We start from the raw sequence: 70,414 nt of genomic DNA, 5'->3' as shown, positions 1-70,414 counted from the left end.
CTTTGTGTCTTCCTCAATTTCTTTCATAAGTATTCTGTAGTTTCTAGATTTAGATACTTTACCTCTTTGGTAGGGTTATTCCAAAGAATCTTATGGGGTTTTTTGTGCTATGATAAATGGGACTGATTCCTTAATTTCTCTTTCTTCAGTCCATTGTTAGTGTATAGAAATGCAACTGATTTCTGTGCATTGATTTTGTATCCTGCCACATTGGTGAAATGCTACTTGAGGTCTAGCAATTTGGGGATAGAGACATAAACTATTATGTCATCTGAGAAGAGAGAGAGTTGACTTCTTTTCCAATGTGAATACCTTCTATTATTTTTTGTTGTGTAATTGCTGAGGCTAGGACATCTAGTACTATGTTGAATCACAATGGTAAGAGTGAGCATACATGTCATGTTCCTGACATCAAGGGAAAAGCTCTCAGTTTTTCCGTGAGAATTATATTCACTGTTAGCTTTTCATAGATGGCTTTCATGTTATTGAGGTATATTCCCTCTATCCCTACACAGTGGAGAGTTTTAATCAAGAAGGCATGCTATATTTTGTCAAACACCTTTTCTGCATCAATTGAGGGGATCATATGGTTTTTGTCCTTTCTTTTACTAATGTGATCTATCATATTGATTGATTTGCAAATGTTGAACCATCTTTGCAGCCCAGGAATAAGTCGACTTGGTTGCGATGAATAATCACTTTAATTAATTTAATTAATAATCATTTTGTTGGATCTTATTGGCTAGTATCTTGAGTATTTTGGCATCCATATTAATCAGGGATATTGATATGTAATTCTCCTTTTTGGTGGGGTGTTCTTTGTCTGGATTTGGGATCAAAATAATGCTGGCCTCATAGAACAAGTTTGGAAATTTTTTTTCCATTTCTATTTTTTGAAATAGCTTCAGAATAATAGGCATAGTTCTTTAAATTTTTGGATGTGGTGTATAAACAATGAATCTTGGAACATTGAAAAAATAAAATTAAATTTAAAAAAAGGAATTAAAAAAATGTTTGGTAGAATTCCTCTGGGAAGCCATCTGGCCCTGGACTCTTGTTTGTTAGAAGATTTTTGATTACTGTTTCAATTTCCTTGCTGGCTATAGATCTGTTCACATTTTCTATTTCTTCCCTTTTTTGTGTTGGTCATTTATAAGTGTCTGGGAGTGCATCCATTTCTTCCAGATTGCCTAATTTGTTGGCATATAGTTGCTCATGATATATTCTTAAAATTGTTCATATTTCCTTGGTTTTGGTCATGTTTCATTCATGATTTTATTAATTTGGGTTTTTTTTTCTTTTATTTTTGATATGTCTGGCTAGAGGTTTATCTATCTTATTAATTCTTTCAAAGAACCTGCTTCTAGTTTTGTTGATCTGTTCTACTGTTCTGGTTTCTATTTCATTGATGTCTGCTCTAATCTTTATTATTTCTCTTCTCCTCCTTGGTTTAGGCTTTATTTGCTGTTCTTTCCCAGGTCCTTTAGGTGTAAGGTTAGCTTGTGTATTTGAGATTTTTCTAATTGTTTTGAAAGAGGCCTGTATAGCAACCTACTTTCCTCTTAGGACTGCCTTAACTGTATCCCAAAGGTTTTGAACAGCTATGTTTTCATTTTCATTAGTTTCCATGAATTTTCAAAATTCTTCTTTAGTTTCCTGGTTGACCCATTCATTCTTTCGCAGGATACTCTTTTACCTCCAAGTTTTTTAGTTCCTTCTAAATTTCCTATCACGTATGAGTTCCAGTTTCAAAGCATGGTGGTCTGAAAATATGCAGGGAAAAATCCCAATCTTTTGGTACTTTTTAAGACCTGATTTGTGATCTGTTCTGGAGCTTGTCATCTGTGCACTCAAGAAAAATATATATTCTGTTGTTTTAATGTGGAATGTTCTGTGCATATCTGTAAAGTCCATCTGGTCTAGTCTGTCATTTAAAAAGTCTTTGTTTTCTTGTTGATCTTCTGCTTAGATAATCTGTCCCTTGCTCTGAGTGGGGTGTTGAAGTCTCCTACTTTTATCGTATTATCATCATTGTATTATCATCATTGTGTTTCTTTAATTTGGTTATTAATTGGTTTATATATTTGGCTTCTCCCAGGTGAGGAGCATAAATATTTGTAATTCTTAGACCTTCTTGTTGGATAGACGTTTTAAGTATGATATAGGGTTCCCCTTCATCCCTTACTACCATCTTTTTTTAAATTAATTTATTTATTTTCAGAAAAACAATATTCATTATTTTTTCACCACACCCAGAACTCCATGCAATCCGTGCCCTCTATAATACCCACCACCTGGTACCGTACCCCATCTTTGCCTTAAATCTAATTTGTCTGATATGAGAATTACCACCCCGGCATTCTTTTGATGTCCTTTAGCATGATAAATGGTTCTCCACCCCTCACTTTCAATCCAGAGGTGTCTTTATGTCTAAAATGAGAGTGTATTAGACAATATGGATAGGTCTTGCTTTGCTATCCAATCTGATACCCTGTGTCTTTTGACTGGAGCATTTAGCCCATTTACATTCAGAGTGCTTTAGTGCCATTGCAGTAAATTGCACTAAAACTAACTGTTCTGTAAATTGTCTGTTTCTTTCTGGTCTGTGTTACTTTTTAGCTCTCTCTGAGCTTAAAAGATCCCCTTTAACATGTCTTATAAGGCTGGTTTAGGGGTCAAAAATTCATTCAGTTTTTGCCTGTCTTGGAATTTCTTTATCTTTCCTTCCATTATGAATGACAGTCTTGCTGGATAATGTCTTCTTGGCTGCATGTTTTTCTCTTTTCATACCTGAATATATCATGCCAGCCTTTTATGGCCTGCCTAGTCTCTTGGGTAGGTCTGATGCCAGCCTTATGTTTTTAACTGTGTATGTTAAGACCCACTTGTCTCAAGCTACTTTCAGGATTTTTCTGATATTTACAAGCTTCACTATTATAGGTCAGGGGGTTGATCTATTTCTATTGATTCTGAGAGGTGTCTTCTCTGCTGCTTTGACTTGAATGCCTATTGCCTTCCCCATATTAGGGAAATTCTCAGCTATTATTTGCTCAAAAATACCTTCTGTCCCCCCCCTTCTTCCTCAGGGACCCCAATAATTATAATATTATTTCCTTTTATGGTATCATTGATTTCTCAAAATCCCTCCTCATGATCCATTAGTTGTTTTTCTCTCTTTTCTTTATCTTCCTTCATTTCTATTAACTTGTTTTTTATGTCACCTATTCTCTTTGCCTCATTACCCTTGCTGTTAGAGCATCCAATTTAGACTGCATCTCAGTTAAAGCATTTTTAATTTGATCCTGATTAGATTTTATTTCTGCACTAAGAAATTCTGTAGTGTCTTATTCTTTTTTCAAGCCCAGCTAGTAACTTTATAATCACTATCCTGAATTCCAGCTCTGACATTTTACTTATATCCATATTGATTATATCTGTGGCAGAGAGTATTACCTCTGTTTTTTTCTTTTGTTGTGAATTCCTCCCCCTAGGCATTTCGCCCAAAGAAGAATGGAGGAATGAGAGAACAATATCAAAAATATCAACCATGACCCTAGCGAAATACACACTAGACAAATCTGAAGAGATCAGAAACCAAAAAAGAATAAATAAAAGGAAATAATAAGGAAATATAATCTAACAAGTGGACCAAAAAGTGTAATACACTCAGCCCTAGGTGTATTTTTTTCTGTTTGTTAGATGACACCAGATCCTAAAATTGTAAAGAAAAACTTATACATATACAAAAATAAAATTGGCTACAGTGAAAGGAAGCCAAAAGTGAAGAATATATCTATGAAATGTAAATGTAAAGATGAAAAATTTTTTAAAAGACTTGAAGACTTGATAAAATAATATACTAGTTGAAAAGGAAGAAAAGTAAACAGAAATTTTCAAACTGAAAGACTAAAAGTTCATGAGAAAGTTTTTAATTCTGTATACTATTTTCCCCTAGCACTGACATTTTTCATTTCTGTGTGATCCATAAACTTGGTATTAGCCTGATGTTCCTGCTGGTCTTCTTGGGAAGGGGCCTGTTGCACTGATTCTCAGGTGGCTTTGCCTGTGTGAAATTGCACCACCACTTTCCTGGGAGCCAGGCTCAGTGTAAGCTGCTTTGGGTTGCTCTATATGGCTTTTGTTCACAGAAGGTTCTCCCCACCTCTTCGGAAGATAAAACTGAAAATAGCTCTCCTGGATCTTCAGCCCCAGAGCTGAAAGATTGTGGCCCCTTCTTTTCAACCCTCAAGAATAAGCGGTCTTTACTTTTGAGTGTGCCAAATTCTGCAGACTCCTGTAATGGGCATCCATACCAATCCTTCTGGAGTAAGGTAAAGGGCTTGCCCTCTTTCTGCCCTTTGCAGGATTCCCCAATTGTGCTGCGTTCTCAGTTTATGGTGAGTTGAGCTGAGCGCCTCCTCCTGGGCTTACAACTCTGTCAACTCAGGCACCCCTGTTCTTTCTGTGAACCCACTCTCTGAGACCACACTCTCCCACCTACAATTCTGCTCCACTTCACACCTGAGCACCTTTCAGGAAGGGATATCTCTAACTGGAGCAGATTTCTAAAGGTTCTGATTTTATATTCTGGGGTTATATCACTTTCCAATAGGCAGCTCACTGGGGCTCCCTCCCCCCAGAGTTTATCTTCAGATATATCCCCTCAAATTCACTTCTCCATACCTCCTACCTTGCAAAAAGTGGTAACTTTTCTATTTGTTTTATTACAGCTATTCTTTTCTTACATCTCAGATTGAATAGGTTTTCAGAATGATTTGATAGTTATGTAGTTTAATTCAAGAAATCAGATGAATCAAGGTCCCCTACTCTTCCACCATCTTGCCCAGAAAAAAAAAAAAAAACTCATAATTTTTGTTTTAAAAGCAAAGTGCTAAAAATGAATTCAACTGAAATCATACATCATCTATTTAATGGCTTGATTTTTAATCCATTTCCCTGGTAGCAAATGGAGGTTTGACTGAAAATCTAATTTAGTACATGTCTTGGTGCCACAGAGCAAGAAGATTAGTAAAGTTGCTTTATACATATTGAGAATTCTGGAAAGTGGAGTAAATGTGCTAATTTCCAAACTGATGGAATATAGTGCTGGATTTGAATTTTCAGATTCCAATTTTCCTTTTTAGGCAAGATGTTAGTTTTGTTACAAGAAAAGTTTGCCCAGAGTTGCAGTAGCTCTGTTTAAGGTTTCAACCTCCTGACTGGGCAAGATGGTTTTTTGACTCTTGATACTGCTGCACATGCTGGTGCCAAGGGTTTCTGAAGATGGGAATGAGAAAAAGATAAAGGAATAAATGAAAATGGGCCAGGTGATTTAGTGCAGCTTCTTAACATTATCTGGCATTAGCTATCTATTGAGTGATGTTTCACTTCATCTTTCTGTTCCCTGTTCCTGCTTCCAAGTTTCCTTAGGCTTATTTGAAGAGTCTGGAGATAAGATAGTTCCGTAATTGGTTAATTCATCAGATCCAGCATACCCCCCTGGATGCAGGTCTTCCCAGCCCTCCTCTAGAGTATCTACCTTCTCTAGAGCATGTCCTTTATAGCCACAGACTGCTGCTCACTCCCAATGCTTCTTCCAGTGATGACAACATCCAGAGAAAGATGTGGGTCTGTTGTCCCAAGGCCTACTTCTTAAGACCAAGGACTTCCTCAAGAAGCCCCTTGCAGACTGCCATTCACATCCCATTGATCAGAACTGGACAACCTGCTCCCTATTGACTGGAAATAATTAGATTCCATCCCTGACCTGGAAATTGGATTTCTCCATGAAGAGAGTTATCTCCTTGAACAAATAGGGATTCTCATGGCATGTAAGTTTGTGGGCAATCAAGAGTGACTGCTACAGGGTGGAGCTACTTGTGAAGTGACACTACTTATAAAGGTGAGAGCTGACAGAACTTGTTTGATCCAAAGATTTCACTGATTTGTCCTTTTCTGTTGGGTGTTGCAAAGACTTCTTAAAAAAATATCCCTGACTAGACCCTATTCCCCAGTGATTCTAATGTATCCCCAGTATATCTAGGCTATGCCTAGAACATTACTATTTTTTAACAACGTTCCAGTCAGACAGTGTGGTAACATTGAGAATCACTGTTGTAAGCTCAAGATCCACTGGTATAGAACAAGAGGTGGAACAAATGAAGTTTGCTTTAGTCCAATCACTAGAGTTCTCTGAACTGAGGTTTTACTCATGAGGTTGGTTAGTAATAGGGTGATACTAAATTTTCCCATTTTCCAATGCCCTTATAGCCCTATATCTCTTCTGGAAACTGTCTCAGGCAAGGACAGCACCACAATGGATTGGGCATTTCTTGGTCTTTTATTTATTTAATTTTCTTCTAGTCTTCTACTTAAATACTATATCACCTCATTCTCACTCCACCCCACATTTTCTACCTTGCATTTAATATCATCTTGCTAACTCATTCCCTCTGAACATGCCCTCATGTGACCTACAGTTTTTTATACTTTCCATATTTTGTTATCTACTTGACCCCTCCTGATTTCTCATGCTTCACTTTCCAAAATGAAACTGTTAACTTTAAAATAAAGCTGTTAGTTATTCTATCAACAAAATAGATTTGTTCAGAAATAATAGAGAATTGCAACTTGAGCCAAGGACGTTATGGCAAACCATAGGCAAGTCCAGAAAACAAAGGAAAGGAATTTTCTTTTCTAAAGGGAAGGGGGTGTTGGGAGGGCTGCCAAACAGAAAGTCTACTGGGATTTCAAAGTATAGTGGCTTTTCATTGGCTGAATTCTGAATCTCTCACTGGCTAGGCTATTGCCAGGCAAGGAGAAAATCCATTTTTCCTCCTACAGGGGGAGTAAAATGTAGGCTTGGCAAGGAACATCTCTTCCTACGGGTTCTGCAAAGAGCTCCAAAGAGTAGTATAGTGTGAGGGCTCCCCCTTCTGGGCTCCCAGTGCTTTTTTTTTTTTTTTTAAGATTTTATTTATTTATTTGACAGATGGAGATCACAAGTTGGCAGAGAGGCAGGCAGAGGGAGAGGAAGGTAGGCAGGCTCTCTGCTGAGTAGAGAGCCCAATGCAGGGCTCCATCCCAGGATCCTGAGATCATGACCTGAACCAAAGGCAGAGGCTTTAACCCACTGAACCACCCAGGTGTCCCCCCAGCGCATTTTTAAACAAAGTTTCCTTTATTCAGTTTCACAAAACTCATGAGAGAGAGATATGTGAGGGAAAATTAACTTTATTGTCTCTTATCACTCCTTTGTTGTGGGGTTTTTTTGTATTTTCTCCCTTGTGTCAGAATGACAATTCAGCTACTGTTCCCCCATTCAGTCTTAACCTTCACATTTGATCCTGTTCTCAAAGGTAAAACTGTCAGAAGTTTGGATTGCACCTACTTCTTTCTATGAATTATTCTTATATATGTATATCCACAAGTATACATAATTGGGGTAATTTTTTTCTTAAAATTCACATGTTTTGTTCACATGTTGTGTTCTTATGTTCTTTTACTTTCACTTATGAAGAATGAGTTTATTTTCTCATTTCCAAGTTTAAGTCTTCCAAATGTCTGTACCCCTTCTCTCCCTAACCCCTGCATTGCCTATAGCAATGCACCTCTCCCTGGTTGGTTGTACTTTGAATCACCTATGAACACTAGAAAACATACATTTCTGGTCTCTGCCAGGTTACATATGATTTAGAATGATTTAGAATTTACATATGATTTAGAATCAAATTACATAAGTTCGGAAACACTGCATTGTCTCCCTGAGCTTTGTCTTCAGATAGTGCCCTGGGTAAATAGAATTTTCAGTATGATCTCTGAGTCTTTTTTTTTTCCTTTACAAATAACATTTTTTTAATTTTTAAAATAGCTTCATTGAAATATAATTCAAATACCACATAATTTACCTATTTAAAGTGCACAGCTCAATGATTCTTAGTGTATTCACAGAGTTGTGGAACTATCACCATAATCAACTTCACCAGAAAAAGAAACCTCATACCCTTTAGCCTCACACCCCAGCTACCCTTATCCTATCCTAATCCTATCCACAGCCTTAGGCAATCACTAATTTTCTTTCTGTCTCTATAGATCTGCCTATTTTGAACATTTACTGTAAATGGAATCTTTGGAATGTGATTTTTTTGTGACTGACTTCTTTCATTTGGCATAACTTTTCTCAGTATAGAGTTATGATATGTGTGAAGTTATGTTTACAAGGGACTCTAGTTACTACTTGGTGCCAAGGATTTTTGCTGGAGGCTGGTCCTCAAGGCACCCTCTGCCCAAAGTTTCGGGATGAAATCTCATGTTAACCATAAGCCATATTGTTTGCACAGTTAAGGTATAGTGAGCTACCTTTATGGGTTAGGTTGGTGGGAACCCTCCCCAAATCCAAGTTCTTAGATCCTAGCTAAGGGTCAAACTTGCCTGCAGGATTTTCAGATGATAACATTCTCAGGTCTGCTATACTAACTTTTCTCTTCACAGATTTTGATAGGGATTTCGTTGATTCTGTAGATCAATTTGGATTGATACAATTTGAGGGGGATGTTATCTTAACAATATTAAGTATTTCAGTCGATAAACATAGGATGTCTTTACCTTTATTTAGGTCTCATTTTCCTAATGATTTTTTTTTAGATAAGAGGTGTATTTAATAATTCAAGCACATCATTACTAAATGATATGCTCTTAGTTGTTTTATACCCTAATTATGAAAATATCTCTCAAAATGAGTGCCTTTGAAGAGTGGACCCCATTCATTACTCTAAATCATGTTATCTGATGAAAAAGAGCAATTCAGATATACATTAGAGATGTGATACCATGAACTCCTCTAATATTACTAAGAGTTCATGATAATATATCTAAAATGTACTTTAAAGGAGCATGATAAAGTAACTGATAATATCTTGCCTCAGGTACAATAAGGATGACCCATTTTGTTAGGACTGAAACATAGAGGTTTATCTTAGAATAAAAATCATGTGAATGTTTTAATGGAAATTATATCAGCTTTCTGGAAGTCTAAAATATAGAAGAAAAAATATATCCTTAGCATCAAAATTACATCTTTAGAAACAGGCCATCAAAGTGGGATTTAGTACAGCTTCAGAGTAGTATAGTGACCTAAAAGTTTTGACATTTATATGTAAGAAGTATCTTTAATAGGGCAATGGTTTTAGGAAAGTTTTACTTTTATTATTGTTGTATTATTATTATTACTTATTATGTTATGTTAGCCACCATACAGTAATTATTAGTTTTTGATGTAGTGTTCCATGATTCATTGTTTGCATATAACACTCAGTGCTCCATACAATCCGTGCCCTCCTTAATACCCATCACCAGGCTAACCCATCACCCCTCACCTCCCCCTAAAACCCTCAGTCTGTTTCCCAGAGTCCATAGTCTCTCATAGTTTGTCTCCCCAATCCCCCAGATTTCCCCCTCTTCATTTTCCCCTTCCTTCTGCTAATGTCCTCCATGCTATTCCTTATGTTCCACAAATAAGTGAAGCCATATGATAATTTACTTTCTCTGATTGACTTATTTTACTCAGGATAATCTCCTCCAGTCCCATACATATCAATGCAAAAGCTGGGTATTCATCCTTTCAGATGGCTGGGTAATATTCCATTGTATATATGGACCACATCTTTATCCATTCATCTTTTGAAGGGCATCTTGGCTCTTTCCACAGTTTGGCTATTGTGGACATTGCTGCTATGAACATTGGGGTGCATATTGCCTTTCTTTTCACTATATCTGTATCTTTGGGATAAATACCCGGTAGTGTAATTGCTGGGTCATAGGGTAGTTCTATTTTTAATTTTTTGAGGAACCTCAACACTGTTTTCCAAAGAAGATGTACCAACTTGCATTCCCACCAACAATGTAGGAAGGTTCCTTTTTCTCCATAACCTCTCCAACATTTGTTGTTTCTTGCTTTGTCCATTTTTGCCATTCTAACTGGAGTAAGGTGATTATCTCAATGTGGTTTTGATTTGAATTTTCATAATGGATATTGCCACCCTTTTAGGCAGAAAGGAGAGGTAGCAGAGATTTAAGGGGTTGTCTTTTTCCCAAGGTCACCCAGTGAGTGAGGTTTTGCATTGGAACTTGAACCCAGACCTCCTTCTCCAGACCCCACAGTCTTTCCATTCAACTAAGTGAAATGTAAAGTCACTGTGACCACAAGGGAGGATGGAGGGGAGCAGGAAACAAAACCTTATAGTGTTCTTTTCTTGGAAAAAAAAATACAATTTCACAGAGCTTAATAGCCTCACAGCACCCCAGAAAAAAAAAAAAAGAAAAAAAGAGGTCCTTAGGTGGACCTCACATTACCTTGGGGAAAATCTCATGACATCTCAGTCCAAATCTTGTGATATATACTCTAGATCTCATGACATTTCAGTCCAAATCTCATGATATCTCATCAAAATTTCATGAGATGGCTTCCAAATATCTTGAGATCTCAGTCCAAATCTCATGAGAGCTCATCCAAATCTTGGGGGATCCCATTCCCAGTCAGTGAGATCTAGCTCCAAAACCTGTTGGAACAGTGGCTAAATTCCATGGACATTTGGTGGATCAGGCATTCCCTAACAGAGACTGCTGTGTGCTCATTACGTCAGTAAGGAATGCACATGCAACCATTGGGCACAACTTCCAACATTTCCAATTTCATAATTTGTTGCATTCATGACATGCAGCAGACACAAGGTGTCTCACACCTAAATCCCTGATGTTTCAACAACCTGAATGAAGAGAAGGAAAGTAGGGAGCAGTGAATTCAGGATGAATGGGCCCTGCAGAAGCTTATTCACACTCAACCAGAGGTAATAGAAACAGGAGAACAGGAGAAGAAGAGAGAAGAAATAGCCCCATAGCAAGACTGGTGAGCCACAGGGAAGCTCTCTGGGGCCTATCCCAGGCTTTCAATGAGTTAAGGTTGCTTCTATTAGCCCCACAACACCCCAGGAAAAGAAGAAAGGCCACCTCCTTCCTTTGGTGGATATCACATTATCTTTGGAGAATCTCATGAGATCTTGGTAAAAATCTTGTGAGATCCCATCCAAACTCACAAGATTTCCATCCAAATCTCATGAGATCTCAGCCCATATCTCAAAAGATCTCATCCAATATTGTAAGATCCAATTCCCAGCCAATAATATCTAAGGCCAAAAGCTGCTGGAATAGTGGCCAATCTCCTGGACCCTTGGGAAGACCGGGTAGTCCCTAGCAGAGCCTGTTTTACACTCCTTATCTCAGTAAGGAATGCACCTGCCACAATTAGGCAGAACTTCCAACATTTCCAATTTCATAAATTTTCCCAGTTTTATTCCCTGTAACTCTGGGAAGTAATGTCCTTTAACAAAGAGAACAAAATACACCCAAGAAGAACTGAAACACCCTACCTTGCCCCCACTGAGAAATTTTAGATCCACTCCACTCACCCCTCTTTTCTAATTTTAAATTTTTAATTTTATAAATTTTAGTCTTGGGTTTTATCTTAGCTTTGTTTTTTCCATGGTGGCTTCCAATCACTCTGGATTTCCCTAGGGTGAATCTTGTCTGGGTCGTGCTTGATATTTTGGACTGTGTACATTCCCTCAACCACCCTTCAAACAGATTGAAGGCAGAGGACCTCCCAACAAAGAAAAGAACCAGAGACAATGATCTCTCCCACAGACCTAATGGATATGGCTATAAGCAAGATGTCAGAGGTAGACTTCAGTGTAGCAATTCAGAGTAGCAATTATGAGGTCAATAACTAGACTTGAGAAAACCATTAGTGGCAATATAGAATCTAAGGGCAGAAATGAGAGCTAATCAGGCTGAAATTAAAAATGCTCTGGATGAGATTCAGTATAAACTGGATACTCTAACTGGATAAAGCTAGAATAAATGAAGCAGAAGAATGAATTAGTGATTTACAAGTTATGCTAATAGAAAGGAAAGAAATTGAGGAGGCCTGGGACAAACAACTAAAAACCCAAGAGAATAGGCCCAGATTGATTAAATGTCATGAAACATCCCAAGGATATTGGGATCCTTGAGGGGATGGAGAGAGAAAGAGGACTAGAAGGTATGTTGAGCAAATCATAGCTGAGAACTTCCCTAATCTGGGGAAGGAAACAAGCATTCAAGTCCAAAAGGCAGGGAGGACCCGTCCCAAGATTAATGAAAACAGACCAGTGCCCTAGCATATAATAGTAGGACTTATAAATCTTACCAAGGAAGCCCTTCTAAGAACAGTTAGGGGGAATAGATTCCTTATATACAGAGAGAGGAACATTAGAATAACATCAGACCTGTCCACAGAAACATGGAAAGCCAGAAAAGGCTAGCAAGACATATTCAGGGTACTAAATGAGAATAACATGCAGCCAATAATACTATATCCAACAAGACTGTCATTCGGAATGGATGGACAGACAAGGAGCTTCCAGGACCAGCAGAAACTGAAAGAATATGTGACCATGAGAAGAGTCAAGATGTGGAGAAGTAGCAGGCTGAGACGACATCAGGTAGCAGGAGATCAGCTAGATAGCTTATCAAACCATTCCAAACACATACAAATCCAACAGGAGATCAAAGAGAAGAAGAGCAACAATTCTAGAAACAGAAAACTGACCACTTTCTGAAAGGTGGGACCGGTGGAAAAGTGAATCCAAAGTAACAGGAAGATAGACTGCGGGGGGAGGGGCCAGATCCCGATGAGCAGCGGAGCAACAGAGCACAAAATCAGAATTTTAAAAGTCTGCTTCACTGAGGGACCTTGCTCCAGAGGCTAAGCCAAGGTAAAGTCCACTCAGGGAAAGCATGGTCTCAGGTCCCGTGGGGTCATAGAATGATCGGGGGAATCTGAGTGTCATAGAGCTCACAGAGCGGGGAAGCCAGCTACAAAGACAGAGCCAAGGAGTGAGCTCTCAACTCAGGGTTACTTTGAACCAGGATCCATGGCACAGGCCACTGCTCTGTGAGCGGGGACCCCACAAGATCCGGGGAGACCCCCCCTGAAGAGCTCAGGGATCTGTGGAGTTTAGAGACTCCAGGCGAAGTTGTGTGCCAGAAACAGAGATGCTTGGTCACAGGCTGGGTGAACTCACGCAGCCAGAGGCCAGGGAGATGGGGGTAATTGAGCACTTTTCTCCGAGGACACACTGAGGAGTGGGGACCCGAGCTCTTGGCTCCTCTGGGCCAGAGTTTGGGAAGCTGCCATTTTTCACTCCCATCCTCCAGAACTCTATGGAAAGCATTCAGAGAACAAAAGCTCTCGAAAGTGAATGCAGCAAGAAGATTACTTAGCCTGGCCCCTGGTAAGGGCAGTGCAATTCTGCCTTGTGCAAAGACACTCAAGAATCACTACAACAGGCCCCTCCCCCAGAAGATCAACAAGAAATCAAGCCAAGACCAAGTTCACTTACCAAGGATAAACAGCGGAATTCCAGAGGAGGAGAAAGTAAAGCATGGAATTCATGGCTTTCTCCCCATGATTCCTTAGTCTTGCAAACTTAATTAATTTTTTTTATCTTTTTTTTTCTTCTGCTAATTTTTTTAACTTTTACCCTTTCCTCTTTTAACATTTCTTAACTAGTTTATCTTAACAATAACTTTCATTAAAAACAAAAAATCTTTTTTGAAACTTCATTATTATACTCATATTTTATCCTTCATTGTATCTAACTTTATTTTTTTGTATACACATAGGGTTTTTTCTTCCAAAAAAAAATTGGAGATACAACTTCTTCTAATAGATCAAAATATACCCTAAATCTAGCACAGGGCTTTTATTTACCCTGAGCATTCTCTCCACTTTCTTTTTCTTTATTCTCCCAACCAACTTATAAACTCCTTTTTTAGAAATTTTTTTAAAGATTTTTTCATCTTTATAGTCATATTCCATCCCTTCATTGTGTTTACCCTTATATATGTTTTTCATTCTTAAGACCAAAATACTCCCAAAATTAAGTGGGTGACCCTGTTCTTTCTAATCTAGTCTAATATATATATTTTTTCTTTTTTATATATTTTCTTCACTTGTTTTCTTTTTTCAGTTTTTTTTTTTTCTGAACTTCTCTTTAACCCTCTTTCTCCCCACCATGATTTGGGGTCTCTTCTGATTTGGTTAAAGCATATTTTCCTGGGGTCTTTGCCACCCTTTTAGCATTTTATTCGCTCCTTCATGTATTCTTATCTGGATAAAATGACAAGGCAGAAAAACTCACCACAAAAAAAAAAAAAAAAAGAACAAGAGGCAGTACTGAAGGATAGGGACCTAATCAATACAGACATTGGTAATATGTTACTTCTAGAGTACAGAATGACGATTCTTAAGGTTCTAGCTGGGCTTAAAAAAGGCATGGAAGATATTAGAGAAACAATGTATAGAGAAATAAAAGCCCTGTCTGGAGAAATAAAAGAACAAAAATCTAACCAAGTTTAAATCAAAAAAGCTATTAATGAGGTGCAATAAAAAATGGAGGCTCTTACTGCTAAGATAAATGAGGCAGAAGAGAGAATTAGAAATATAGAAGACCAAGTGACAGAGAATAAAGAAGCTGAGCAAAAGAGAGACAAACGACTACTGGACCATGAGGGGAGAATTCGAGAGATAAGTGATACCACAAGACCAAACAACATTAGAATAATTGGGTTTCTAGAAGAAGAAGAGAGAGAGAGAGAAGCAGACGGTATATTGGAGAGAATTATAGTAGAGCATTTCCCTAATATGACAAAGGGAACAAGCATCAAAATCCAGGAGATGCAGAGAACCCCCCTCAAAATCAACAAGAATAGGTCCACACCCCATCACCTAATAGTAAAATATACAAGTCTTAGTGACAAAGAGAAAATCCTGAAAGCAGCCCGGGAAAAGAAGTCTGTAACATACAATGGTAAAAATATTAGATTGGCAGCTGACTTATCCACAGAGACCTGGCAGGCCAGAAAGAACTGGCATGATATATTCAGAGCACTAAACAAGAAAAACATGCAGCCAAGAATACTATATCCAGCAAGGCTATTATTGAAAATAGAGGGAGAGATTAAAAGCTTCCAGGACAAACAAAAACTGAAAGAATTTGCAAACACCAAACCAGCTCTACAGGAAATATTGAAAGTGGTCCTCTAAGCAAGGAGACACCCTAAAAGTAGTAGACCAGAAAGGGACAAAGACTGTCATTCAAAATGAAAGAAGAAATAAACAGCTTCCAGGAAAGACAGAAACTGAAAGAATATTCCATTGTCTATATATACTACATCTTCTGTATCCATTCATCTATAGATGGACACTTGGTTTATTCCATATGTTAGCTATTGTAAATAATGCTGTTATAAACATAGGAGTGTGTGTATGCCTTGGAATTAGTGTGTTTCCACATTCTTTGAGTAAATACCCAGTACTGCAATTACTGAATTGTAGGGTAGTTCTGTTTTCTTTTTTTTTTTTAATAATCATATACTTTATTTTTTTATTGTGTTATGTTAGTCACCATAGAGTACTTCATTAGTTTTTTATTTAGTGTTGCATGTTTCATTGTTTGTGTATAAAAACTGAGGGTTTCAGAAGGTAGTTCTATTTTCAACTTTTTGAGGAACCCCCTCAAATCTGTACTGTTTCCCACAGGGGCTGCACTAGTTTGCATTCCCACTGAGAATGCATGAGTGTTCCTTTTTCTCCACATCATCACCAATACTTGTTGTTCAAGAAATGTTTAATATGAAGATGATGGTTTAATTTGACTACAGGCCTTTGGTGACAGATCATCTGAAAGAAGTTCAGGCTCTTGTGTACATGGAATTGGTGAGTTTCTAATTCACACGTAATAGTCAAGGGAAACTTGCCTTTTGAATCTGCAGCTGGATTTTCTACAGGTAGGCCAGTGGGAGATACAGGAAATAAAGAACAAAAAAGTATATAAAGATACAATGAGAAATTAAGTGAATGTCCTGCAGGTTCTAGACTTTGCTGCTTCCTGACGGCACACGGGAGAGGAATGAGGCATAAACAAGTCAGTTGCAAGAGAAAGAGAGCAAGAGAAAGAAAGCTGTTCTACAACAGTAGAAAAGACTGTTGCCCCGAACAACTCTTCAGTCCCATTTTTATTAGATATAGACAGTAATCAACAAAGGAGCCAAAGAAGGCTACACATTTCCTTGTAGATAAACAAGAAGGAAGGCAAAATATATCTGGTCAAGCAGTATAAAGTTTATAGTTGAGCAAGCACATTTAAAGGGCTCATTTAATTAGCCATAGGTGCTCTCATGAGGAAGGGTAGATAACAGAAAAATGAAGCAGGAGGCATTCCACCCTGAGCGAGCTGGGCATCCCCAGCTGCTCGGCTTCAAGGATGTATATCGTCCTCTCCCTCAGAGGCCTGTTGCCTGTATATGCTTTTCTTAGGGCTATATCTAAACATGCTTGGTAACTAGTATAATTTCTCATGGGTTATATGTTAAGTAATACATTGTTCTGAGGGACAGTTACAACACTTAAGGAGTAATTTAAAGAAGGAATGTCTAGGGGAAAATGAAACAAGATGAAACCAGAGAGGGAGACAAACCATAAGAGACTCTTACTCTCAGGGTTGCTGGAGTGGAGGGGTTGGGAGGGGTGGGGTGGCTGGGGGATGGACAATGGGGAGGGTATGTGCTATGGTGAGTGCTGTGAGTTGTGTAAGACTGATGAATCACAGACCTGTACCCTTGAAACAAATAATATATTATATGTTAATAAAAAAATTTTTAAAAGAAGGAGTATCTGAGAACTGACATTGTAACTGCAACTGAAACTACTGGAATGCAGGCAGGGGTATGTGTATGGGTGTCAGGCTGGAAGTGAGTGGAGATAAAGGCCATGCTTAATTGTGTTGGTATGGTCCTGAGATCTATCAAAGATTAATCCCTGAATAAAGAGTAGAACCACAATTTAAGATTAGAGACTAGAGGAAAAGTAATTTTTATTTTGGAGAGGAATTTATTGGCTTTAGTGTGAGATGCATTTCTTTTTTTTAGATTATTTATTTATTTATTTATTTATTTATTTATTGAACAGAGAGAGAGAGAGCACAAGTAGGCAGAGAGGAGGGCAGAGAGGGGGGTGGTGAAGTAGGCTCCCCTTCAAGCAGAGAGCCCAGGATCCTGAGATCATGACCCGAGCCAAAGGCAGAGGCTTAACTCACTGAGCCACTCAGGCATCCTGATGTATTTCATTTTAAGTTCCTGGTTAACATGCAATTATAGATGGCTCCTCAGAAATGAAATCCAGACATGAAATTTTAGACATTGTCACCATAGAGATAAAAGTGGAAAACTGGATTGCATGAGTTTTTCAGTCAGAAGTTTGAGATATCAAATAAGCCTAAGAAACATAAAGTTCCCCAAAGTTCCCCAAAGGAAGTCTCACAAGGGAAACAAACATAAAGTTCTCCAAACCAACTGCTTTGGTTCCAAGTGGAAGACTGAGAAAAATTTATCCGATTTGATTATGGGAAGTAATGGTGTTGTCATGAAGATTTGTAAGTCTGAAGATCAAAATCCTCATGGAGCTCATCCTTAGCCCCCTAAAGGCTGAGGGGAGTCAGGAATTATTGCTGGGTGCAGCTCTTTGGGTTCACTTGAAGAGGAGGAAATACTCTGGGTATGAACTAGAGATAAACTGGTTCAGAGGAGGATCTGTTTCCAGAAAGAAGAGACTGAAGGAGTTTACAGAGTTGGATTGGGAAGAGGCCGGTAAAGGAGATTAGCTCCTAATTAATAATAAAACATTCTATAGAGAACAAGATAGAAGGGGCTACATTTGAGAAACTGGACTTATCCGGGGATAGATATGACCTTCAATGAGGAGGGATGCAGGGATATTTGTAGGTTCATGGCCATGAGCTGCAGCTTTGCTTCAGATGGTCTAATTCATCTGTGTAGTTGGTGGGGAACCCTTTCTGAAAGTGAAGGAATGGGTGAGAATCTCTGAGATTCAAGACAATGTGAATATCTAAAATGCTATAAAGCAGGAAGAATAATTTAATTATCAAGGCCTAGAGGGATGCCATGTATTTATAGAATGTATTGGGGCTATGAGAGATGCAGCCCTAAGACAGGGAGATATCCTGGTCCTCTGGGTTTGGGTCTGGACCAGCATGGGTGCTGAGAGGTCATAAAGGCTGCGGATTGTCCCAGTGGGAGAGACTGATCTATGAACTGAGGAGAGAGATGGGGCTGGCTTAGGAAGTTAGGTCAGCACCTTGGAGAGTACTCTGTGGTGCGAGAAGCTGGGCACCTGGTGTCCGCATGTGAACGGTGAAGGGTGTGATAAGACCTTTCCCATCCCTGAGCTCTGTCCTACAGAGGTGACATATCCAGGGAAAACCTAGGTCTGGGACTCACCCTTTGGGACCAGCATGTTTGGGGATTGGAGATGCAGAGACAGGCAGAGCTGAGCTTACATGCCAGTTCTGTCATTTTCTAGACATGTGATCTCATCACTTCAATAAAGCTTTCTGAACCTAGCTCTTGTCCTTGTTAAAAGTATGACCAATCGATAACTAACAGGCTTATAATGAGGATTAAATGAGTAAATACATGTAAATCTCAATCAGAGGGTCTCAACACTACCAAAAATGGTTCCTTTTCTTGGTATTTCCCAGGTCAAAGGGTTATCATCTATGCCTGGTCCTGACACTCTAACAGTATTTGTCCATGCAGTCCATTTAATTATTAACATTGATTTAAGTAGCACTTCACAGTCCACAAGTGCTTTCAGCTACCACTTCATTAAGATATCTGAAGGAGTGAACACAATTTCCTCCCAAACTAAACTTCATTCTGTACTTGCCTGTCTGCCCCACAGGGATTGTGGTACCCAGAAGTAGACCCATGATGTTTGTCCTTCAGTTTCTTACCTATGCAAAGTTCTTTTAAAAAGTGCCTGATTTGCATGATGAGAGTCACCAAACCTCCAGCAAGAAATGAGTCCTTGGATTGTTCCTCCCACCATTAAATAGATCTAAAATAGCCTGACCATGTCCAAGGCTACGGAGGGCAGAACTGGGGTTGCTGTCCTGTTGCTGCCTGAAACCCACATGTGGACGAGCCAAGATGCATCCAAAGGGTAGGGGCAGGGCACAGCAGGGAGGAGGGCGGCTCCAAAGAACTAGAGTGGATGTTACAGAAGCAATGCATGTACATTTAACCAGGAATTATTAACTCAGAAATTCCAGAGTGAAGTCCTTACCTTGGAGACAAGAATCCCCATGTGACAAGTATAAAGGTTTCCTAGGATTTGGTGTTAATCTTAGAAATTAAGTGTGTTAATTGAATAATAATTTAGAACAGATCTAATTAAAGTATAAAACCCTATATATTAGTTTCCTGCAGCTGCCTGTAACAAAATGCAGTTGGCTGGATGACTTAACAAATATTTATTTCTCACAGTCTGGGGGCCACAAGTCCCAGATAAAGGTGCAGCAGATTTGGTCTCTCCTCGGCTTGCAGAGACTGCCTTCTCACTCTGTCCTCTCATGGTCTTTCCTCTGTGTGCCCACACTCCTGGTGCCTCTTCCTCTTCCTATAAGGACACCAGTCCTATTAGATCAGGCCCTGCCTTATGACCTCATTTAATTTCAGTTGACTCCTTAAAGGCCCTGTCTACAGATATAATCATATGGAGGGCTTGGGCTTCAACATATGGAGTTTAGGAGGACATACTCTACTTCATACAAACTATGACTTTCATTTTGTTATCTGCACAATGGGGATATGAATGTTTTCCCTATATACAGAGTAGTCAATCCTTTCTTCCTTTTGACCCTGGGGAGAGGAGAGGCCTCACTCTCTGTCTGTCCCAGACCCTTCTGCGTATAACCTGTGGGTTGGGTTAGGAAGGGGTCACTCTAGGTGAATGTTTGTGGATTCAGGACTACCAATACTATCTATGTGGTCTTTTATGCTTTAAAAGACTGGATTCTTATAGCTTCTTCCTCCTTTATCAGCTTTATCTGCTCAGTTTCCAGATGTTCCTGCATGAGAATGCAGAGGACAAGGGGTGGCTGGGTTCCTGCCAATGAAATAATGAATAAGGACTTGCTCTTACTTCTGAGTTAATACACCTTTAGCCAAATGGTCAGGTTTCTTTGTGGGCCTGAATATTCTAAGCTCACCAAGGAAATGTCAATAATACCAGTTACATTCACCACCACATTAGCCATATGACAGGTCAGGGGCTGATGTGGAAATAATCTCTTTCTGAACATTTATGCTCACTTGTTCCATCTTCCATTAAGGTTATGATTTCACAGAACAGATAGGAGAGATTTTCTTCTTTCTCCTTTTTTTTTTTTTCATCCAGCCCTTGGGTTCAGCAGAGAAATAATTCACCATGTCAGTGAATGAAGTGGCCTTGGGCATGTGGGGAACACAGAAGATAGAGATGAGTGAGAGAAGTTTCTAGACCAGTGGGAAGGCAGATGCTTCATCAGGTGAATCACAGGTGCTTGGGGGGAGGTTGTGCAGCCTGGAGGTGGAGGAAAGGGGAGGGGGATGGACCAGAAGGAACCATAAGGGATTGTTTATCTACTTCCTCGGATTTTAAATATATTAAAATTTTTATATACTATACTCAAATATTTTGATAACTTTGAATAAGATAAATAAAATTCTCTTAACAAACTTGTTCACATCTGTTTCCCTCTGTTATTAAACTTTGATCAAATTTGAAAATTGAATACAATGGGTGCAGATTACTGTTGTTTTATTTTTGACTGTGCATTGAGGAGAAAGAGTAGAGTGGACAGAATAAAATGCAGGGTGCTGGTCAAGAAATGACAGACTATGGGGCGCCTGGGTAGCTCAGTGGGTTAAAGCCTCTGCCTTCAGCTCGGGTCATGGTCCCAGGGTCCTGGGATCGAGCCCCGCATCAGGCTCTCTACTCAGCGGGGAGTCTGCTTCCTCCTCTCTCTCTGTCTGCCGCTCTGCCTACTTGTGATCTCTCTCTCTCTCTCTCTCTCTCTGTCAAATAAATAAATAAATAAAATCTTTTTTTAAAAAAAGAATTCAACATATCATAAAATTTAAAAAAAAAAAAAAGAAATGACAGACTAGGAAGCTCCAAGCCCCCACACCCTCCAGAGTAAAATCAGTAAAATAACCAGAATCTGTCTGAACCAGCTCGGGCCCAGGGGCCCAAGAAGTTGGGAGCCACTGCTTTTTGAAACATTTTCTACTCCCATGGTTGCTGCCCCCAGCAAGAGTACCAAAGTCCCCTGAGATGTGTGTATGTTTCTGTGTCTGTCTGTTTTTCTAGCTTTCTTGCACAGCATCCCCAACCAGCCAAAATCTCCTCTATGGGTTTTGGGACTGTTTCATGAGAACAATAGTGATAAGCATGTCACTCATCCCTGAGGTCTCAGTTGGTCTCGTGTGCAAGAGCACATGAAGATTGTGTCCAGGTGCAAAAGGCTGTTGTCCCCTTGGCTTGTCCCCACCATGTGAAGGGAATGTCTTCCCATTGGGTAAGCGGTCCAATTCTTGCAAAGAGGACTATGGTGCAGTAGGTCTGGGCTGCTGGCCTCTGCTTTGGACAGCTGGGGCAGTGAGTGAATGACTAAGGGTGCCAGGTATGTGGGGTGATGCCAAGGACACAGGGAGTCCAGGCCTGCGGATTCAGGATCTGCCCACCCAGTTTGGCCCTGGGTCTGAGTGGAAGGGAGAGGAAGAAGGGCTGGGATGGGGCTGTTTGCCTGAGGCTGTGGTGGGCAGGGGCAGAGAAACAGGCAGGGTGGCCCACCTTTGTTTCTGAGGACATTCTTTTGCTGACTTCTAACACCAGGATCTTCTTCTTTTATCCCCATCTCTCAATGCTCCTTCACAGCACTGTTTGCAGTCATAGGCCCTGGGTTTTTAAGTTTGAAGCTCATGGGAGATCAACACTGGTCCTTATTCTTTTATAACTATGCTTTAAAGAAAAAAAAAAAAAACTCTGATCTAGTCTACTTCTAAGGCCTTAATTATTAACTCTGTGCTTATAAAAACCCTAGATTTCTCATTCCATCCAGAATTCCTACATTTTCTGACTGAGATGTATTAACAGATATGACCTATTTTAAAAATCCTACCAGGGGTGCCTGGGTAGCTCAGTGGGTTAAGCCTCTGTCTTTGGCTCAGGTCATGATCCCAGGGTCCTGGATTGAGCCCAGTGTCTCTGGCTCCCTGCTCAGCAGAGAGCCTGTTCCCCACCCCCTACTCGTGTTGGCCATCTCTGCCACTGTCTCTGTCTCTCTCTCTCTCTCTCAAATAAATAAATAAAATCTTATAAATGAATGGATGAATTAGGTCCAAGCTGGGAAAATGAATAAAGGGAAACCTCACTAAAAGGAGTTGGACCGCCAGAAGGGGGAGCTCTCACGCCCTACCACGTGTGGCAAATTGGAGATCTCAATAGGAATAGATTCACCTTATATTTCCCAAAGGAAGAAGTCTACTTTTCTAGCCCAGCAGGCAACAGCCCAGCCAATGAAAGACTATCACAACTCAGCCAATGAGGAGTCACTGTACTGCAGACTCCCAGTTTACTCCAGTGGACTTTTTGTTTGTTTGTTTGTTTGTTTATTATAACAGACGTTCCCAACTCCTGTTTCCTCTATAAAATAGCACTCCTCCCCTTCATTCTCAAGACTTGCCTGTGGTTTTGCTGTAGCTTGGGTGCCCTGAATTGCAATTCCCTTCTATTCCCAAATAAATCCACTTTGCTGGTAAAGTAACTGACAGTTCTATTTTCAAGGTTAACAAACCCTTCTTCCGTGTCTTGGTGGTCCTCCAGACATCGCATCTAAATAGAATCTACCACTGTTCACCTAGCGACACCTAGCGACCCTGATCCAACCTCCCCAAACATTTATACATCCTGTATCTCCCCGTGTCCTAGACAATCCATTGTCCTCTCCTGTCCTTTCTTCCTCTGATGCGTGTCTACAAACACTTCTCTCCATTTCCACAACTACCCAGTCGCCCACCCCTTCACCCAATTGTTCAACATTTCACTCTTTGAAGTACCTCTGTGTCATTTCCTGTTTGAGGGCTGTGATGAACAGAGTTGCTAAGAACATTCATGTCTGGGGGCCTGGGTGGCTCGGTTGGTTAAGCATCGGCCTTCGGCTCAGGTCATGATCTCGGGGTCCTGGGAATGAGCCCCACATCAGGCTCCCCACTCAGTAGGGAGTCTGCCTGTCCCTCTCCCTCTGCTCCTCTCCCTCTGCACAGCCCCACTGCCTGTGTGCACGCTCTCTCTCTCTCTCTTTCTATATAAATAAAATATAAATAAATAAATAAATAAATAAATTATATTTATATATATAAATAATTTATATATAAATATATATTTATATAAATATATATATAATTAATATATAAATAAATAAAAATAAGTAAAAAGAACATTCATGTCCAGTATTTTGTGTGGACATAGGTTTGTTGGACTTGGGGGTGAGGTCCTCCAGACCACTTTTGGGGTGAATGCGTCACTCCCTAGAAAGACCCACGGTGGGTGGAGGGAGAGTGGTCCCTCCCTCGTTGGGAGCTTTGTACTATCTCTCAATGAACTTTGTTTTTCTGCCCACCACCCTTTATCTGGTCTACCTCTTCAATCTTCAAAGTGGCATGACCAAGAACCACGGACACCGAAGGAAAAGAAATTCTGCAACATAGTCATCCTGGGCCCCACACTGAGAAGTGCTACCTCATTTAGCCCCAAACACAATGACATAGAGAACAAAGGCAAAAGAAATGTGTTCATTTCTGGATTGGGCAGCGGGGAGAGACTCACAGGACTCTCACAGGAGTCCATGAAGGTGACTTTCTGGAGGTCAAAATGATTCTGCATGGCCCAAATCCCCTCTCCCCCACCACCACCACAAGTCACTTTATTGGCTTCAACCATCCAAGACCCCAACATAACAAAGACACTCTTTTCAGGCAAGACATTCCAAGGGCTTAGAGATTTTCTCCCAGAAGCCAGGTGAAGATCAGACCTTTCTTTGGAATGTGCAAGTTCTAAACATACCAGACCCACTGAGTCAATCATTGACTGGCCTGAATCCATTTCCTTTCCTCTGGAATAGATGCCTGGGATTGAGTTTCTGGGTCGTACTTGCGTGTTTTTATAATTGTGGTTTGCTTATTTGTAGAGCTGGGGCCGGGGGGAGGGGCAGAGGGCGGGGGCCAGGGTGGAGGACCTCCTCCAGAGTAGCTATAATGTCTTTATACCCCTACCAGCGGTGCATGAGTGACCAGTTTCTCCACATCCTCACCAACATCTGAGACAGTTTTCCCACATTTTGTCTAAGGCATTCTGGTAGATATGTCATGATACCTCACTGTGATTTTAATTTTTTCATGTGCTCCTTTATCATCTGTATCCTCTTCAGTGACATGCCTCTTCATGTCATTTGCCCATTTTGTAATCAGACTGTTTGCTTCTCACCAGTGCATTTTGTGAGTTTTTGTAGCTTCAGATATCCGCCCTTCGTTCGTGTGATTATTTGGTTGTGTAAACACTTCCCTTCAGGATGTACTTTGTTGTTTCGTCTTCTTAAAAGGATCTTTCATAGAACCTTGGTTTTTCCTTCTAATAAGCTCTAATTTGTCCATTTCTTTTGATGGGTCACACATTTGGTGTCAAGTCTAAAATCTCTTTGCCAGCCCTAGATCCCCAATTTTTCCCACAGGCTTTTTTTCCTATGTTTTACATTTTATAAATAAGAGTTTTCTCTATTTGGTGCTAATGTTTGTATGAGGTGTGAGGTCGGGGGTTTTAGTGTAGTTCAGTTTGCCTGTGGGTGTCCCCTTACCCTATTTCCATTTGACGGAGAGACCATCTTTCAGCCCAGGAATTACTTGTGCATGTTTGCCAAAAATCAGTTGCACATACTTATTTGGGTTTCTACTGTTCCATTGATCTACTGCCAATACCACACAGAATTTATTAACTACATAAGAACTGTTAAGATACGGGAGATTTTATTCCTGATTTTCAAAATCGGTGTAGCTATTCTAATTCCTTTGCTTTTCCATGTAAGTTTTTTTTTAATATTTTTATCTATTTATTTGGGACAGAGAGAGTACACACAAGAGTGGGGCGGAACAGAGAGGGAGAGAAAAGGAGAAAGAATCTGAAGCAGATCCCTCACACAGGGCTCAGTCCCACAGCCTGTGAGATCATGACATGTGCTAAATCCAAGATCCAGCTGCTTAACCAACTGAGCCAGCCAGGATCCCCCTCCCAAGTATTCTTTTACGTGCATTTTTTTTTTTCAAGAGAAGTTCTATTACTTGCTCTTTTCACTTAGCATGTCATCATCAACATCTTGTCAGTACCTCTAGATCTGCCTCTTCTAAACAGTAAAATTAAAAATAAAGTAAAACACAAATGCATGGTATTAATGTTCTGGAATTTACCTAACCTGGTCCCTCCAAAGGGCTAGTATTTTTCCCCCAGTTTTGTTATAATAAGTAATGCTGAAATCAATATCGTATTCTACATGTATTTGCACAAATGTTCCCCACCCCGTTGTCATTTGACTTTGCTTGTGCTGTGTGCAAAGACCCGTTTTGTTTAAACTTTGTGAGGTCAAGTTTATTGATCATTTGCTTTACGGCTTTCTGGCTTTAGAAAGACCTTCCCCACTCCATAATTATAAATGACAATATTCATCCATGTTCTCTAGGAGTACTTTCAACGCTTCAGTTCCCAGTCTTTGTTCTGCTAAGCCCCCCAAGAATGGACCAAGTCTGGTCCACCACCTGAGCACCACCTGAGTTGCTGGGAGCCTGGGCACCACCTGAGTTGCTCAGGAGAACCTAGGCAGCGTGCCAGGTCAGCTAGCCTCTCGGAGAAATGTTCCAAGTTCCCCTTGTGCTCCCAGGAGGACGCCCCTGGATACGTGGCACGCCCACAGCCCGCCCCTCCCCGCCGCCCCAGGCGGAGAGATGCGTGCCGGGGTGAGCCCTGAGGAGATGGAGCCTTTGGGTGGCGGCGGTGCACCCTTGCTGGCGGAAGATCTGGCGACGGCCCTCTGACGGTAACAACGGTTGTCGGGAGCCACCTGGCGGCCGCTTTTATATAGCTTTCCCCCGGAATACCGGAGAAATCGGCAAGAATGGGGTTTGGCCAACGCTCGATAGGCAGAACTCCAGAAGGCCGGTGGCGCTAGCGGAATCTTTTCGGTCCTGCTGGGAATCTGTGCTTTGGCGCGTCATCAGTTCGCCGGAGAATGCACAGGCAGGGTTTTGGGGGAATGACCATGTCGCTGTCCCCCCGGGTGCTGGTGTGGACCAGACCCTGCTGGTGCTCCTTCGCCCTCGAGAAGCAACCATAGCCACTGGGAGGTAAGGGGAAAGCGTGTGACCCGGCCTTCGGGTCTTCATGCTATCCATTTTTTTTTTTTTTTCCACTCTCCCTCCGGGAGGTGGGACCCGGCCATTCGGGGAGGACCGGATTGCTCATGGTAGGCTCAGCCGCAAGTCCGCGTGGATCCCAGCTGTCAGAGGCACCTGCTGAAATTGTTTTCGAAGCTCCCACTTGTAGTGGCATCTGGTAGGAGCCGTCTGTGAGGGACAGTACAGGGCCCTGGCTGCACTGCAGTCCTTCTCGAGGTCCGGTGGTCAGAGGTGCCTCCAAGTTTTCCCAAGTTCCCCTTCAGAGACACGGACCGACCCTACCCACACAGATGGCCTGGAAGGTGTATCGGGGCCTGGAGGCGGGCCTGCGTGGGACCCCGTCACCGGACTTTCCCATCAGCTTTTCCGAGTCCCGTTCTGGAGGTGGGGACCAGCTTGAGCCCCACGGGTGAGTCTAGATAGGAGGCCCCATCCATTGTGCGTGTCTGTGTGGGACCCATTCTTCGGAACGCCCCCCAAATATTCCAAGTCCCTTCTCCGGAGCTGTGGCCTGGCCAGGATGACCGATACGAGGCCTGCGGAGGGCTTTACTGGGCCTCCACGTCTTGCTTCCCGTCATCTCGTCGTCGGGAACCGCAACGTTGAGTCCAGGCTCACAAGGTTGGCGGCGCTCCCTGGTGGTTCTGGGGACCCAGATCCACCGCGGTGCGGTCCACCTCAGTGGTACTGCGCCACCCCGCGGCCCTTTTATGTAGTTTACTCCCGGAGCTGGGGTTGAAAAAAAAGGTCGAGGGATCCTGACTGTGCTGCGATGCCCCAGGCAAAGCCCCGAGATACCATCGCAGAAGGCAGGGTCGCTCAAATGGCCTTCCGGAGCCGACTGGGAGCGAGCCCGGAGATTGGGCCTGCAGTTCTGGGAGGGAGTGCCCGTTCCCGACACCCTCCCGACAGGCTTGCTGGCTTGGCGCTGTAAGGATCCACCAGCGCTAAGTGCCCTTCACCACAGTGGTCCACAGGCCCGGCCCTGTACTGCTGGACTCCAGTCGTTGGAGGCTCTGCTCAGAAAATTTTCCAAGACCCCATTCACAGGGCCGCCTTGAGTACTGGGAAGGGAACCCTCAGCGTGGCCACTGTCCCTTTGGGGGCCCGTTCTTCAGAGGCACCTTCTCGGGAACTTTTCCATGTCTCACTCCAGGGACACGGATCAGCCCTGCCCAAGGCAGTGAGTTGGAAGGACACTCCTTGCTGAGAAATACTGAGCTGGGCCGGGAGAAGCACTAGCATCCCTAGCGGACCCCGAGGAAAAATACATTATGAAGACAGGTGATTGAAGGGGTTTACTGGAATAGAGAATGGAAATCCTGAGATTTATGGGAATGACGATTGTTACTATTGACCTTACCGGCGTTCGTCATTATCGTAATTGTTACTGTTTTTTTCTGGTAAATCGTAGTTATAAAACATTGAAGTTTCTCCATCCAAGAAGACTGATTGACTTAAAATGATGAATCATGGATTCCGGTCCACGAATTTTTTTAAGAATTGAAATATAATTGACATGAACATTGTATATTAATTTCAGGTGTACAATGTACTGATTTGATCTTTGTATATTTTGCAAACAGATCACCACCATCCGGTTAATATCTGTCACCATACATACTTATAGGAATTTTTCCTGTAATGAAAACTTTCAAGGTCCACTCTCCTAGATACTTTCATATAAGCAATATGTTATTATTAACTTTGGTCACCGTGGTGTAAAATGCATCCCCATGATACTCACTTATATAATTGGAAACTTGTGTCTTTTGACTCCCTTCACCCATTTGGCCCTCCTGGAGCTCCCCCCACCCCACCATTCCCTCCTCAGGCAACCACCAATCTGTTCTCTATATCCATGAGTTTGCTTTTGTTTAGTTTTGTTTTTCTAGATTCCACATATTGTGAGATCCTGCAGTATTTATCTGTTTCTGCCTGACTTACTTCACTTAGTATAATGCCCTCAAGGTCCATCCATGGACCTTGCAGCACCAAAGGCAAACTTTCATTCTTTTTTATGGCTGAGTAATATTCTATTTGGTCCACAGAATTTACTTTTTTGTGTGTGTTAAGATTTTATTTATTTATTTGACAAAGAAATAGAGAGCACAAGTAGACAGAGTGGTAGGCAGAGGGAGAGGAAGAAACAGGTTCTCCACTGAGCAGGGAGCCCAAGGTAGGGCTCAATCCCAAGTCCCTGGGATCATGACCTCAGCCTAAGGCAGACTCTCCACTGACTGAGCCACCCAGGCACCCTGGTCCACAGAATATTCTAAATCCACTCAGGCGCCCAGGAATCTGCTTGCTCCAACTAGCAAGGCCTTGACCCACAAGCTGCAGCTCCCAGCCTGGAAGGTCAGACCACAGTCTCTGCAACAACTGGTCCCAAGTGGTCAGGTCTTGATCAACCCTTTCCTCAATATTGCTCTGTCTTCCAACACAGCAAATAGGAGAAAGCCAAATTTGCTCCGCCTCTCGAATCATGCCCCTCTTCTAGTGAGCCTGACCCTCCCATCAGGACATGCCTTCCTCTTTTTTTCCACCAGAAATATTCCCCACTCCTCTGCCTGCCTTGGAGTGTCTGCACATGCTGGTGGCTGACCCCGGGGGCCACATAGGGCAAGCTCTGAACAAAGGGTGCTTGTTATCATTTGGGAGGTCTTCCTGGATCTCAGTAGCGGGGGCGGGGGGGGACCAGACAGAGAGTCATACCCATTCCCCAGGTGAACTATTTTTAAAAACATACATACATATTTATTTAACATCCAATTTTTAAAATTGAGATATGATCCCTATACCGTAAGATTCGCCCTCTAAAAACTGAGCAATTCAGTGGTTTGTAGTCGATTCACAAAGCTGTATAACTGTCCCCACTACCGAATTCCAGAACATTTCACCTCTCCAAGAAGAAACTGCCTCCCATGAAATATTTACATTCCATTCTACCCTCTCCCCAGGCCCTGGCAACCACCAATCTGTTTTCTTTCTGTATCTATGGATTTGCCTGGAGAGTTCATGAAAATGAAACCATACAATATATGGCCTTTATATCTGACCTCTTACACTCAGCATTGTAGTTTTGAGATTCATCTGCACTTTATTATAAATCAATGATTTGTTTGAACTAAGGATTTTATACTCTAAGCCATTAAGACATTTTCTTCCACATGCTACCACAAAAAAGTGGGGGGGGGGATTGCATATCATATTACATTTAGTTTTGTAACAATTTTTCAGCTTACCCTGCAGTGGCATTAAGTACAGCCCTTTTCCCCAGACCCAACCTGCCCTGCACACCTGGAGCCACCAGCATGCCCAGAGGACAGCCATCCACCCCAGTTACCCTGACTCAGAATGGTCATCCACCTGGACTAGGACCTCATGGGTGGGCTTTCCCAAGAGTATCCAAAAGGGGTGCTCTTAAAAGGGGAGGGACCCAGAGAGGCTCTGGGGAAGAGGGCAGCTCCCCCCACAGGAGGTCAGCCATGCAGGGCCTGGCCAGAAGGAGAAGGCTATGCCTTGAGGCTGGCAGTCCCCAGAGTATCCTCTAAGGTGTTCTCACCTCCAATCCCTGCCAGTGCTTGACCCAGCAAGAGCAGAGACAGATGCTGTTTGCAGCCTTTGGTAGGTACCTATTGGTGAACCGCCATGCAGGCCTTCAGGATTTCAGAGTAAGGCCTGCAGATAATTACACTCCTTTTGAGAAGCCGTTCTTGACCTGCTGCTGGGTCTCAGTAGAGACTGACTACTGAACTGTGACTACCAAGTCACCACGCACCCTGAGATGCCTGTCATGGATGTCATCTGATCCACCAAGCTGTAACAGGCATGACAGCAGCATCTCCTCATCAAGTGGAAGTGTACAGCTGTCATTGGGACTGATCATCCCAAAAGGCACAATAAGTTACATGAAGACATGGCCCGAATGCCCATGGTCCCCACTCCTGCTATAGCCTTCTCTCCCAGCCAGCACCCATGGCATGCATGGGGAGTTTCCAATACTGCTGATGCGGGTGTGGTTTCTAGGTGGTTCTGCACGATGGTCAGGCACCACCTGGAAATGGAGAGCAACATACTACAGACCCTCTCTGGGGCCCTCCCCAAAGGACAGTGGTAAAGGGAAACCCTCCCAGTGTGCAGTCCAGCAGTGCCCCTCATTGTGCATTGTGCTAGGAAGGAGAAAGGGTCAGATGTACCAGTACCAGTTCATGGGCTGTGGCCAATGGCTTGGCTGGATAGTCAGGAACTTGGAAGGAACACGACTGGAAAACTGGTGGAAAACGTGGGGAAAGAGGTATGTGAATACACCTTTCCGAACAGGCAAAAAATAAATAAAGATGAAGATACTTGTGTCCAATGTGAATGCTCACCAAATGGTGATGACCTCAACAGAGGAGTGTTTCATCATTGAGGGGACAGCATGATCCCTTCTCTGGATACCAGTCAGCCTGTTTGCCCAGCCACCCCTGTCATCGCCCACTGGGCTTGTGAACAAAGTGGCCATGGTGGCAGGGATGATGGTTATATATAGATTCAGCAAAATGGACTTCTACTTATCAAGGCTGACTTGGATATGGTCACCATTGAGTACCCAGTATGTCAGCATCAGAGACCAACACTGAGCCCCAATATTGTGCCACTATCCAGGGGTAATCAGCCAGCTTCCCAGTGACAGGTTGATTCCACTGGACTCCTTCCCCCATGGAAGGGGTGGCATTCTGTCCTTAATGGAATATACAGTTACTCTGGATACAGATTGCCTTCCCTACACAATGCTTCTGCCAAAATTACCACCCATGGACTTACAGAATGCCTTATCCACTGTCATGTATACCACCGCACATTGCTTCCAACCAGGAAACTCATTTCACAGCCCCAGAAGGGCAGTCATAAGCCCATGCTCATGGAATTCACTGATCTCACCATGTTCCCCACCATCCTGAACCAGTTGGCTTGACAGGATGCTAAAGTGGTCTTTTGAAGACTCAGTTACAGTACCAGCTGGGTGGCAATACCTTGTGGGGCTGAGGCATGGTTCTCCAGAAGGTTGTATAGTCTCTGAATCAGTGACCCACATATGGTACTGTTTGTTCAACAGCCAGCAGTCATAGGTCCAGGAAGCAAGGGATATAAATAGGAATGTCACCACTCCCATTCCCCTAGGTCACCCACTAGCAATATTTCTGATTCCTAGTCCCACAGCCTCATGTTCTGCTGGCCAGAAGGTCTTAAAACACAAGGTAAGAAAAGCTCCCACCAGGAGACACAATGATTCCATTGACCTGGAGCTTAGGATTGCCACTCGGTGACTTTGGTCTCTTTATGCCTCCGAAACAATAAACAAAGGAAAGGAATTGTGGTGTTGCCTGGAGTAACTAATTCTGACTACCAAGGGAAAATTGCACTGCTACTCCATGATAGAAGTAAGATACAGTATGTCTGGAGTACAGGAGGTCCTTTAGGGCCTTTCTCAGTTTCACCATGCCCTGCAATCCAGGTTAATGTAAAACTACAATGACCCAAGTAACAGGCAGGAATGAAGGGTTGGGTCTACCCACTGGGTAAAGAACAAAACCAGCTGAAGCGCTCACTAAAGGTGAAGGGAATATAGAAGGGGAGAGAAAGAAGGTAACTGTAGGTACCAGCTAACAGCCCCATGATTGGTTACGGAAACGAGGACCATAATCATGAGTATTTCCTCCTTATTTTACTATTAATAAGTTTGTGTGTATCTTTTTTACCCTCTCTTGGGCTCTTGTCATGTAGCATAAGATGTACCAATTTTTATCATGGGATTGAAGTATGGCCAATTCCACCTCATTGTGTTTAGATTACATGATACCTTCTGAGGAGAAAAGTAAACATCACTCAAGGACCTACCTCCTCTTCTAGGGAAAGAGTTAGTGCCTTTTCCGTTGTGCAAAGGTTATATTACGTTATATTACGGCAGAATCATGACCTCTTGAGATGTGTATGGATGTCACGTTGACAAGGAGTAGAACTGTCATGGCTAATTTTATGTGTCAACCTGACTGGCCACGGGGAGTCCAGATTAAACAATATTTCTGGATATGTCTGAGGGCATTTCCAGTTCAGAGCAGCAATTCCATTGAATCAATCGATTCCAAAACATATTGCCCCCCACCAGGTGTGTGGCCCCCATCCAACCCACTGAAGGCCTGAATAGAATGAACCAAAAGGGGAGGAAGGAGGAATTCAATCTTTTTTTCTTTGACTTGCCATTTGAGCTAGAACAACTCATTATTACATCTCTTGCCCTCAGAATGGGATTTACACCATCAGTTCCCCCATTCTCGGACCTTCAGACTCACACCAAATTACACCATCAGCTTTTCTGGGTCTCAGTCTTGTAGACGACACACCTGTCAGCTTCTATAATAACATGAGCTAACTCTCCACATACTAACTTCATGAAAATCTACAGCACACACACACACACAAAAAAATCTACAGCACACATTGACAAACCAATCGCATGTTTGTTCTTGCCCCACACACCAAAAAGGATGACAAGGAAATAAAAGGGCCAGAAGCACAGCACAGGTGGTGGGACACCCCAGCACTGAGAAACCCATTCCTCGTGGCAGCAGAGGGTTTTATCAGCTGCAACTCTGTTCTGAGTGACTGGGCAGGGAGCACCCACCTCAGAAGAGCCCCTAGGGAATCAGGGGGTAAGTGACAAGCAGCCTTGAAAGAGGCCTCTGCAGGCCTCCTCCAGTGTTCTAGAAGGATCACAAATGTTCTGCCAATACTTACACCAGCTATGGTTCATGCCTTTGTCTGCATGTCCCATCTACATGCCAGCCCCCTGTTTCTGCAGACATACCTCCCAGGGTGTCAACACCACCAGCCCTAGGGATCCAGGAGTCTAGGAGCTAGGAGGGTCAGACCCTCCAGACCAGACCCCCACTGGTGACCCAGAGGAGGCCCAGGAATCTGCCAGCTTTGAGTGACCCATGACCTATGTCCACACTAGGGAGGGGTGCTGCTAATGCAGGTCAAGCCAGGGTTGCCAGAGTGGGCCTTCCTGCTCCAGCAGCAGAGCAAGGCTCTGGAGCAGCTTCCAAATCCAGACCTTACTGACTTTGCCCACCTGGACTTTCAGGATTTGGAGCAACCAGGTACACCAAGCTTGCCTGGGCAGAGGAGCTTTGGGGTCACCCACTTGGCCAGAGCAGGCTTCATGCGGGTGCCCTTCAAAGAAGGGGAACAAAGAGGTGGGCCCAGACTGAAATCCCAGCACCTCCCGCCATCTAGATCTCCTCCAGGACTCAGGTGGGCAGCCTCACCCAGATGCTGTGATTGCCCACGGCCAATGAGCTCCAGGGAGGTGACAGTGCCCAGGCCTAGACTCAGTCCGTTCCTGCAGCCACTCGCAGCTGCTCAGCTCCCCCATGGCAGCTCCGGCTCCTGTCACCAGTCAGAAGTACAGCGCAGGGTGCCCGGGTGCTCTCTGCTGTGGCTTGTGCCTGCTTGCCATTCATTCATTCTACTCATTCCTGGCTCCAGGCCCAAAAGGATCACAAGAACATGTGGGGAAGGGAGAGCCAACCCTGCCAGGACTGAGGAAGCACCCTGGAGAAAACTATGAGGACCATGTGGGGACTTCAGTAGAACCTCAGATGGCTCTAAAACCCTCCCATCTCCGTGTGCTGCCCTCCTTCCACCCGTCCCCACTTGAAGCCCTGTCACCTCAAATCCCACCATGGTGGCTGCCGAGTAACTTGTGAAAGGCAAATTTGATCATGCCTATGCCCCTAAACCTTTAGATCTCCCTATTGCTCTTAGGGCAAGCCCTCAGGAGCCTCTGGAACACGTACCCCAATACACTCTTCCTTTGGCTGCTGCTGCCCAGCCACATAAGTCCTCTTGAGTAGGGGGACAAAGAATTTGATCAGTTTCAAGGTCAATCAGATATCAAGGGTAAGGGTTTCTCTCTAAACTGACTTAACAGGATTCTTGCTACAACTGGACCAGGCAGGCTGAAGACAAGGCCAAGTGATATAGGAAAGAACAGTAGTGTTCAAAGTCCACGGCCAAGAAAGAATTCTTGAGACATCTTTGGTGCATAAAGGTGGTTTTATTAAAGCATGAGGACAGGACTCGTAGGCAGAAAGAGCTGCACTAGGGTCACGAGGAGTGGCCCATTATATACTTTCAAATAGGAAGGAGCTTAGGGATAGCGTTAAGCCTATAAAGAACTTAGAAGCAAGGCTTCCAGGACCTTGAGGGGGCCAGCTATCATTGGGAAAATGTCATTTATTACCTCTAATAAAACCTCGGTCATAAGACCCTTCAGATGTATATCATCAGGTCATATGCTTGGGCCAACATGTACCTGGGTGGGGGCGGGCATTTAGAGATAAAGGAAATTTCTAAAGGAATTTTTGTATGTTAAGTAGACTTACAGGATCCAGGGGCCGGGCGGAGGGAGGATTGGGCTAGGATTGGTTTTTGCCCCTTAGCAAAATATTAATATTGAGGCAGTTGAGTCCCTCTGTCACTCTGTCACTCTGCATGTTTCAAGGACTTGTCAATAGGCTGTAAGTAGTAAGAAAACTTAATTTTCGTCTGCCTTTGTTTCCCACATCACCAAGCACCAGGCCTAGTCAGAAGAGCACTCAGAGGAGCGTGCCCAAAGTTTGGTCAACGAGTCTTCATCAAGGGATCATCCTGGGGAATGACTTAAGTTAGGCTGACTCCTCTCCTTGGCCCTGACCCTACAGAGCCCCCAGGGGTTAAGCATGCCCTCTTCTCCAGAGGTCTGGGCTTTCTGTCCATGGCCAGTTGGATTTGTTTGCCTCAGTTAGCCACACAATCCCTCTTTCTGGTTGTCTTCTTCAGGAGTCTACCTACTTTTACATTTCGCTATACAGCAGCCCCATCCCTATTTTTGGCAGCACTGAACACCCTCCTCCCGCTGAGATGAGAAAGACACAGTGCGAATCCCCTGGCCCCACGAGCCCAGCAAGACATTCAGCAATGCAAACTTTGTAGATTTTTGTGGCTTATGAAAACCGTGATTGTGGATTCCAGGAAACTTATCTCAAGGCCGGACTGAGACACTGGGCCAGGTTTTCTTTGACATTTCACAACACTGATGGAGGCACAGGTGAGGCGGGGAACGGCATCCCCCCGGAAGGTGCTGGGGTTGGGAAAGGCAGTGGGGATCAATCCCCGCCGAAGCCAGGCGCTTCCTCAGCCAGGCGCTTCCTCCAGAGCGCAGGTGCCGCTGCTGCTGGAGCTCCCAGACCCCGCGCAGGTGTGTGTGTTTGGGGTGGGGGGGCTTTCTGGAAACGCAACACAGACAAATGTCCAATGAATGGAAAACAAGGAGACCGGAGCCTGAAGGTGACGAAAATGGCTCAAGGTCACACCGCTTGTATCGGCGGAGCTCAGCGATCAGTGACTCAAGCCCTTTTTGGAAAAAGCAAACGGGAGGAAACAGATTGCGACAGCAGTGGCCACCCGGCGCCCCAGCAGGGGCAAGCGCCGGACGGGGCCCCTCCCTACCCCCTTTTCCCCCCCAAAACAGGGGTCTACACCGGCTCTGCGCGGGCAGGGCGGGCTTCTTTGAGATCTCGCGATTTCAAGGCTGTGGTGTCACGCCCCTGAAGTCGCGAAGGCAAAACGGCACGGTAAGAGGCGGGGATAATGAAGGACCCTCCAAGGAACCTCGGGAAAGGGGCGGAGAGAGCCTCGTTCTGGAGGGCGAAGAGAGTGGCGGCGCCGTGCTTAACTGTCGTAAAAGGGGACGGGACGTACCGCGTTCCCGACGGACGTAAAGTGGGCGGGACGCGCCGCACTAGGAACGGACGCAGAGGGGCTTCACCCTGCTCCGGCCGGCGGCTGGCGGCGCCAGGGCACTATGGAGCGCTACACCGGCGCCTTCGAGGAGGCGGTGGACGGGGCCCGGCAGCAGGAACGGCACTACCAGCTGCTGTCTGCGCTGCAGAGCCTCGTGAAAGAGCTGCCCAGGTGCGCGGCCGCGGGGCGGAACGGGCGGCTGAAATGGCCCTGGGTCCCGCCCGCGCTCACCGCGCCCCTCTGCCCGCAGCTCCTTCCAGCAGCGCCTGTCCTACACCACGCTCAGCGACCTGGCTCTGGCGCTTCTCGACGGCACCGTGTTCGAGATCGTGCAGGGACTGCTGGAGATCCAGCACCTCACCGAAAAGAGCCTGTACAACCAGCGCCTGCGGCTGCAGAATGAGCACCGAGGTGCGCGGGGGCGGCGGGACGACGCACGCTTTTCCTCCGGGAGTTTAGCTCTCGGTCTCTGTGCAGGCCGAGCCCTAACCTGGGTGTCGCCTAGATGATATCCCTACAATTGACCAGGTCAAGGGCTTGGAGACTGCTAGCGGTTTTTGTGTGTGTGTGACAAAGGGGTTAAGGCAGTTAAATTTTTTTCAGTTGCACAGCCCCCTTGTTATCATAATATCCAGACACTCCCTGCCCGGACTTTCCTGTGTCTCCACCCTCCTCCAAGCAGGAAGGCCCAAGGCCTCCCTGCCTGGTGAGTCCACCGACAGATCCCCGGTAGTGGCGGTCAGCGGTAGAGGTTGACCACCCCCAGTGATGTCCCAAAGTGTTGACAGCTCTGCCGTGCCCTTTAGGGTGAGTTCCCCTTCGGCAGCGCAGAGGGCCACACCACCACCTGCTCATTGAGTTCCCCTGCGCTATGCCCTGTGGCACCCTTGGGACCCGAACCACACCCTAAGCCAAAGCCTCCTGAGCCTTAGCCCCGCCTAGGCATCCCTACTCAGGGGTCTCAGGGGTCTCCGGGAGCACCTTCCTCCAAGGTGTGTTGGGCATCTCTCCCTGCCCCGTCAGTTTCCCACCTTTGTTATTTTGTTTTTACCCAACTTATTTATTTAAAAAAAAAGAAAAAAAAGTTAAAACATTCAGCTAAGTTGGAAGAGTGGTGTATACCTGTATCCCCTCCAGCCAGATTCAGTAATTAACATTTTGCCCAAGCCTTAATACCCCTAAATATATGTAACACCCTAGGGCTTCACCTTGAGTTTTCAGCATCTTTCTGGACTGAGGATTTCAACCGCAGCATTGCTATTTGTGGCTGAACAAGTCTTAATGGTAAGACAGTGTCTTGTGCATTGCAGGCTGTTTAGCCAGCATCCCTGGCTTCTACCCACTAGATGACAGGGGTGTATTCCCCCAGTGACAAAGAGAACTCTCTTCATGCATCCTCGGTGATCAACCTTGGCCCAGGATTGAGAACCAGTGCTCTAGATCACGAACCCTCTCCTATGTGAGCCCGGTGAATAGCATTAACTTAACCATTCCAGGGTGTCTTCTGACCTTCAGTCCACTGTCCTACTGTCCAACTTGTCATAAACTCGCTTCGTGAGGCCAGTGTGGGTTTATGCATTGTAGCTGGTTACTTTGGTCTCTGTGCTTCTGGAATAGTCTCATTCACTATGGTATTGACTTTTTGAAGAGTCTGGGGCACTCTACCTGTAGAATGTCCCCATTCTGGATCTGCCACATTGCTTCCTCGTGCTGTCATTTAACCGTTTCTCCACCCTCTGTGTTTCCTGTAAACTGGACAGCAGGTCAAGACACAATGATAGGCAGCTTAAACGTTTGTGGCAAAAACTAGTGTTTCAGGAGTGGACATTGGGTTTTGTTGCATCCCCTTTTCAGCATCTCTGGAGATGGGCACATGGCTTTTTGGTTAACTCTGGTCAGTTACACTCATTTGGTAATTCCTGGGATAAACTGCATTCCTGGGATAAATCCCACTTGGTCAGGATGCATTACCCTTTTTGTTTATGTTGGATTTGATTTGCTAAACTATTGTTAAGAATATGTGCCTCTGTGTTCATAATGGACATTGATTTGTAGTTTCTTTTAATGTCTTTGGATGGGATATTAGGATAAGGCTGGCTTCATGGAGTGAGTTGGGGAAGTGTTCTCTTCTGTTTTCTAGAAGAGTTTTGTTTTGTTTTGCTTTGTTTTGCTTTGTTTATAGAATTGGTATTACCTTTTTTCCTGCCTTGGGAATGGCTGTCTTTGTAAATATTTCTGGTGAGGTGTGGGATGCATACAGTCACAAGTCCAAAGAATATAGCTCATTATTCTTTGTAATGCTCAAACCGAGCCACATTTGGTCAGTGGGAGAGCTCTTGGGCTGCCGCCTCTGTCCTTTTGATGTGCCCCCATCATTCTTGGAGTACCTCCTTGCTTTCTTGTATAAGAATGTGTCTGGGATCATCTTTTCTTCTTCTTTCCCTGCCTCGGCCCCCCTCCAGCTTCTCCAGCAGCCTCCCGTCAGGATGCACCTTCCCCTTTGGCCACCGTAAAGCTTTCCTGCTTCCCGCTTTCCCAAGTCTCCTGCCTGTGCTTGAGTCTCTGCCAAACGCAGGCATGGTCACCTACTGTCTTACTGTCAGTGAGTAGTTCTTGTTCTCCTGTGGGTGATCTATGTTTATATCCACAGAGGAGTCCTTTTCCAGACTTTGCCTAGGTCATCTCCTGGACATCTCAGTGAATGTCCCATGGGTGATGGGCAGCTCACACCCAGGACTGCTGGCCTATGGCCATCTGAACCCAGAAGCCTCTGGACTAGTCTCCCACTTCTCTTGGTCTTCTGAGCACTGGCTACAGCCCTGGCCAGCCTGCCTTGTCTCACCCTCCTCAGTTGCCTTGCACCCTCCAGAGGAGTCCCCTGGACCCTTGCTGCTGGAGAAAGGCCCTGCCCTGGGTGAAGGCAAGACTGAGTGAGCCAGGGGATTAGACATCCCCCCAAACTCCACCCCATTTCTAGTATAGAGTTTCATGCAGGCTGGGTCATCAGGCAGGGCTTCATCTCTGCACCTTGGCTTGGCTGCCCCATGGTGGGACAGCCAGGGTAGGTGCCGAGGTGAGACGTGTTCCCTGCCCGCCCCTCTCCATCTCACCCCCACCACCTGCTGGACTTCTCTGGTCTCCTCTCCTCCTAGTGCTCAGGCAGGCGCTGCGACAGAAGCACCAAGAAGCCCAGCAGGCCTGCCGACCCCACAACTTGCCCGTGCTCCAGGCAGCTCAGCAGCGTGAGCTGGAGGTAGGGGTGTGGGCCGGGTGGGTATCACCTGGGCTGTGCTGACTGGGCTGTGGTAGAGAGCTGCTCTGGGCCTCAACTTGGGTGGTCCATTGGAGGCCTGATGAGTCCCCAAATGTGGCTCTTTGCTGTGGGGGTTGGGATGTGGCAGGATCAGGTAGAGAGTGTGATTCCTCTGCGTCCCAAGACCGTAGCTCTTTAAGGGCTGGGCCTGTTCAGGGCAATTGTGGGATGGTGGGGCCAGCCAGCGGAGACCCAGTCTGCTCCCAAGTTGCTCAGGACAACTAGGAGACCCATATGTAAGCAAGAAACTATGGGTGGTGGGGGTGCATAGAAAGGCTTATGCAGGGTCCCAAGCAGCCTGGAGCCAGGATGCACAGGGAAGAGGTACCGAGCTGGGATTAGCGGGCGGCCTCAGTGGGGAGGGAACATATACAAAGGCCCAGAGATAGTTGGCAACTTGATGGTAAGCAGAAGTGGACCTGGCATCTGGCCAGCTCATGGTGGTCCTGAGCAGTCCTTGCTGGGCAAGGCCTGGCCCAGCAAAGGGAGGACACCTGGCTGGGGGTCCTGGAAAGGAGAGCATTCCGTGTAGGGCAGGGTAGCCCTTCTGCAGGGTTCATTTAGCCAAGAAGGAGCAACCTGCATGCAGTAAGGGCACCATCAGTGGTCTTGGAGCCAGTGGGAGTGTGGAACGGTTGGAGGAAGTGGCAGGCCACCAGTGTGTGTTTGAGGTAGTGTGCGATAGGCAGGGGCTGACCCCCTGAGCCGCCCTCACTGTGCAGGCAGTGGAACACCGGATCCGTGAGGAGCAGCGAGCAATGGACCAGAAGATTGTCTTAGAGCTGGACCGGAAGGTAGCAGACCAGCAGAGCACACTGGAGAAGGCTGGGGTTGCTGGCTTCTATGTGACCACCAACCCACAGGTCGGTCCCTCGGGCCTGCCCTGGCCCAGCCCAGAGGGTGCTGGTTCCCAAAAGCCCAGTTCCCTCTAGGGTTTTATCACTGGCCCCTGGGGAGCCAGCCCCAGAGTGTGTGAGGAGAGGGGAGGAGGGAAGAATTAGTAAGGCAGGGCGCACTGCCTCTGCCGATAAGAGGGCAAGCCAACTGGCTGTGGGGGTACTGCCTGCCTTCCCCAGGCCTGCTCCCCACAGGACCCTCATGTGCTCCGCCCCTGCGTACACCTGTGTGCACCAGCCCAGGGTACCTGTGGGCCCTGTTGCAGGCTGACATCCCTGCTTCTGTCCCTTTCTGGCAAGCCATGGCCAGAAATCACTGGCAGGTTCACTTCCTGGCACTCTGTAGGCCCCAGTATCTGCCTCTGGGCCCCAGGGAATAGGGGGCTTTTGCCAGGGCAGGAGAGACTGGGTGGCATTCTGGTGTCACAGCAGCCCTTCTGCATCCTAGGAACTGACACTGCAGATGAACCTGTTGGAGCTCATCAGGAAGCTGCAGCAGAGGGGCTGCCAGGTGGGGAAGACAGCCTTGTGACCAGCAGGGCTCTCCACCAGTCACCTGCTGCCCATCATGGCTGAGAAGACAGCCCTGTTCCTGTCATCACAGGCAGCACAAAGCTGAGAGTGGGACTTATCTTCCCAACATCTGGCCACCACCTTCCCAGCTGCCTGCAGGAGGGGTCAACCCTCTGAGGAGAGGCCAGGGGGACCCTGGCTGCACCTGCCATCCACTTTTTTTTTTTTTTTTTTTTTTTTTTTGGCCCAGAGCTAGGATGGTGTGGTAAAGGAAGAGTGCGTCCATTCTGCTGGCTGGCCGCTCCAGACTCGGGAGAGTGGGGCTGGAGGTCCTAGCATCTTCTCACTCCACCGGACACTTCCCCACCTTTGCCATGCCCCATGTTCTGGCCTCAGCCCCTTCCCTGGCAGGTGCAGCCTCAAACTAAGTGGGAGACACTGCAAGCGCCAAGTCCTGTGAGGCCGAGAGAAATAAATGTACCTCAGCTTGGCCTGCGTGTCACTTGTGTGCTAGCTCTTTGATATCTGCCATGACCGGGACCCAACTGGGGCCCTCACCTTGTAGCTTGTGGGGAAGAAACAGCAGATGCACCCCGCCCCACCCCCTTTGTCATGGAGGCTTCTCCCAGGGGCACCCCCTCTGGAGCTCCCTCATGGAGCTGCAGGCTCAGCAATGCCACATTCCCCCCAGGGTAAGCCCCAGGATTCTAGGACCACATCTAATCCACTCTGGGAGGTTGGAGGTGGGGGCAGGCAGCCATGAGTTTGCTCTGGTCAGAACAGTCGGAAAAGTCTGAGGGAGAGAATCCCCAGGTAGAGAAGCACCAAGCCCACCCCTAGGAGCATCCTGTCTGCATTGGTCCAAGCCCAGGGACCCTCCTGTCATCTTGGGTTGTGGAGTTGAGGGGTGGGAGTGTCTAGCACCCCACAGAGCCAAACCTGTGATACAGCCTGAAGGAAGGGATTGGTGGGTCCACCCCACCCACGGTGGGCCTGGTCCCCAGGGACACATGGTGCCAGGGAGGCAGACCCATCAGAGCCACTCCATCTTTGCTGCTGACCCCACATGACGGTGCAAGGGAGAGGGCACTGCAGGCACGAAGTTAAGGGCTACAGTAGTGGTTTATTGACCAGGCTGGCTTTCCCAGCCTGGCGACTGCCCGCCTGTGGGGCTCAGGGGAACGTGGGTTGGATGAACCCTGGCAGAAGGTGGTACTTCAGGTCCAACGTCATGGGGGCAGGCAGAGATGGTCGTGCCCACTTGGTGAAAGGCAGTTCCTAGCAGTTCACGGTGGCTCTAGCAGGCATCAGACACAGCTTGAGCACCCACATCCAGAGCTGGGGCCAGAGGAGCCCTGAGGCCCCACTTCCAGCAGGTCTCAGTCAAGGCATGAAAAGTGAGTCCATGTGAGGTTGGGGTTGTGCTATAGCAGTGGCAATGGCCTGGGGCCGCCCAGAGCCCCTCCCAGGCCAGGGCTGGAGGCCAAGTGTGAAGGTAGATGACGATGGTTGCCCATGAACTCTAGGCTGGACGGTGGAAGAGGCTGCCTGTGCGGACCCTCCGCTTGAGCTCCTGCCACAGCAGCTGTCGCTCCCGCCGGGCGCCCTTCATAACACCGCTGTTCTCCATGGCACGGCGGGACAGGTAGGGTAGCACCTCCATCACAGGGCCATAGGGCACGTACTTGTACACAGGAAAGCCCGCCTGGCCTGTACACGGGTGCAAGCAGTGAGTCCCGGCCCCAGACATCCCCAGCCCTGCTCCCCAGGAAGGCCTAGCTCACCCAATGGGAAGCTGATCTGGTCGCACATGCCCAAGAGCTGTCCGAAGTACACCTGGCGATCCGCAGGGTACAAGCCCAGCTCCTCCATCCTGCAGATAGACGATGTGGCAGGTGAGCCCCTTCCCCGCCACCAGCCACCTGGTCCTCATGCATACACTACAGCCTCCATCCCCTGCAGTACGGGCATGGCTGTAGACGGCGTGCTGCCCAAACCGAGTTACCAGCCCTCCTTCCCACCTCAGCCCATGGCCGCCAAGTTCCCTCTTCCCCATCCCACTACACTTTCTCCCCCTTCCCTCTCTTCTGCCCTGACCTCTGTTCTGGCACCCTGACTCAGCGAGGCAAGCCTGCCCAGGCTCTCAGAGGCCCTCCCCTGCCCCTTTTTTGAGCCTCTCTGCTTCAAAGCCACATCCTCAGTCTCTCAGCCTGACCCAGTCTCTTGTCCTCCTCCTGCTGGCTGCTCTGTCCCATAGACCAGGATTAGCCACTGCCTTTGGGCAAGCCACCGTCTTTAGAAGTCGGCTTGCCTAAACTGAGAGGGGCTGTAAGTATCCCACACACGGAATTTTGAAAACTGGAAAAAAGAATACATTATTTTTCTGAAATGCTGAATATAGGTAATATTTTGGATATGCTGGGCTAGCTGAAGGGTATTATTGAAATTAACTTTATCTTTTTTTGTGTGGCTAATGGAACATTTAGAATAGATGAGGCTCGTGTTTCTGTTACTGCTGCTCAGAATCTGGGGTGGATGGCCCCCAACCCTGTCCAGCATCCCCTCCTGTCCTCACATGCCCCCTCGTAGGATCTTACAGAAATTCCCAGGGTGTGCTGAGGATTCCCACATTTTTACCTCCAGCTTCCTGTATCCACATGTCCAGACTCCACATATCTGCACCAGCGCTCTGGAACCCGCCCTCATCTTTCCACCTCCTTCCAGGGGCGTGTTAGCCTGGGCCATCCTCACACACACACACACACCCAGGCCGTCGGCCACGAGTGCGCTTCACTGTCTCCAGGGTCCCCCTCTTCTGTCTCAGGCCCCTGGCCCTTGGACCACTGAGGACACCTCAGCCTGGCATGAGGGACATCCCACAAGCCCTTTTCCTCCTTCCCGCAGAGTCTCACTCCGATGTTGGGGCACGGGGGAGCACCCAGTATAAAGCAGGCCACAATCTCTACCATGCTGCCCTGGTCTCTCGTTTAAGTATCTTTGGTCCTCACTGGAATGTGAACGTGAACCCTGTTAGAGTACAGCTGCCACTGTATTGCTGCCCACCTGACTACGGTGGTGGGGACCTTCCGGTGGCTCCCACAGTAATGGCTGCTGACCCCTGGCCATACCCTGTGCCATGTGACTGCAGTTTCTCCCAGCAGGTGGGGGCTTGCCACTTGCCATCTAGGCTGGGCCCCCTGAGTTCCTTTGGCCAACAGGACAATAGCAAATGTGATGTGGGCAGAGCCTTGCCCTCTCCAGGGCTTCTGAAAGCCTGAGGCCACCATAAGGCAAAGCCTGGGCTGGCCTATTGGAAACTGGCCACGTGATGCAGTCCCCCTTTGCTGCCCCTGCCAACAGGGGGAGCCATTTTGGTCCAGTCAGGCCTCAGCTGACCACAAATGCAAGAAAGACCCCAGGCAAGGCCAGCAAAAGCAGCCCCAGCTGAGCCCAGCTCACACTGCTGGCCCACAGAATACACTGTTGTTCAGAATACACTGTTTGGGTTGCTTTGCCACGTGGTCAGGGCTGACCCAGGCTGTCAGACTGAGATCCCTGATGTGGCATCAGAAACCCACGATAGTGGCATCTGTGGAGCCTGGCCTGGGCCTAGGAGGCTAGGAAAGGACAGCATGCTCAGCTGGCAGTCCAGGGGGAGGTGGGATGACGTGGTCAGGGCAGGAAGCTGCCTCTGCTAAGACATGTCCTGGGCAGGAACATTCAGAAGACAGGAAGAAGGAAGCCTTTCTGGGGACAGGTTACAGCTTTCAGGGTTCCACTGCCCTCTATGTAGCTGGGGTCTGAGTGGACCACCCATGATCCCTCCATTAAATGTGAGTGGCCAAGCAGAGCCTGCTGAGTTCGTAACAGAAACCTAAGAGGGCACCACCTCCCATACCACTGAGCCACACAGGGGCCCAGCATTGTGCAGGGGTGCAGGTCCCCAAGGGCTGGGCCAGGGGTGCAGGGATGCTCTTTGTGTACATCGTCTCATGGAGGACCCTGGTGCCTAAGGGTTCAAGCTTTGATCAAGTTTCCATCACCGTAATATTTTTAAGTCTAAGGGAAAACCAGGTTTTAAGAGTTATAACTTTACCAGGTGTTTGTTTTAAAAGTCAGCCTAGACCTAAAAAAACCTTTTTTTCTTTTGCGCTGAGCACAAATGGTGCCCCTAGCCCTCTGACATCCATCCAATGATAAGGATGGCGCAGCCGAGGCAGGAAATGAGCACCTGGGAAGGGCCTAGGGATAGAGTGAAGAAGGCAGAACAGTCCTATCCAGCTGGGACTCCACTCTGCCCCCCAACCACCCTACGGAAGCAGTCAGACCTGACCCTGGCAGGGACTCTGGGCCGGAGGACTGGTGGGGGTAGAGGGACCTCGGTCGGTGGCCTCAGCACTCTCGTCCCCAGCCTGCTGGCCCTGACTGCTGTGCATTAGAAGTCATGGTTTCTGGCTGCAGTTTCGGGCTGTGAAAAAGCAGCGCCCTCATAAGCCAAGAATCAGTGCCTCATCCCTGCCTGAGCTGGGGGCAACCAGAGTCAGCTGGTCAGGCAGCACCCCACCCTGGCTGCTCCCCCGTCCTCCTGCCTAGAGCCCAGTTTAGGCCTTGGGCGCCCTGCTCTGCACCTGGGAAAGGCCAGGGCCAGCCAGACCGGGGCCGCTGTGTTTTCTGTGGGGCCTCAAGCCCAGGAAGGTGGCAACCAGGGCTAGAACCCCCCCATATGATGCTGCTTTGGTTGAGACAGAACACACAAAAACAGGGTAATGACACTGGGACACTTAAGAATTTACTTCACCTTATTTCTCTATCTGACTTGTATGGATTCTACCAGAGTTTTCCTCCACAGGACAGGCGTTTAAAGAGAAAACAGACTATATTAAATTCCAGATACAGTTTAAGGCAGTGAGAGAAATTATTTAGAAACAAGGTGACGCACCAGAGGTCCCCCGAGGGATGCGGACGTTACACGCTGTATTTGTGCATTTCAGTAAGCTGTTTACATCACCTAATGAAATTTCAGTTTCGACTTTGCAACTTTAATAAGTCAGGTATTAATTTTATAAACCAGAGGAACTGCAAATAGCCTTTTTGCCACTGCAGCGCCAACACCCAGCGGGCCATGGGAGGCAGGGTCCTGCAGGACACTGAAGCCGGCGCTCCTGCTTCCCGGGCCTCTCCCCCACTGGGGAGCATCAGACAGCTGGAGGGGGGTGCCTACCTGCGCAGCGTGAAGTGGACTGTGTCCTCATTGTGGGAGGCCACCATCACTTTGGCCCTGGTGTTGTGCTTCAGCTCCTCCAGGATATAGTTGAGGCACCTGAGGGGAGAGCCACGTGAGCCCCCATCTGCAGAGGCCGCAGGCAGGCCCAGGGCCATCTGGCAAGCCCGCCCCTCCCAAGCGTGGCCACAGCAGTGGAGCCAAGGCTGTACTTGTCATTCCTCAGCACCTCGTAGGTACGAGAGACAATGTGAGCAGCACCCAGGGCTGGACCCATTTGACAGGGGACTAGCCAGGACAAAGGCGCCCTGGCACCGGTGATACCTGCAGCTTCGCTTCTGGGTAGGAGTCCACAAGGGATTGGGGGGGCCCTCCCTCCGCACACAGTGTGAGGGTGCTACCATGTGGCAGCCCCGGTGCACATCCTCGGGCCCAACAACCCCACTGCTAGGAATGTGCCACGGCTGTGTCCCTATGAGCACTCGGGGTCCAGGTGTGCCATAGGCCACCACCTTAATGACCCCGAGGGGCACGCTGCTAGCTGTTGTGCTAACACCATGGGCCTGCACACAGACACGGGAGGATCCTGATGGGCGTCACGTAGAAAAGCAAGGGCCACGGGGCTGAATGCATGATGCCAAAGCTGATGGCGCACATGGCCACTGCGGAAGCTCTGTGAAAGTAGAGGGCCCCACCAGGGAGGAAGCAGGAGCCAGGCAGATGCTCGGGGTCTGAATTTGCAGCACACACAACCTCCTAGAGTGAAGGCACAGGCCCGGCCGGTCCCTGCTGCATGGCAACATCAGCCACACACGCACACCCAAAGCAGACACAGAATGTCTGGATTACCCCGATGCATAACAGGAAAAGCAAAAGCTGTATACAAGTCAGGAGGGCCACTCAGGGCTTATCCCTCCCTTGTCCTAAGTGTCAACAAGAGCTGGCTGGGGGAACTGAGCGAGTTTAGTTTTATTCAGTCGGCTTTTCTGTGCTAAAAATGTACCTTAACAGTTTTGGAAAAGGGAAGAACAAAAGCAGGGGATCCAAAACAGAAACAGTAAATTAAAAAGCAGAGGAGCTCATCAGTTCTGGTCTCAAGCATAGGTCTCACTCCTGCAGAGGCTTCTGATGTGCAGGGCTGCTCCCCCTCCAGATGGGCGTCATGTGGGGTCATCACCAGCACCCCTGCCCTGCTTTCTCATTCCCCCGCCCAGGAAGCCATGAGGCCCTGAGGGCCAAGGAGGGCTGGCGCACCTGTGGTACATGGCATTGGTGGCCTCGTACGTAGGGTGGATGGGGTCCTCATAGCCAATCTCTGCAGCGCGGCTCCGCTCCTGGGCCATATATGCCCCCCGCACCAGCTTGGCCCCAAAACACCAGCCCTCGCGGCGAGCCAGCTCCACATCCAGGGTGATGTTGTCATAGGCATCCTGGGGGACCAGGGCCAACAGCTGAGGAGGACCGGGATGAGGCCCTCTCCAGCCTGTGTCCGCTGAGGCCCAGGTGCTCACAGGGTACAGTCACCGTGGGACACCGGGGCCAGAAGCAGCCACCTGACCTATAGGTGCTTAGGGGAGCCGGGAGACAAGCAGGGATGAGGAAGGCCCCTTGATCTGTTTCTTAGAAATGGGGATTCTTCTGTGCAGCCTGGGACAACCCTGTTGGGGGACAGATGACATGCCAGCAGCCACGGTGCACTCGAGAGTCTCCCCTGGACCGACTCGAGGGCAGGGGTGCTGCATGCTGTGGACACTAGCCTAGACCCCACCCACCCACCCACATCCCCGCTCCCCCAGAGCCTTGACACCCATCCCACACCATGTCTTCCAACCATGGGACCATGCTCTGGTCCCAGAGCAACCCAGGCTAGGTCTGTGCTCAGCAATCCCACCCAGAAGCACCCCGGCTGCCTCCGGTACATGCAAAATTCTGAGCAAGTCTTTTTATAGGGAGGGGCCAGAGCTTTCATCTATCCAATGGGACCCAAAGTAAAAGAACGGCAGCAAAAACCAGTGACTTGTGAGGCCTTCAAAATCTGGGGCTTAAGGCACATCAAGCAGACTGTAAAAAGGCTCCTTCACCTTCCCCCTACCACTTAGACACCCCTTCTGGGATCCAAGTCCCAGAAAAGGGGCTGGTACACAGATGGGGACAGGGCCCTGGGCCTTTCTTCCTGCTCAGAGTCAGTCGCACTCAGGTAGAGGCCTCTCCCCACACCAGCACGGGACTTAGACAAGGGGCATCCCCCCAGCCAAGGGCTGGCAGGGAGTTGGCAGGCAGGGACTGTACCTTGAGGTAGCACTGGTACGTGTTGAAGATGAGTGGCTTCCCCACATTGAACTTGCGCTGCATTGCCAGCGTCAGGCGGCTGATGGCCGGCTGGAAGTAGGTCTGCTCGGCGTCCACCATCAGCCGCACGCCCATCTCGGTGGCTCTCTGAGAGGCACAGGGGTCCGACAGAGGGTTTGACTGGGGTCAGGTGAGACAGGTTCCCCACCCCGCGCTCTGTGCACATCCCAGGGTCCTCGACCTTGGCCAGGACGTCCATCCTTTGCAGCATCCTCGTCATCTGCTGCTCCTCCTCCATGGTGAATCGTGACAGCAGTGGCTCCAGCTGTCCTGTCTGGGGCAGCATGGAGTCAGGCCACAGCAGGGCTCCAAGCTCCCACCTCTGAAAGCCACCACACCCCCAGCCCCAGGGCACCCTCCTGCCCATGTGTGCAGGTCCCCGCCAATACCCAGGGCATGGTCCCCAGGACCAGCAAGGCCCCTCATCCCCACCCCTTCCCACATCTGTGCCCTGACCTGAGGCCACCTGGCACCATGGTACCCCAGAACCTTACTGCCAGCCAGCACCCTCTGACTCACAGGGCTAACTGCCCCAGGTCAGGCCTGCACCCAAGGTATCTGTTCCCATAGTGGGACCCCTCCGCAATGACCCCAGCTCCCACCACCCTCTGAGAATGGCAAGGGAAACCCTGAGCTACAACCAGCCAGCTCATCAGTCCAGGACTGTGATGGGGGATAACAGGATTACCGCCATTTCAGGCCACTGAGGTTTGGGACGACCCAGCATGCAAAGACAGATGATGGGGTCCTCTGTCCCCCTGTGCAGGGCACTCGAGGATCTGGACTCTTCCTCTGGACTACAGGGGTGTTGTGCGGCCAGGAAGGACACTGGTCTCAGCCAACTGGGTCCCTGGCAGCTACCCCCCAGGGTAAGGGACAGGGAACATTTCCCTTCTCAGCCCTGCACTGCAATGAGACAGGACATAAGAGTGAGGCGTGGTCAGTCACCTGCATATTCGGGACCACCAGGTGCTTGGAGAGCTCGGTCCTGCTGTCAATGAGGCTGTTCCAGTCCAACAGGTCCACGATGCTGTGGGAGAAGCTGCATCAGCTCAGGGGCACTAGGATGTTGGGGGGCCCAGTTCCCAAACCAGCCCATACCTTAAAAAAGTTCCGCAAGCCCAACCCCCACAAAACCCACCTCGGTGTTGAGTTTTAAGACAGATAAAAATGGAGGTGCCTGAGTGGCTCAGTGGGTTAAAGCCTCTGCTTTCGGATCAGGTCATAATCCCGGGGTCCTGGGATCGAGCCCCGCGTCGGGCTCTCTGTTCAGTGGGGAGCCTGCTTCCCCCTCTCTCTCTCTGCCTGCCTCTCTGCCTACTTGTGATCTCTGTCAAATAAATAAATAAAAATCTTAAAAAAAAAAAAAAGACATAAAAATGGAAACCAAAACAAGAACCTTCTTGCACTGGGGCAGCAACAGCTATTAAAAACCCAGCATTGGGGGTGCCTGGGTGGCTCAGCGGGTTAAGCCTCTGCCTTTGGCTCAGGTCATGATCTCAGGGTCCTGGGATCGAGCCCCGCATCGGGCTCTCTGCTCAGCAGGGAGTCTGCTTCCTCCTCTCTCTCTGCCTGCCTCTCTGCCTACTTGAGATCTCTGTCAAATAAATAAATAAAATATTAAAAAAAAAAAAAAAAACAGCGTTGAGGGGCATCTGGGTGGCTCAGTTGTTAAGCGTCTGCCTTCAGCTCAGGTCATAATCCCAGGCTCCTGGGATCGAGCCCTGCATCAGGCTCTCTGCTCAGCAGGAACCTTGCTTCTCTCTCTCCCACTCCTCCTGCCTGTGTTCCCTCTCTGGCTGTGTCTCTCCCTATCAAATAAATAATAAAATCTTTAAAAAAAAAAAACAGGGTTGAACACGAAGAACACCATGGGCCCTGTCAGGCTTGGGAAAGAGCCAAACATGGGAGGCCAGGATGAAGACAGACCCTGAATGTAAGGGGACAGTTGCTACCACCCTAAGGGCCCTGGTGATCTCAGTCCCAGCTTCCAGACCCCTCGGGATAAGGTGTGGGCCCCTGCAGGATCTCAGCTGTCCCAACCTTCTGCCGGCCTACCATGTGGGCCCCGGGGAGAGCCGAGTGTGGCACCCTTACTCAGGAACCAAGCAATTCTGTGAGCAGCCCTGCTAGTTCAGGGGCACTCCTACCCAGCTATAGTCTGGACCAGCCCCGGGCTAGCTGCAGCCCCGGTCCCGGGGACTCCAGGCTCCCTGGTCAACTCCTGTGCGTCTCAGGGAAAAGGTCCCTCAGCATTATCACCCCAGGCCCATGCTCTTCAGGAGGGCAACCAGGAGTGGGAGAAGCCATTGGGGCTCTGCTGAAACCATGGCTGAATCAGGGCAGATACTCCCAAATTCCTGGCTTGGGGCCCACTCTTACCCAGACACGCCCAGGGTCTCTGCAGTGAACCAGTTCTTAATCTCCGTCCTGGATGCAATGCCCATCTTGGCCACGCTTTCCTTGGGAAGTAAGGAGTTGCCAGGCCCATGAACCCGCCCCAGTCCCGTTCATTAACATTTCCTACCCACCCCTACCCCAACCTCCATACGTCTCTGTTGCTCTTTTGACTTTATTACACCATTAATGTGAACGGGATACAGTCTGGGTGTTCCTGCCTCACAGACAGGTCTATTCTTACCCATTCCTGGTGCCCCTCCCTTGACCCATAGCTCTGCAGTACTCTGAAAGGCAAACCCTTCTCCCCGAACCCTCCCACCCAGCATGCCCTCAGCCTGTGTTCAGATTCCTTCCCAGCAGCCCCCAGCATAGTGCGGGCGGGCAGGGCGCGCTACAGGTCTCTGGAAACCCACCTCAAACACTTCCTGGCCAGTTCTTCCTGGGCAGGGCTCCCCCCATCCCCTCAGCCCCAACAGTGCCCACCCACTCACACCCACCAGGGCAAGGCTGTCCCACCTGTAATGCAGCCACCTCCAACTTCGTATCCACGGCAGCTACACCAGCCTTCCCCTGTTCTGCAGCCATTTGGTGAAAGAATCGTCTCCACTTGGTCAGCACATCTGAGAACTGCAGCTACGAGTGCAGGCCTGAGCCATCGTCTCGGGCACATGCCCAGCTTCCTACCCCCAAGACCCCTGCAGAGCCCCTGGGCCCCCTCCCAGTTCCACCTATGTGCCCAGCTCCCAGCAACCCCACGTTCTTAACCAATTCTGCGGGTGGAAGGTTCTGGCACTTACCAGAAACTGAGGTCTCCCCAGTGCAGTAAGCTTGATGGCTGAGAAGCCGTCCTCACTGGCTTGGCCTGTCAGAAGCCACACCATTATGGCTCTAGATGGGGACGGGGAGGTCCAGGAGCCTGGGCCCAGCATCCGAGCCCCTCAAGAGTTAGCTCTCACCAGACAGGTGACGGACTGCGAATAGCTGGGCATGGCCCCCTTCCTACCAATCAGCTGCCACATACACAGTACTGGGTCTCCCTTCCAGATGGGTCCCAAGACCACCACGGTGCCTTGAATGATCCAGTGGTCAGACTGCTAACGGTGCCAAGGCCTCAGCAGATCACTCCTCCCTTCCCCACCCGGCCCTAGCAGGGGCTGCGGCCATGTCCACAGCAGCCACACTTCCTGAACAGGCCTTCCTACCTTCCCCAGAAGCAGCCCTAAGTGGGAGCTCGGCCAGCTCAGGCTAAGGTTGAGGGGCACCAGGGGCCCCTCCCAGCCACCACCACCCCACACCCAGCCTTGAACATGAGGGGAGAGCCCAAGTGGCCAAGTATCTTGGGCTGGCTTCCTAACCACTTATAGACAGAAGGACGATGTTCCTACTGAGCCCATAAATACATGGGTGCACCCCACCTCAGAGGCTGGAACAGGCAACTTGGCAGGGTTGGTTAGCCACATGGATCCCGGAAGCCAGTGGACAAAGGAGCCAACAAGACTGGGTCATTCTGCCCCTGCCTCAAGTCCTCTCCCATGATACCATCCACCCAGGCTGCCCATGGGGCTGGGGGGAGCCCTAGGGTTCACAGAACCCAGAACCACCCAGCAGAATAGAGGGTGGACACAAAGGGTGCTCAACCACACTTGCCTCTCTTCTCCCTTCCAGAAACCCATGACCTGTCTTCACTTCTCTGATGTCTGCTTTAGGCAGAGTGGGCACAGAGGAAGGAGGCGCCCCCCTGCTCGGGACCCGCATAGCCAAGTCTCTGCCTGACCAGCCGGCATCTCCCCAGCCCTGCTCGCACAAGGGCGCTTCTGAGCACCACTCACTCCCACCCATTCCAACATTCAGCAGGTACAGAGCCCACTGACGGAAGGGCTGCTGGGGCCACGCGGTGGGGCTGGGGAATGCCCACCTGACTGTCTCCTTAGGCAAGCACCCCTCCCAGAGGTGGGGGCAGGGGTGGGGAAGGAGTCCTCCCTGGTACCAGCTCCTGGAACAATGCTGCCACTGGCAAACCCAAGTGCCACATGTGGCTAGGTTCAAGCCCCTGACCCAGACAGAAGGCAGCTCAGCCGGCTGACAGCCTTCCTGAGGTTCCCATCCAGGCACTGGGAAGAGGCAGGGGGTGCCGAGCTCCTTGGACAGGGCTGGACTCAGGCGTGACCCCGGTATGACTGTAGCCTAGCCTACGGCTTCCCCGGTGTCACCCACAGTCATCCCCATGACTGACTGTCTAGGCCACCCAGCGGGGAAGCCCCAGGCGAGTGCTCCAGCCTGGCCTCGCTTTCAGCCATCAGCATCTCCACACATGGGGGGTCAGCCCTCCCTGGCAGGTGTCCAGCCAGCAGAGAGGGGGGCCCCACCTGCAGCCTCAATGCAGGCCAAGAACGTCTCCATGTGGCTGTCACACTTGGCTTCGTTGGCATAGAAGTAGGTGCGGGCACTGATGACTCCGTCCCTGCGGTCTCCAAAGGCCGGGTGGGCCTGGTACTGCTTCTCTCTCTTACTTGTACCTGGAGGGGCAAGCATGTGGCCTGAGCACACACGGGCTGCATACAGTGCTCTCGGTCCCACCCAACTCTGGGCAAACACAGGGCTTCCCCGGCCTCTAGCAGGACCTGCTGATGGCCCCCAGGCCCCTGCCCTCGGGACTGGCTCCCCGGCGGCCATGAGGCTTCCCTGCACCGTGTTGCCCATCACTCCCTGCTTCTACGCTCACTGTTCCTTCTCCCCGGCTGAGCCCTAGTCACATGGCCAACCTGGCCAAAAGGGCAGAGGCCAGACCCCCCAAAGGCCAAGGGGACCAGGACCCCTGGGAGCGTCCTGAGTATGTCAGCAGATTCAGGGCAACAGCCTGGGAGCGTACAGGGAGAAGTCATGCGTACGCAGGGAGAAGCCTCGGCCCCCAGTCTGGTCTGTGCCCTTGAACCAAGGTCTCCCAGGGAGAGGTTGGGAACAGGGGAGGGGACAAGTAGAGAGAGTATTTGGTCCTGAGCAGCCTCCTCTTACTCACCACTGCCCTCCCTCTCTACAGCTGACGTACAGGACCTGTGGGAAGGAAGAAGAGGGTGAGGGTGGGTCAGGCCACCTCAGGCAGCAAGTGACAAGCACAGGTTCCCTCTGAGCAGGTGCGGGTGAGAGGAAGCCAGAGGCTGAGCACTGAAACTGACCCAACAAGGAGGGCTGGAAAAGAAGGGCTGGGTTAGCCCAGGCAGGTTAAGAGTGACTCACGTGCCCCACCTTCCTCCCCACACACGCAACCCAGGCCTGCAGGGTCACCTCCCTGAGCAGGGTGGGGCAGCAGCCTCACAGACCCACTGGGCCTACAAGCCCTACACCCTGGAGAAGCCTCAGATTCCTCGTGGGTAGGTGAGGAGTGAGTACAACTAGCTGACAGCCCAAAGCATGGAACAGGTGCTTGAAGAAAGCTAGCTGTGGCGCCATTCCTTCTCAAAGAAAGATGGAGCCTCGGGGGCCAGCCAGCGCTGAGAAGGCATGGACCTGAGCAACCACCAGTGCACAGAATTCCCAAAGGTGAGGAGCAAGGCTCCTCGTTTTGCTCTATGCCCCCTACATCCAGGCCCCTCCAACCACCAGGAGCCCTAGGCCCGGCTCTGGACTCCTGCCTGGGTGGGCCCACAGCTAGCTCCACCTCCGGCCAGTACCTGACAGCCCCCTGCTTCATTCTTGCCCCTCCAGTGTATCTTTCAAGCGACAACCAGAATTTTTCTTTTAAAATGCAAGCCCTCCCATCATACTCAAATAACACCCCCCACCTTCATGAGGACAGGACAGTGAGGCCAGCCTGAGACTATGGCTCCTCTGCCCAGAACTCAGGCTCAGCCCCGCCACCCTGGCCTCCCTGCAGTCCCTCAGCTGTGCCCTCACCACCCCCATCAGGCCTGCCCCTGCCCTACGGCACCCCGATCCTGGACCCCTGCCAGAATCACAGTGGACACTGTCCACCCTTCAGCGGTCCTGCTGTCTGGGACAGCAAATGTCCCGGCTAAGCCCACCCAGAGGAAGGAGCAGCTCACCATCACTCTTACCCAGGCCTGGGGGGTGGCATTCGAGGGGCTTCATATATCATGTGACTTTGTATTTAAAGGCTCTTAAGTCAGTTCCCACAGAAAGAGCTCAGCCAAAGCCCTGTGGCTATCCAGTGACCTCTCAGAGGCTCAGACCCTGGGGTCCCTGAGGCTCTGCTCATACTTCACAAGAAAAGGAGACCTATTCCCGCCTGCCCCACCCACCCACTTGAAACAGAGGTAAAGAGAGCGATGCTGCTGAGAGATAACCACACCTGCAGTGGCCTCAAGTCGAGTCAAAAAGCCAACCTAGGCAGCTTTTGACCTCCCTACTCCTACAGCAAGTCGGGGGCAGCTGGCCACCCTCCAGAGAGCCCTCCCTTTGGACCCTGGCTCTTGCGTGACCCCAGTGCCCATACCTGGCAATTCTGAGCCAGGATGCCCCAGGTCAGGACCCAGGACTCCAGGGGCAGGAGGCCCCCCACACCCTGCTGCACAGCCCACAAGGCCGTAACCTGGGGATGGGGAACAGGAGCCACTTCATGCCAGCTAGACACACGTGCTTGATGCTCAGAAGAGAAGAGGGTGAGGTATCACTGTGTGACAACATTTGACTCTGTAACATGAGAGAGAGGTCGGCCCCATGCAATAACATCTCCACCGGGAACAAGGGGCCCCATAAGAACAGCCCCAGGCTGTTGGCCCAGGTACAAACAGGCAGAAGCATGGCTCGAGCCCCATCATCTTTGGAACCACACAGCCCATGGCTCAGAGAAACACAGGTATTCTTCTCCAAGGTTACTGCCTTGTAGGCAGGGCTGCATTCCATTCACATGGGAAATCATTATCTAAAAGGCCCCCAGTAGCCCAGCACTGGCCTGCCCACCCTCCAAGCCCAGCCAGGCTCCAAAGGCACAGGGGAGCACTGGCTACTCCCTTCCTCGCCACCAGCAGGCCCAGCGGCAGGAAAGCAGAGGCTGTGGTTGCTTCCATCAATGAGCCTCCCGGGCACAGACCAGACAGGAAGCACTTCAGCAATGGACTGAGCAGGAGAACCGGGTTGGCCGCCTTGCCGTGTGGTCAGAGGGTAGCGGCCTATATCCAAGCAGATGGCACCAGCAAGGATCCAGGCCACACTCTCAACCGGGCCTGGAGGGTGGGTCATGAGAAGACTAAGATGGCAGCTGCCAGGCGCAGTGGAGGGGAGAAGGGTCACATCACCAGGGGAAACTCGCAACTGTGCACACACACACACTTGCGAAGCCCAGGATGTGAAAGAGAGAAGAGAACGCACCCAGGGGCAGAGCGCAGAGGAGGGTGAATCCCAGGGGCCCAGGGGACAGGTGGCAGTAAGGCCTGACCGTCCATCCCCCTGGCCGCCTCCAAGCTCCACCTCCTACACTGGGGGATGTGTTGGTCGGATGCCTTTTAGAACAAAGCAAAAAGTGAGGAGAACCCTCTCTGGGTCTCCGCTGGGGAATGCAGGTGACCGGAGGGAGAGAAGCGCAGAGAAGTCCAATGGGGCTCCTTCCCATCTGCACACCTACCTCCCTGGCCCCCCAAGACCCTGACTCTAGGCAGCACCCAAGTGCTCTGTGCACCCTACACCACCAGCCCCGGGGAGAGCTGCCACTGCTCTGAGCTGCCAGCTAGCCCTGGGTCTGCAGAGCCACGACAGACACACCTGTGGTCCACACTGTCCCTGGGGGTCCTTCTCACAGCCACTTATCGGGAGATACCCTAGCCCCTGTTCCCCACAGCTCTCAGCCTGCTGGGGAGATTCTGCGGGGCTCTTCTAGAGCCAGGGCCCAGGCCGCTGCCTTCTAGCAGGTGTTCTGGGAAACACCTTCCCACCCCAGTCCTAGATGGCTACTCTCTTTGTCCAGCACTTACAGCCTCCCATCTCCTGCTTCCTGGGCCCCCTACTCAGACCCTCGGGGAGACTACTGGGCACCCTGTGCATTCAGACATGTCCATCCTCTCTGTGCGTTGCATGCTCATGCCCAGGGCAGGCCCAATGCCACCTGTGCCCTCCCTTCCCCAACTCCTATGGCCTTAACTTGGGGTGGTAGCCTCTCTATCACTCCCCAGAGCAGGGTCTATGGGCCTCAAGACAAGACTATCGAGACAGACCTCTGCTCCCTGCCCTACCAGGGCACAGAAGCAATTCTCCGCATGGGGGTTGTGTGGATGGGGACTGCATGGTTCAGAGCCCCTCCAGAACAGGAACACCCAGTAAGCCAGGCAGTTTGACAGTATAGCTCTCCAAAGGCACTGAGCTACCTGGCAGCAGAGCCGGGTGTGAGTCTCTGACACCTGTCACCAACAACAGATGGTGGTCCCCATGTTAGGATGGGAGGAGCCAACATTCACATCCCAAAGTCCACCAAGTGGGGATTCTTACAGCATCAGAGGCACAAACATCAGGGTCGCCCTGGGCCACAGGCTCCTTGGCTCCATGACAGGGCAAGGCCGGCCCACCTCCCCATGTTCCCCCCGCAGAACAGGCAGCCAGCCAGCTGGATTGCCCTGGGAAAGGAGCCTTCCTACCAAAGGGAGAAAATCCCACTGTGAAACCACTCAGCCCTCAACCCAGACACAGCAGGGACAGAGAACTCATTACTCATTCAACAGGCAGCCCCACTGAAGGCAGCAGCCCCACAAGGAGTACACAGAGGGGTGCCAAGCTGGAGAACCCCGCCTTTAAGACAGCAAATGGCAAGGCAGGGGCTGGGCTCCCCAGGCCAATCCGCTGCTGCTTCTGCTGCTGCTGCTTGGCTTGGACATTCCGTTCCCAGGGCAGAAGCCTCATGTGATGCCTTTCTCCTTACTCCCCGCCTCTCTTGTCCCCAAGCCAGAGCAAACACCCCAGCCTGAGACAGGACAGGTTACTCAGCAGGTTTGTCCCAAGCCTCACATGATCAGGCACAGCTGCTCTCAGAACTAAGGGCCCCAAATGCAAGCAAAGGCCTGACATGGAGGGGTGCAGGTACCAGCATAAGAAATGGGCATTTTGCAAAGAGGAAGGGCTGGTCTTGTCTGGATCTCCTGTGCGGCCACCTCTCCAGGAAGCAGAGGGTGGCCTCGTTCTCTAATTTTGTTCTGTGGCCCAGAGGGTCGGTCAGGGAGGTACCTATCTGTCCCTATGCTCACTGCACAGAGAACAGGTCCTGCAGCAAGTTGGTGACCTCAGGAGGAGACCCTAGGTCAGCCTGCCACACTGCTCCTGGCTGCCTTTCCCTTCTGGGACCCCTGGGTACACACCAGGCCTGCCAGGCTCCACACTCATCAGGCAGAGCCCACCCTCTGATCAGAAAACCCTTCCAAAAGGGGTGCCTGGGTGGCTCAGTTGATTAAGCACCTGCCTTTGGCTCAGGTCATGATCCCAAGGTCCTGGGATAGAGCCCTGCATTGGGCTCCCTCCTCAGTAGGGAGTCTGCTTCTCTCTCCCTGGCTCATGCTCTCTCTCTAATAAATAAATAAAGTCTTTAAAAAAAAATAAAGTCTTTAAAAGGGGCAGGGTGGGGTGCTTGGGTGGCTCAGATGGTTAAGCATCTGCCTTCAGCTCGGGTCATGATCCCAGGGCCCTGGGATTGAGTCCCACATCAGGATCCTTGCTCGGTGGGGAGCCTGTTTCTCCCTCTCCCTCTGCCTGCTGTTCCCCTTGCTTGTGCTCTCTCACTGTCAAATAAATAAATAAAATCTTTAAAAATAAAATAAAAGAAAATTAAGAAATCAAAGACAATTTTTAAAAAAAGAAGAAGAAGACAGAAAGGAGCTAGGCGAGGCTGAGGCAGTGGGCCCCTGTTCAGCAGGTCAGCGCTCCCTCTGAAGAGATGTTTTAGGAACAGGAAGCCAGAGCTCCTCCTAGGCCAGAGTCAGCAAACATCTTTCATAAACGCTCAGGCAGCATCTATCTTCAGCCTTGTGGGCCATATGGCACCTGCCACAGCTACTCAACTCTGCCCCTCTAGAGCCAAAGTGATTTGAATTTCAAATACTTTTCACGTATCACAAAATATTATTCTTGCTTTGTTTCAATCATTTAAGAAAAAAAAAAAAAAAAACCCATCTCAGCTTGCAAACTGCACAAAACCAGGCAAGTAGGCCACATCGGGCCCTGGACTGTGGTTTGCCTTCCCCAGTCCCCGCCCCTCCTCCAGCCTTGTGCACAGGAGGCCTTTTGAGAAAGCCCACAGCTGTCATTCTCATGGCACAAAACTGCCAGGACCCCAGGCAGAGCCCGGGCAGAGCCCAGGCAGGCCGCTGGTGAGTAGGCTGACCAAGCTCTCCCAGCCTTGGGGGGAGCCTTCTCCCAGCCCAGCCCCAGCTGGCCCCAGGTTGCCTCAGGGTAACGACCAGATGCCCAGGTGCGCCTTACTCCATCTCCTTGCGCTCAGCCTCCTCAGGGCTCAGATCCTCCTCCACCCCATAGTCCAGGATGGAGCCCACTCCGAATGCCCTGTTGTGCCGGATCAGGGGGCGGATGGACTCCTGGTCCTCGCCGGCCACGAACTGCCCATAGAAGGTCATCTTCATCAGCTTTTCGAACAGCCTTTGCCCCAGAAGTCTCCTGGCAAGATGGAGCAGCTGCAAGGCAGAAGGAGAGGGCTGTCCTGGCTGCCCGGCTTACCCTGTCCCCAGCAGGACACACTTGCTTCCCCCACCCCTTTCACTCCAACCATAAAACCTTGGCACACTCTCCCCTGGGCCAAACTCGACTCCCGGCCTTGGTTTAGCAGTGGACACCACTGGCAGCAGCTCGTTTCTCCACCTGTAGCTACTGTCAATCCACTCCTCGTGGAGGAAAAGGTCCCAGGGCACGCCCCCCAGCCCCGCCAACAGCCACTCACCTCCCTGCCCTGCATGCTCACAGGTGACCCCAGCAGCACCCAGCGGGTGTCTGACCATCACTCAGTGGATAAAGAAATGAATAGCAGGTCTCTCTGGGAATCTCAGTGCGCGTGTTCATCCTAACATTCTTTGTATCCACACCTCAGCGGGTTATGCCGGGTGGGAGGAGACTTTGATACAGCTTCCTAGCAGGCGAGCACCCAGATTTTTCAATGTTTTGTTCACTGCTTATTCCAAGTCCCTAAAACAGTGCCTGGCAAGGGGCCAGCCCTCCAGTGGTTGCCGAGCAGAGGAGCACAGGCTAAATTCAGGAGTCTAACTTCAGCTGGAGTGAGCCCTGGGCTAACAATAAGCCAGGTGAGCATCTACGGAGTCTGGGAGATGGGAGCCCACTGTAGGACCAGTTGGGGACTCAGTACCATCATCCAGGGCCACAGCAAACCCACAGCTCGAGTGGACATGCCCCTGAGGAAGACAGCTGCCCATAAACCACTCAGCTTTCTCCTCCAATCACGTTTTGCCACATCCCCAATTTCTGCTGTCATTCATTCCAAGTCCTGAGCCGCTGCTTTGTGCCCAGTAGGCTAAACAAAACAGATAAGGAGCTTATATCCCAGCAGGGGAGGAACCTCGAAGAAGAAAGTCACCTCCACAAAGTGATTCAGAACAGTGGTGAGGGCATGATGGGTGGGAGAGGTCTGCTAACTTAGATCCAGAGAGGAGGGCTTGCCAAGACACAGAAGTTGCACAGATCCCCTGCACTGGGATAGCCAGGGCAGGAAGGAATGAAGACAGCGGAGTCCTCTGAGGCTGGAAGGGAAGGCTAATGGGAGAGCACATCTGGGAATTCCTGTGTGTCCACTGTCCCCCAGGCTTAGCTCTGAGACAGAAAAAGCCTGAGGTCTGCCAAACCCAATGGATAACAGAACCCCTTTTGGGACAATCCCTTGTCTAAAAAGAAGTATGCGCAAATCCAACACCTTCACACCCAAACCAATCCTTAGCAGCCCCACACTGGCCAGAGGGGAGACATGGCTGGAATCACAGGTTGGCACTTGGTCGAGACCCTTAGGAATAAACCTGAGTCTCCAGGCCATCCCCTCTGCTTTGCCACAGCCTCTCTGTGCACTCCGTTCCACTGCATCTCACTGTTTTTGTAAAGAGGATGAGTAACGGAAAATGAGAGACCGACTAGGGAGAACGGAGAAGACTGCCTTGGCCCCACATAGCCCAGGCCAGAGGTCAGGGAATCCATGGGTCACAACAGCCTGGCCAGAGGAAAAGCAGGGTCTTGATTATATCAAAGATCACCCCAGTGGTAGGTGGGGCACAATCGGACACCTGAATACCATCACCTGGCTATGGTACGTGTTAGTCCTGAGAGGGGTCAGGAACCACCCCATGCAGAAACAGGCCAGCTGTCTACTCTCGGGCCAGCCAAATCTCCTGTCCAGGGCCACATGATAAATAACGTAGGCTGTGTGGGCCCCACGGTAATGGTCATAACTACTCCACCCTCCTAGTGAAGCATGAAAGCAGCCACAGCCAATGTTAATCAAAGAAGCAGGATCCAGGCAGATGTTGGAATTTGGCCCAGGGGAGCCCTGGGCTGGTAACCTCCCACTCCCACACCTTCCCCCGCCCCCACACTTTGCACTGACCAGCTCCCCAAGGGGAGGCGGGCTCAAAAGGAATGGCAGGGAAGGCTGCCCAGGTCACTGATCAGGTCACTCACCCTCCCACCCTGGCAATAGGAAGCCAGCCCATCACAGAAGGCTATGGAAGCACATGGGGTGGGGTTGGCGATTCCAAAGCTAACTCCAGAGCAAAGCCATCCCTTGAAAAACTTCCTAGCATCAGGTGTATCCCTGGGGGGCACAGCCTGAGAGGAAGGCAGCCCACACTCTTCTCCAGATGGGGGCATCCTTCGTGGGCTTAGAAACTTGCCCTAGGAACACATATACTTGTTCTCACTGAAAAAGACTCAAACAGGTGTGTGCAGAGTAAGGAGGGCTAAAGCCGGTTCTCTCTCCTCCCTGTCCTCCAAGGCCACCAACACCATCCAGGCTGTCCCCTTCCTCTTCTTTTACCCCCGTCTGCACTGGCTTACACCCAAGCACAGGAGACTTCGTCATGAAAGACCTGAGTTTTCTGAACCTTTATCTTCTGGCAAAGGAGGGGGTCCCAAACCAATGCAGCAGCTCAGGCTGACACTCCCTGGGAAGAGATTTGATGATTCCCCAACTGCCCCCCTCCCCAGGAGGTCCACAGACCCGTGCCCCTCAGCAGGAGGAATTTCTACCCCAGGCCAGAGGACAGGGTAAGTAAGTACTGGTTCTGCAACCTGCAGCCTGGTGTCTGCCCCATTGCCCCATTTCCTCCAGTGCCAGCCACCAAGGCCACCGACACCAGTGTGACCACTGGCAATGTTGGGGTGGAACAGGTTTTCCAGGGGGCACACAGAGCACCCTTAGTGGGCTCCCTGAAGGTGTCCTCAGGGCACAGGTGGGATGGGAGGGAAGCCTGGGAGAAGCCTTCCCACACCTTCAGGTACCCACCGGGGTCCCTGCACTCCAGCACTTTCTGGCCCTTGGGCAGCGGTCACCCACAGTACCCAACAGTCTCCAGCTCTGCTAGCTTCTCCTCTGGCTTTGATCCAAAGGAAGAATGCTTGGTGCTGAGATGGGAGAAATACGGCCTGGATGGATCCAAGCCTTCACTCCCTCCCTTCCAGCCACACGACGGCAGCCCTCGCCATTCCTGCCCCTTGCATCGCAGTCCCACTCAGCAGTCCCATGACACCTCAACTGAGGAGCCAAGTCCCTGCCCTTGCCCTCCACAGAGACCTCACAGCCAGCCACTCCCTCTCCTAGGTGTTCCCACCCCCCAGCCACCTCCTCCTTCCTGACCACTGCACCCCCAGAACCTGCTGCTCCTTTCAGGCTGCCCCTCAGACGTTGGTGCTCCCCAGAGGGTTCTCATCACCTTCACCACCCCCCCAGCCAGGTTCCTTGACCGGTGAGTGTCCCTTTCCACCCTCCTCACCAGTTGGCCTGACACTCCACAGCCACCAGTTTGCCAAAGGGCATCCGCGTCTACCACAAACACAGATGGCTTCCCAGAAGCCTCTACCTCTCCAGTTCTATCCCTTCCTCCTCCACATTCCCCTTCCACTTCCACTACCATCAGTCCCAGGTTGCATCAGAGTACAACTTCTGGAAAGAGCCAGTCCAACACTCTGCTGGCCTCACCATGCCCTCAGACCCTCCCAACTCTGACTCTGACCTGTACCCTCACCTCCCACCCACTGTGGTTTCATCTTCACCTAAGCCTCAAGTGTGGCTTGGTGCTCTTCTTTGGTCCAGCCTCCCCAGCCTTCTCCAGGGGCCAAGATAGGCAATACCACACACTCAGCACAGTCTCACTTGAGGAAGAGCCTTCCAGACCCTTAGCACCAACAACAGCACCCTTGCAAACTGTTCCCAGGATCCTGAAAAACTGCCTTTTCCATACGTCCAGACCGACAGTGGCTAAGACGGTGTTCTGCTTTTTACTTCCCCAAAGCCCTCACACTTTCCACAAGTCACTATGTTGAAGTAATAAAAGCTGTAGTTCAAGTGGCTTCCCATTTCCCCCAACACTGTTCGGAATGGCTGTATCTAGTGAACTCCTGAGTCACATCTTCTGAGAACTCTGGGTTCCCAGGCCATGAGCCCTTTGACATCACCAAGATTTCCCTTCGGGCCACACGGAAGACACTCCACTTAAATTTCTGGTGACAACTTTGCATTACTGCAAGCAGCATATACCTTAAAGCTTCAGAAACTGGTCTTTGTTTTTAGTTAGTAGTGACTGGAATATAGGAAAATTCACGAGGCCCAAAAAGGAATGCAGGAAACACCTCCCTTCCTGACTTCCCGGCTACAAGCGATGCTCAAGGGGCCCGCGCTTTACAGTAAAACTTCATGAAGTTTCCGGCAACACACAGAGGATCCGGCGCGTGTCCCTGCTTGCACGCCGTGGTGCGCACCTGCCCACCTACCCACCTGCCCGCCCGCCCGCGCGCCCGCGCGCCCGCGCACCCACCTGCTCGTGGTGCGCCAGCAGCGCGGACGAGGCGCACAGGCGCAGCACCAGCAAGCTGCGCACCAGCTCCCAGCTGCGCCGGCTGCGGTACGCTTCTTGAGTGTTGCCGAAGTCCACGACAGGCACCGGCGGCCGTGCGGCCTCGGCAGTCCCGCATCCTGGCGCAGCCTCCCGGCCTGCGGCAGTCTGCTCGCGAGCCGCCGGCGCGGTGGACAGCGGGGCGATGCGGGAAGTGCCGCGGCGCAACGCAGAAACGATGCGCCTCACAGCCATGGCGGGGCATCCGTTCGCTTCGCGACTTCTTAAGTACTTCCCTCCGGCCCCGCCCCTCCCCGCCGGCTCCGCCCCGCTCCCAGCCACGCCCTCTCCTCGAGAGACACTGCACCGCCCCAGAACGCGCGCCCCCATCCTGAGCCATGCCCTCCCTCCTGTGGACATCCGCCCCACGCCCTGAGCCACGCCTCCTCGTTGGGAGGCCCTGCCCCATCCCTGGCGCAGAGTCGTCTAGCCGCGCAGAGTCGTCTAGCGAAGTCCTGCTTCGCCGCAGAGCCCGCGCCTTGGGTTGGAGAAACCGCGCTCTGTCCGAGAAACCGCGCTCCACACCCTGAGCCGCGCCCTCTCCTCGTGAGACCCTGCCCCGCGCCCTTGAGCCGGACCCTCAAGTCTGGAGGGCAGAGCCGCTCGGAGTCGCGCCTGCTGTAGTGCGGCCCCGCCCTGCGCCAGATGCCCTGCCCCAGATCCCCTACCCACTGCTATGAAAACCGCGCCCAGCGCCCCCAGCCGCTAGGTCTCCTCGGGAGGTCTTACCCCGCCCCGCCTTAGGACCACTGCCCTCCGCTGGGTGGCCCCGCCCCGCGCTCCAAGCCGCGCCCCCTTCCTAGGAGGCCAGACCCCTGCGAGTTCCCGAAGGGAGCGTGTTCTGCGGCAGCCTCCGCTACCCAGCGGCGCCAAGCTCACCTGAAACCCTCCTTCTCAGCCTGTGGCCACATCCCCGAAAGAGACCCTGTCGCTTTGGCTGCTTATTCCTGATTCAATATTTCCCCTAGGAGACCCCGCGCCTCCTGCGACCGGATACGCAACCAGTCATACGATTTCCCTCTGGGTATCCCAGGTCCTTAGGCTGGCCCTGTGGGTCCGGAGCCCGCGCATTTGCGCCATCGCGCACCTGCACACCCGGGCTCCTCTGCTGAGGCGGGGAGGGTGTAGAAGCCAGCAAGGCCGGAAGGCGGTGCCGCTTCTCCCATACAGGGGCATTTTTGGAAGCTGTTCTTCCTCATTCCTAGGCCTAGGGCGCGAGGGGAAGGGGGCTCCTTAGGGGCTTGCGCAATTCTGTTCTTTCCGTCTTTCCAGTCCCACTGCCCACCCAACGCACAAGCATGGACCTCCAGGTTCCCCTGGAAACCCCTGCAGCCCCCACGGTTCCTAGCCCCACCGCTTCAGTGCTGCTGCGCATGGGGGCCAACAACAAAGCCTTAGCTTTGCCACCTCCCTCAGGCCTCCCTTCACTCCTAAAAGCCTCCCCCCCTCTCTGCCCCTCTGCTTCTGATGCCCTCCCTTCCAACATCGTGGGTGACGTGCCAACAGAGCTCCAATATCATCTCCTGGGAGGGACCTGTCTTGACTGCCAACCAGAGCACCCTCTTCCCCATCACTCGCCCCTTGGCCCCTCCTACATCTCATCAGGACTTTCGGGCACCCGGGCAGGTGCTGGGTCTGACTGTAGGTGGCAGCCTCGCTCAGCCTCACTTGCCTTGTTCGACAGGCTCACTATATGCTTCATGCATTTCAGTGCATTGGATGTCATTGGGCACTGTTGACATTTGGGGCTGAATAATTCTTTGTTGTGGGGCAGATCTGGGCACTGCAGATGTTTATCAGTGGCCTCTACCCACCCGATTCCTCCTTCCCCCACACCTTACTCAGGTTCCTGGGGGACAGCATCATCACTGCTCTAGGTTGAGGGAGGCTTTCTGAAGCAGTCATGGTTTTTCTGCGCACTTTTGCTCCTGCTGAGGTTAGAGAGAAAAAAAGCAGAGACAAAAGAGACAGGTGAGTCAAGACCTAGAGGCAGGAACTCAGGGATCCCTTCAGCAGCTTAGAAACTTAGCTCACCAAGAGCAGGTCAGCCTTGGCAGCTGGGGGTGGCCACCGGACTCCCCCTCTTTCCTTTCAGGGATGATCTTCCCTCCTCCTGAAAACCCTTCAGGGCTTCCCTACTGCCATCATGGCAAAGCTGCATGGCTCAGTCTGGCTCACCCATCATCAGCAGTTGGGCCCCTGCCCACACCCTCCATCCCTCTCTCACCCATGCTGGTCATTTTGCCAGCCCCCCCAACCCCCTCCCTTGAGCTCAAAGCCACTGTTTGCATGTTGCTCTCAGGTACCTGTCCTTCCCCCTGCACCCCAGGCTCCTCCCTTCTACTCCTCAGGATCCGTTTGGCAGGCATGTCCCTGGCTAGGCATCGGCTTGGCTACAACTCCCTCTTCTGGCATTAGTTGCAGGCTTTAAACCTTAAAAATAAAGCTTCCAGTTATTTTGCCAACAAAAAATGGGTTTATTCTGGAAAAGCAGAGAATGGCAATTCGGGGAAGGGAAGATGGGGCAAAACCATAGGCAAGTCTGGAGAGAACAAAGGAACGGAATACTCTTTCATAGAGGAGAGAGGGCAATTGGGAAGGAACGGTTATGAACAAAGAAGTCCTTTGAAATAAACAGGGAGTCTGAAGTATAGTGGCTGAGTTGCGACACTCTCCTTCCCTGGGCGTTGGTGGAGGAGGAGAAAAACCTCCTACTGGGGTACTGAGGCAGCTAAAGCAGCCCAGCCTTGCAGGAAGCTCCTCTTCCTATTGGGTGTGAGAGCGCCCCCTGCTGGCCTCCTGACTCCATTTCTAAACCACTTTCCGTTCATTTTATTTATTTATTTATTTATCTATCTATCTATCTATCTATCTAGGTCATTTTTAAAATTTTTTTTTATTATTATTTGTTTCTTATGTTAGTCACCACACAGTACGTTATTAGTTTTTGATGTAGTGTTCCGTGATTCATCGTTTGAGTATAACTCGCAGTGCTCCACGCAACATTATTAATTTCACATTGGTGACCCTGCCTGCCAAGCCCCAGCCAGCTGCCCTGTTCCCCACACTGCCTTTTAATGTGTCCTTATTGAATGAAGGAGGGAGCGAGCACGTATGACGTGGGAACCTTGACCCTCTGGCTCTAGGCTGCTGGCTGTGGGTTTGAGATGCAACTTCTGGGCCTGCCCTGACCCCTGAATCACCGTGGACCAAACCCAGCCCTTGCCCAGCATCCTGACTCCTGCTTTCCATGCAGACATCCCTTCAATGTTCCATTCTCTCCTCTGTTGTGATACCAACTGCCCAATGTGCAGTGTTCTCCCAAGAGCATCTGTACCCAGGTACCACATTGGACCCAGATTCTCAGCAATCAGCCTCCCGCCAGGCATTGTGCATCAGGGGAAACAGTGCAACTGAGCAGGAGGCACAGCCTTGCCTCATGGACAGGTGCACACACCAGTCAACACTGTCCATGAGGCAAGACTGTGCCTGCTGCTCAGTTGCACACACCAGTCAACACTGGCGACATGCTGCCAGCAAACTCGGGGCAGGAGAAGGTCCCTAACCCTAACCCTCCCCACCAGGAGTCAGTACCATGCTCAGCCCATTTGGGGAATAATCCTGTTGATTCTATCTGCTCCTACCCAGGGAGCAGGACAGGGAGAAAGGAGTACCTTGGTACCACCAGCTGTGACACCTGTCACTGTCCTGATAATGGAGAAGGCTCATGACCATCCGTATCACATATTCTTTTGGCAAAATGATTGAGCACATGAAATGCCCACAGTCTAACGGTCCCATGCATCTCCCCCAACATGCCAGGCATCTCCACTCCTGCTCTGACTCAGGAAATACCAGAGTGGAATCTAAGCCAAAACAAAGTTGACTAGGTCAAGGCTAGGTCCAGGAAAAACTCACAGATGAGGTAGCCATTGTCAGGCGGTGGTCAGTGGCAGGGCCCATCCTGGCACCAGCACCCTAGCCACCTGGGACAATCCCTAGGCTTACTCAGTCCAGCCTCATGCAGGTGGAAGATCACATTGGATTCATCACCTCACGCCTTACAGTAAAACATTCATTCTGTAACCTATGGCTCAAAAGCGAAGGATTCAAAGATGGTGGCAGCAAAACAGTGGAGTAGGGAGCCCCCAGGAAGTCATCTCCCCAATGAATGAACAACTGAACTGTCTCAGGCAACTATTTTGGGACTCTGGAGCCTAGTAAACCACTTGCAGTCTCCAGGGGACAGGTGGATGAAGAAGCTGGTAAATTTCAGTCCATTTCAGTCAATTTCCACCTTCTTTGCAGCATCTACCAACGCCTCAGCCAGGGGCAAACAGCCTTGGAGACAGTGACGAGTAATTCCGGCTCCTGGCAGCACGATTCACAATAACCAAAATGTGGAAGCAAGCCAAGTGTCCACTGATGAGCGAACAGAGAAACAAAGTACAGCACATTCACACAGTGGGGTGTTACTTGGCCAGAAAAAGGGAATAGAGTACTGATGCATGTTAGAAACTTAGAAAACACTATGCTAGGTGAAAGAAGCCAGATGCAAGGGCCATGGGTTATGTGATTCTATTTACATGAAGTGTCCGAATAGGCAAGTCTATAGAGACCACAAGTAAATTAGTGGTTGCTACTAATAGGTATGGACTTTGGGTATGAAAGGTTCCCGATCTCGATAGTGGTGATGTTTGCTCAACCTGGCAAATTATATTAAAAACCATTAAGCTGAACCCTTGAAATGGGTGAGTTGTATAGTATGCAAATTGTTATAAAAGGGAAAGTGTTCACAGGGCATTTGCTTCAAGGAAGCCTGTGATCTGGGGAGAGGGCACAGAAGCAGGACACATGGTGGTTGGTGAGATGGTCCGCTCACCTCCAGACTGAGGCAGGGTGGGGCTGAGCATCACCGTGCACCAGGTCCCCAGGGCGGTTGATCTACCCTTCAGTGTCCCTGCAGAGACGAGGCTGGCCCTCAAGAAGCCAGCTGAATATGTACATAAATAAAACAACTGAGTTTTTCACAGGTGTTCAGCCAATGCTAAGACACCAATTCTGCTGGGAATGGTGGCTGGCATATTTTGAAGGAAGGAAGGCCCCCGGTCCAGAGATCCTGGTGGGAGTTTGCGTGGGGGCAGAGGGCTGGGCTCCTGTCCTCCAGCTCTGAAGACGGAGATGGATCCAAGAGGGCCAGACTTCAGTGGATTCAGTCATGTGGCAGTCACCTGCTGATCACCCCGCCCCATCAAGTTTGAGCCAGCCAGCAGGTCCAGGGGTTCCCCGGGGAGGAACCAGCCAGGAGACAGACCTTAGCAGGCAGCCTGCCCAGCCATCACAGGACACTTACAGACCCCCCTTTTGCTGCAGTCATGTGCCATCTCTCTTCCCCGACAGCCCTCCCTCTGAACTCCTCCTGTGTCTTGTCTCATATGGATACTCAGTAAAATATTTGTTTTCACTTCAGCCATGAATTTGACATTGGAACTCTGTCAAAGTTATGATTTTGCTGCATGCCTCTTACCCATATTTCCTGAAACATCCGTCTACCCAAATCGTGGCCCCCGCATCAGAATTCAGTCTGATTTACTGCATTTCGCCACTTGCTCTGTACCCATTTTTACTGATATATTTTCTCTGTCTGCTCGCAGAGGAATTCATTCACATTTGTTTAATTTGGGGCTTGTTTTCCCGTTATCGGCCTGCACCAAACACAGGCCAGTATTTGCTCCCCTGTCGTGTAAATTCCCTCATCGGCCCATTATCCCCTTATCCACTCCACGCCAGAATTCGCAGACTCTGCTTGAGCTTTGTTTGGCTAAGGGATGTTATTCATTGTTTTCAGAGCTAGTAAAACATGATTGTGTTTCCTGAAGTTAAGATTGTCTGCTGGATCCTTTGTACTGTGTTTATATGAACGCAGTCCCCTTCTGGCACACCTGCCATTTTGCTTGGTCACTTTCAATGCCTGCGTGAGAAAAGGCACTTGGATCCCAGCCGGGGAAGCAGGAATGTGGGAGCCCTGGAGGGGCATAGCCCTTGAGAGGGGGCCAAGGTCAGAGTACGCTCAGCCCCTGGCAGCAGAAGGGAAGCAAAAAAATGATAGGGTTGAGGCTGGATAAACATGTATGTCTTTGTGGTAAATGAAATAGAATTCTGCACATGAAGAAGGGGGGCAGGTTCCCGGCTCAGGATGCCTTAACAGGATAAAGTAGGTGTGCATGCCACAGGAAGACTGCAAATAACAGCAGTGGCCACCCCAGCTCCCATTATGACCCAGGCATAACCCTGCACCCGGAGGGCATGGATGACAGAGCTGGGCTGCAGCTCAACATCTAGGACCAGAGAGAGTCTGGGACTTCTCACGGGAAGTGAGAACAGGAACAGTACCCATCTGTACCCA

General features: G+C 49.6%; 2 protein-coding genes and 1 long non-coding RNA gene across 4 annotated transcripts; 2 read left to right on the top strand and 1 right to left on the bottom strand.

Moving 5' to 3' along the window:
* The first annotated feature begins 36,233 nt into the window (after positions 1-36,233).
* LOC132023445 (protein DGCR6) lies at positions 36,234-41,480 on the top strand. Its single transcript, XM_059409123.1, has 5 exons — positions 36,234-36,438; positions 36,518-36,678; positions 39,420-39,520; positions 40,303-40,443; positions 40,925-41,480. Exons 1-5 carry the CDS (start codon positions 36,329-36,331, stop codon positions 41,006-41,008), a joined length of 597 nt encoding a protein of 198 aa, XP_059265106.1. The 5' UTR covers positions 36,234-36,328; the 3' UTR covers positions 41,009-41,480.
* On the top strand, positions 36,685-38,286 carry LOC132023446 (uncharacterized). The gene is made up of 2 exons (XR_009405955.1): positions 36,685-37,074; positions 37,468-38,286. It is a non-coding gene; the product is annotated as an uncharacterized LOC132023446 (long non-coding RNA).
* A 612-nt stretch (positions 41,481-42,092) lies between the features above and the next one.
* On the bottom strand, positions 42,093-65,111 carry PRODH (proline dehydrogenase 1). Of its 2 annotated transcripts, none has more exons than XM_059409122.1 (14): positions 64,888-65,111; positions 59,372-59,580; positions 53,976-54,010; positions 53,326-53,475; positions 51,757-51,821; positions 51,476-51,592; positions 50,942-51,021; positions 49,508-49,589; positions 48,741-48,833; positions 48,500-48,646; positions 47,465-47,640; positions 46,211-46,309; positions 42,774-42,862; positions 42,093-42,699 (listed from the first exon to the last, which is right to left on the bottom strand). In XM_059409122.1, the coding sequence occupies exons 2-14, from the start codon at positions 59,527-59,529 to the stop codon at positions 42,512-42,514; spliced, it is 1,479 nt and encodes a 492-aa protein (XP_059265105.1). In that variant the 5' UTR covers positions 59,530-59,580; positions 64,888-65,111; the 3' UTR covers positions 42,093-42,511. The 2 variants fall into 2 exon arrangements, with proteins under 2 accessions (XP_059265105.1, XP_059265103.1); XM_059409120.1 differs by lacking the exon at positions 64,888-65,111 and adding an exon at positions 63,931-64,228.
* Positions 65,112-70,414: the final 5,303 nt, after the last annotated feature.

The sequence above is a fragment of the Mustela nigripes genome, chromosome 8 (genome assembly GCF_022355385.1).
Source record: "Mustela nigripes isolate SB6536 chromosome 8, MUSNIG.SB6536, whole genome shotgun sequence".
Taxonomy (NCBI): Eukaryota; Metazoa; Chordata; class Mammalia; order Carnivora; family Mustelidae; genus Mustela; species Mustela nigripes.
Note: the sequence above shows the minus strand (reverse complement) of the source record. Positions and strands in the feature narration are given on the sequence as shown.

Bases quoted from the DNA above. Each gene is read 5' to 3' on its own strand.
- LOC132023445 (XM_059409123.1), top strand. From the start codon at position 36,329: ATGGAGCGCTACACCGGCGCCTTCGAGGAGGCGGTGGACGGGGCCCGG. The intron at 36,439-36,517 runs GTGCGCGGCCGC...CTCTGCCCGCAG, and splicing joins CTCGTGAAAGAGCTGCCCAG to CTCCTTCCAGCAGCGCCTGT. The intron at 36,679-39,419 runs GTGCGCGGGGGC...CTCTCCTCCTAG, and splicing joins GCTGCAGAATGAGCACCGAG to TGCTCAGGCAGGCGCTGCGA.
- PRODH (XM_059409120.1), bottom strand. From the start codon at position 64,203: ATGGCTGTGAGGCGCATCGTTTCTGCGTTGCGCCGCGGCACTTCCCGC. The intron at 59,581-63,930 runs GTGGGTGCGCGG...TCTGCCTTGCAG, and splicing joins TGCTGGCGCACCACGAGCAG to CTGCTCCATCTTGCCAGGAG. The intron at 42,700-42,773 runs GTGAGCTAGGCC...ACCCGTGTACAG, and splicing joins CCAGATCAGCTTCCCATTGG to GCCAGGCGGGCTTTCCTGTG.